Here is a 72,089-nt window from a genome sequence, read left to right as displayed (position 1 = left end):
CACCACACCACGACATGTTATTGAAGAAAACATTATAATTATGTTTTAAGAGGTTTGTTAAAAGGTCAAGAAGATTTCAAATTAATTTGGACTTTAAAATTCCCGACAACGGCCATGGGGAGATTGTAAACTAAAAATTGAGGAATGCGGAAATTGAACCAAGTAACGACGTCTTAATTTTATTATGATGGAAACCATAGAACAAACCTTTATGCATCACCACATAATCGAATTTATGGCCCTCGTAGTCGAAATCAAGCGTGTATATTTTAAAATCGATAAAGGGCCCGAGGGGCAGGGTCGTCAAAGTAATGATTGTCAAGCACTCTAAAGATATACTGAAGCATTGTTCATAAAACAATGATTTGCCAATACTTTAGTAGACTGTCTATTAAAACATAAAATATCTCATAATCCCTTTCCTTTCGGCAATGTTCGGAACCCGACCCGTAAACAGACGTTTATATTCGGAAGTGTTTCTGTAATACTTATCTTACATTCACTAATAACCAAACTACGAATTACGATAATGGTGATATTGGCTGATGAAGAACCCGTCGGAAGTGTTATAATTTTTGAAAATAATTAATTATGTCCTCGTTTATCTTTCTGCTCTACTCCAACTCAACAGTATTATTCCATATCCACCGTTAATTTGATAATACTTGTCCTTCCGCATAGTCTTATTTCATATCAGTTTTTGTTATTACATGTATTATCCATTGTATATAGCTAAATTTTATACCTCTACGCAAATTCTTTGTCGCATATTTGGTATACCGGTGTGAAATAGGTAAATGCATAATAGAATCTTGACTTTGTTGATCTGCCTCCATTACGTAACAGTTCCAAAGAATTATGAGCACCTCTTAAGCTCCAAGATCAATAGTTATTGTTAGAATACAGTTGCGGTTTGAGGTCAACACCCTTTACTGATTAGCCAAACAATGAACTTGGCCATTAGCTTGATGTATTTATCTTTGTCTTCTTTGTATAACGTACTTTAGCCAACTCAAGGTTTACCGTTATTTCTTGAGTCATTATAGCACTTACTTAGTATTATTGTTTAGATAACCACATATTGGCTTACAACCTTTTATAGCTTCCCTCAGAAGTAGCCGCTACAAAAACAAGATTTTATTAATACATGCATACTATAGTACACTAAGCACTCAAAGGGCGCTTCAGACGTTTCTTCTCCTGAACTTAGCCTTTGAATTTAACCGAAAGTTCCTTGACTTAACCCATATCTCTATGGCCTACCAGATCAGCATTCACGCTACCAGGCAACCAGACCCACTAGTTATTATTTCAATAATCTCCTGAGGAACCGTTATGCAATAATCGACCCCAGTGGCGTAGACAGGTTCGTACACCTGGGGGGGATGACTCAGGGGCGGATCTCGCTTTTTGCTAAAGGGGGGGGGGTGACCCAAAAAATGACGATGCGGAGCATCGTCCACGAGCCGCGAAGCGGCGAGCCGATTTTTTTTTTGGGGTGTTTATTTGAACCCCGTAAGTGATGTTTTCCTGGCATCTATTAACACAATGGAGACCATAAAAAGCAGTGCATGATAACGTCTTTTAAATCAAGTAACAGTTAAATACACAGTTATATCCAGAGTTATCATGTGTTTGGTTAAGTTACCAGATGAGTTGAATATCTTCTCACAATATTTGCACTTGAAAGGGTTTCTCTCCAGCGTGCGTTCTTTTTTCTTTCTTTTTTTCTTTTTTTCTTCTTTTTTTCCCTTTTTTTGTTTTGTTTGTTTTTTGGGCCGCCCAAGGGGGGGTTTAAACCCCCTAAACCCCCCCCCCCCCGTAGATCCGCGCCTGTTTAATCTTGTGGTTATCTTGTGGTTTCCAAACCACAAGATAACCACAAAATACTTGTAAGATTTTCTTTTTTTTACCGTCTGAATTGGCTTTCACCGTGTGAATGCGGCTAATAACAATAAACACAATTACAATAATGATGAGGATTATTATTATCATCATCATAATTATTATTATTATTAATATTATAATTGTTATCATTATTATTATTACTATTATTATCATCATTATGACTTATTAAGTAAGCAAATATCATTCCCCAAAACCTGGGGGGATGATTGTACATGCCATCCCCCCCACCTTGTGAGGTGGGGGGGATGCATCCCCCTCATCCCCCCCGTTGTCTACGCCCCTGATCGACCCTATATACTCACGGTCATTCGCCACCATTTTGTTTGTTTGTAGGTCTGAATTGTCTCATTTTATATCGCATGCTGATCCTTTATGTCATACAGGGACTCTTGAAAATGATAAGCAACTCGAACAAACGGCTTGTTCTACAAAATACCTGGTGCGCTGCTTGATGCCTTCAAGCAGAACATTGACTTCGAGTTGTCTTTTATCATTCGAAGAATCAAGGAAAGGCTTAACAAGTCATAGCAAATCAAGCTAAACAACTTGCTTGTATAAATCATAAACGGTACTAATGAGAGGGCTTAATATGGGTTATATTTGGTTGTAATTGACAGCTAGACTGATAGTGGGATGATGCATTGTACCAGCTCGAGTGGGAGACCTGCCTAGACCCCCGGCTACTCCAATCTTGGCCAAAGCAATTGATTGTTTTCCAACATGGCCTTTACTTGTCAGTACAATGTAATTATTTATCAGGTCCATAGACTCGTGTTTTGACATGTTATTAGAAGAGGATGGAATTTTTCAAGAGGGAGCGTTTAACCAATATGTGAATGTTCGTTAGTTCTTATATCACATGAGGCTGTTTTCTGCTAAAACAACGGTTGCAAGAGGTCTAAGTGACGTGAAAATCTACGAAATGCAAATAAGCTTTATGTGACCGTTATGCTGCTTCATTAAGCATGCAAATCATCACTGAGCAAACACGTTCAAACTCATCACAATACTTGCATAATGCCAGATGTTAGCAAAATACAATGGAGTTCAATATTCTACGATTACGATAACATAATTTATAAGCAAAGTACTGAATTACCATTAGAAGAATATTAGCGTGATCGAAACGTTAATCGGAAACAAGTTTGACCATATAATTAGTCAACGGTTGGATGCTATCCTGTTTAGAAAGCTGATTGGGTTATACTTTGAGTGAAATGCTGGCATTATATTTTTGAAATTTAATTTTAAGTGCTACTTGGGTGCTTCGGTGTGACGGATCTTTCGAAATCTGCCTTCACAATATTTATTGATGCAATATGTATAAAGATTGCGTGCATGACATTTTACAATATCTGCAATGTAACGATGGTTGGAAAAAGCTCAGAAAATGTAGATAAAATTCAGTGCGTGAGTCATGTGCCTATAGATCGGTATCGTGTATAGGTATGGTGTAGTTGAAGTAAAAGCTCGAAAGGATTGAGGAGGAGGGAAGCTGAGTATGAGTCAAGACAGCCACTCTCAGCAGACGGTGAATGCATGCATGTGTTTCATTTCTTCTCAGACGAGGATTTTATTTGAAAGAAAGGGATGGATGTCGAAATCAGAGAGGAACAGGTTTTTAGTTGGTACAGATGGCTCTAGATAAGCAGAGTGGGCACAGAGCATGTGTTCCAAGATTCTTATTAGTTTTACTTAAAAATGCAATTATTTGGCATTTCAGTGGATGTGGAGAAAAAGCTTGATATTCATGACAAGTAATGAAAGAGAAAGTTGCAATGTCAGGAAAGCATACACACGTGGTAGGTCCATTCTTTCTAGGTCCAGTGATGATTATGGGAAGCATCTTGCTTGGTGAATCATATAAAGTCATAGGTTTGATCTATCAGAGCATGAATACATGTAAGAGCTGGGGGAATGAAATATAATTTTAAAAGGGGGAGAGAGAAAGAAAGAGAGAGAAAGATAAAGATAGAGAGAGAGAGAGAAAGAGAGAGAGAGAGAGATAGGTAGGGGAGACTGGAGAAAGAGAAAGAGAGGGAGATAAAGAGAGAGGATGAACGAGAGAGGGGGTCGAATATGATGGGGACAATTGGAAGTATAGAAAGGCAACATTAAACCCCAAAACGTGATTAATAGACATTTCAAAGACATTCAAGTTAGGGCCTACTTCACAAAGTTTGGAACTAGCAGCAAGTTTCTGACATGACTTGTATAGGTGGGTTAAGCAGGAAAATCTTTGAAAAATACTATACTATAGTGCCCTGCATGCTGCAGATAGCAGTGTACAGATGAAGGAGGCATGCATTCCGATAGCGTTTTTGACGTCGATTATCTTATGGAACGTAGAAACATACAGAGCTGTCATCGTTAATCCTGATTGGGGTCATCATCGACCTCACCATCACGATCATCTATGACACCATACCGAGGGTCAGAGAGAGAGAGACAGAGAGAGACAGAGAGACAGAGAAGGAGTGAGGAAGAGAGGGTAGAGATGTAATCTTCATTCGGGTCAAGATCGTGACGATTAAAAGGTCGTCATCTTTTGAAACATTACCTTTATATACAGGGGTATAACATTATATTTCAGAGATTAATATAAGGTCTTTAAAATTACCTCGACATCGCAATCAGCCCTATGCCCACAAAACACAACGCGTCTATCATCTATTCCATGTCTACAGGAAGCCCAATATTACAACAGCTAATTTAGACAGATTAGCCCTAAATGATTATTGAGCACGTCACTCAGGTAATTAGCATTACTTATTGAATAACATGTATTTAGAAACATCAATCATGTTTGAATCATTAAAGTAAATACTCATCGATATACAATCCACGAATCTTGTGTTCGTACAAATAATGATGATGTCTGTTATTGTGATCACTCAATCACATTGTTACAGCTATTATCGGTCAAGGTAGTTGTACTACAGTCCACTATATACTCATGGTCTTCTTGCAAGTGAGAGCAGCATGGTCATTCACTTGATTCTCAACTGAGAGTTTGAGAGTCTGAATCCTATAGCCCGGTGCCTATGTTCTTTACACAAGGCATTTTAACGAAAGTGCCCGTCTTCACCCATGTGTGCAATGCGTACCAGGTGATAGGTCTATCCATGGAGATATATCTCCATGGTCTATCATAGGTATCGTAGGATTTATCTCTCGTATTAAACACAATGAGTGGTGACAACGGCTGTCGAAGTCAGAGCTTTTTCTATACGACACACACAATCATGCTGAAACATAGTTACGAATTGTGATATGACACAAAATAAAAAGGGAACATTATCATGCAAATTAAAAATACGGTTATCCCATCCCCTCTCCTTTCCATGATAGTTTGGCTCCTAGCATAGTTTCGAGGTGATTCTGAAATTACATTCACACGTGTTCACGAATCTGAAATTCTATACTTCCTAATTCAATAAAGCAATCGGAAGTTATTAATTATTAATTACATGAAGTGTGCGACATGATGTGACAATTAGAGAAAAGATTTCAGCTAATTGCCATGTTTTAATTATATAGTAGAATTCTACGTTTATTTATTTTTGTTCATTATCATGATTATAGAGAAGTCCTCATTTAGCGATAAAATGTGTAACCTTTGATCGTTTAAAAAAAACGTAATTTTCTACTCTATATCTATGTTGCATAGGCCTACATACATGCATCCATCTTATAATGACTCAATGCTCATCATACCAAAGTGCCAACTCATATTCCCCCGTCGTCTAGGTAACTGGTTCTAAACAACAGAGCCTGCTCATGATGTTCACCGCCATATCCTTCAAGCAACGTTATGGAGCAAGGCAAATTCAGTGTTTAGGACTGATGTGATCACCACACCACACTGTAGCACAAAATTGTTTCTAACCAGCAACCTTGACAAGTTGACAACTTGGTCAGTATGACCTCACTTCCACTTCGGTACTCTATTGTATTTAGCTCTACATGTTCAGAGTACTCTGAAACTTTACATTACGTAATGATTGCCTGTCATAGCAACACGGATGTTTTCACACTATGAACATGACGGACAAAGAAAGAGGACTAAATATACAGTTCCTCATTCTACCCTCAATAATTGCTGTGGTAGACAAAGGAACATCTCTTCACTGCTATTATGTAAAAATGTGTAGAACAGGAGTCACATGCATATTCACCTGTTCTACACGATTTTACATAATAGCAGTGAAGGGATGTTCCTTTATCTACCACAGCAATTGTTGAGGGTAGAATGAGGAACTGTATTTTGTCCTCTTTATTTGTCCGTCATGTTCATAGTGTCATATACTATTACAAGTTAGACCTACTATTAAACATTCCGATCGGATAACATAAATTCTTGAAATGCTTGTTTAGATGCTTAATTGTCTTGGATCTATACAAGGATTGTGGAACGTGGTAAATAGCAACAATTAGCATGCGGAAAGCAAAAAGGTTTCTATTGTATGTTATTGGACGGTCTCGTCACTACTGGGTACTCCCAACACGATGACATTTGAATTTAACGAGTTTGAGAGGCCCTTTCCTTTACTATTTTACTCTCAATAATTGTGTTTGTTTCCTCATACCCCCACGTCAAAACAAAGGCGTATATACCGAAGAGAGATGAAGACATACTAGAAAAGGTCCAACAGAGGGCCCCCAGACTTCTTCCTGAGCTGAAACAAAAAGCATACCAAGACAGACTTAAAGAACTACAACTTCCTACTTTGACTTAGAGAAGACAAAGAGCAGACCAGATACAGATATTCAAAATCCCCAGGCTTCGACAGAGTGAATCCCTCAAAATTCCTCCAACACCACTGGCTCAACAATAAGAGGCCATAATTTCAAGATAGTCAAACAACATTTCAATTCAAGACTTAGGCAGTATAGTTTGTCAATAAGAAGTGTAATGCCCTGCCTAAGGAAGTGTCAATGCTGCCACCATTTACATAGAAAGGTATTGGAGAAACAAAATCCAATTAAGTTTGAAACATACTTGAGACGGGATGGAACAGTAAAGAGGGACAAATAAGATAAGCTTCCAGTCTCTATACCCAAGTGAGTATACCGAGAACTTACGGTAGCATATCAGGAACTTTGAGAGGATTTATTTTTATTATAAAAAAAACAGGAAACGGAAGAACGAATATCGAAAGAAACTAGGCCCCCATGTTACTACTGTGAACATAAAATGAACTATCAGACGGAAACGGGGTAAATAATATATCCTTGTTGTTGTTTTTGTGGTAGACACTCTTATAACGAAATGAATATAAGGATCTATTTTTTTTCTTTCAAGAAATGATGTATTTTCCAAATTATATCTCCGCATCAGGTCGGCGCGCATGGCTTGTCACTGTAAGAGGGGGCGATGCGTCAGTAATGTTATCCATGGTTACGTACACTAAAATATGGCCATTATCATCGATGTACTGTATGTTAATGCATTGTCATAAATGTACATTTTCATTACAAATGATTAAATGATGATGATGGAAAAAGAAAATTATGAACATTCCTATATAGGAAGATCACCCTTGTTTAGATGCTGAACAAGCTTTGACAAGTAGCAGAATAGAAGTAGAAGTACAAATACTTACTTGTTAGACCAAACGTGAGAGCTCGAACAGAGAAAAATATGCCCAGTGTTGTGATAGTCGAGTCGAATTCCTTAACGATGTCGTCGAGAAAGACTGTCAGGCTCGTCGATATCCCAATCCCAAAGAAAAGACATAGATGTGCATAGACGACGAGTAAGGCCACGGAACATCTCAGCCCACCGCATGATGAACGGGCTCCGTCCGGGCTCTCTCCCGCTGCTTCAACCGGCACCATCCCGCTGGCTGTCTTCACCCGACGAAACATGATTTAACAGCAATTAAAGAAAAATCGCTCCAAATTCATGTTCTCACTGCAATAATGTTGATATCCTTCTCAAAATCCCTTCACGAAAGTCCAGCTTTTAGTCCAATAGCAGCTATTCCTTACGCTTTCTACCCGTGCGAGAGTTCAAAACGTTTGATCTGTTTAAAAGGCTACCAGCGTATGATATCGAACTTTGTTGGATTAAAGCTTTTTATCGTCTGCCCAAAACAAGACTCACGTTATATGTGTAGTGAAGTGGCGCCTGAATGAGAGCGAATTGAACTGAGCGCGGCGGAGGCTGCCGAAAGGTGAATCGACGGGCATTCGGTATCGGGCATTCACACGTGCATGCACACATAGGAGGACGAAGAAAGATAATAGCATAGCTTCGCATAAATAGGGCCGCAGAACACGTACGCATTACATTAACAAGCCAAGTTGAATGCCATTGCACAGCACGGCATCCACGCAGGTGTAACTTCACGCATGCGTACTCGTGCTGTCCCTAAGTGATGTTTTCCTCTCAAAATGTTAATGTGAGAGGCAGGCCCTTGTCGATATTGTATTCAAATTTCTGTGCATTTACGCGGGTATTCCCAAAGTAGCCCGAAGGCAAGTACCCTTTCAATATGGAAATTGCCTATGATTTTAACGGAACCATCTCGTCATATAAAAAAGAGGCACTTTCAGTCGACCATGTAGTTCTACTAATATCTGCAAAGGAAAAGGTGCAAAATCAAATCATATGCCATTGGGGTCCAGACAATGATTAATATGGCTTAAGTTTAGATAAATGGATGCTCTGTATATTTACTGATTTGTTATTCTCTTCCAACTTCTCCTTCTTCGTTTACGCTTCCGACAGCACCATCTTCTCCATCTTATTCCCTTTACCTTTCATTTACCCCCCCCCCCCCCCTCTTTATCAAGTCGTTGTCTAGATAATTATAATAGGCCTACATCGATAATACTATTTTCAATGTTAACACTGGGCCATTCATATACAAACTTTGTATTCTTAGTATTTTTAGTACTGTTAAGCCCCGCTCTCTTCTTTTCTCTCCTTCTCTTTTTCTCTCTCTCAATGTTACGGTAATCGTCTAGCATATATCTTCACCATCCTCCTCCCATGTTTCATCCGAGGTCGTTTTGAGGGTAAGAAGACACAAAGCTCTGATTTGTGAAGCCAAGTTCACCACATCATGAAACACATTCTCAAGAATGTCTGGAATTTAAGTCCTCAGATGTTCGGGAACCTTAAATTTAGTTGAAAACCATAAACAAATCAATGACTTGCAAAAGGAAATCCCTGCGTTCTTATCTTGTCTCTTAAATCTGAAAACTTTTTTTAACACTCATCGTGATTCAAAGCCCTGTGACCAAAATCAATTCGCCAATCATTCGCTCTAACAAATCTAGACTTAGTAATCCCGATAAAATACGACGGTAGCGAACAGCAGCCAACTCTAACTCAGACCAATTATTCACCACATCCTACAGATATGGGGACTATTCAGGAAAAATGAGAAAATTGCTTTAGCATGCTGGGAGGGTAAAGTTCAATGACCCGTAGCAGAGGGGTTTGAAATCTATCACAGATTCACTTTCAGGGGCAGACACATCTCTTAATCATGGAGAAAACAAAATGTCTGGAAATATCATATCAGAGATGGGAAACGAATCAATTTTGGAAACATTTTTTTCTTCCTGCCTTCGATTGTTGAGGAGGGATCTTGGTAGAACCGCAAGTGATAAGAAGTGGTGTTATATATATCGTGTATGTCAACCGATGACGAGTAGATTATGATAATCACCTAATTTATTTGGATATTTGATTTCTTACTTATAATGGTTTCTTCTCTCCTATTCTTTTTTTTATTGGTGTGTGGGGGGGGGGTGTTTCCCCTCTACCAATGTTTCGTATTTACCACAAGCATGACAAGCCTCGTATTACTTTTCTCTTTCCTCTTTTGCTCTTCCTATTTCTACTCCCCAAACATTTCCTCTTGATTGTAGCACTGAATGTCAAATTGTATTACAGCATTTTTCTTTTTCATTTTAGCCGATCAACATTTCACATTCAACGTCCACAGCATTTTTAAGATTGTCGACAAAATGAGTGTACTAAAAACATTCTGCAATGCCAATTTTTCCATTTAATATCATCAGTCCTAAAAGCATTTTCTTGAGATAAATAGAAATATTCTTACTTGAAATAGAGATATTATCACGTTTACTATAAATCGGTTCATGGCAAACGATACAATGACAGCGATCATATTAATCAGTTAATAATCATAATTAAATTATTGGATACAAGGTGCTGTCCCTCGTCCATAAACAACTTTACAAGAATTGTAAAGGTGTGATTTCAAATTATTTTGAGGGGAAGAAGTCAAGGATAGTACTATTTCTTAAAAATAAAGGGAGTTTATTTTACAGGCGTTATATACATCTAAAACAACAATGAAGTAGAATTTCATTTTAAGAAAGAAAAAATATTCACCCTGTATTCGGCAAGATATAGATATGGCCGGACAAACAAATGCATTTATTATGACAACCTCCACTTGCACCCATGCATGGTCAATGTAGAGACAGCGTTCATAATGCGACATACTAGTCTTGATCAATATGTTTCGTGCGTTGCCTGTCGGCTTCGTTCGTTTTGTTTTCCCTCCTACCTATATATCGTGTGCTCCATTATGTCAATATATTCCTTGGGGATCTGGTTTCCCGTTCTAGATGAGCAATATTGAACTTGATCGAGATTTTCAGCTCACACTCTCTTTCTCTCTCCCTCTATCTCTCCATCTGTCTCTCTCTCTCTCTCTCTCTCTCTCTCTCTCTCTCGCTCTCTCTTCCGTTCCTACTTCTTCCTTCTCTCTCTCTCTCTCTCTCTCTCTCTCTCTCTCTCTCTCCCTATCACTTTCCTTCATAATCATGTACTCCCCTCATTTTCTCGCCCTCTTTCTCCCATACTCCGATAACATAATTATGTTAACTATGAATCTATAATGTCTGATAGTTTATCGTGGATGTCTTTATTAATTTTATTGTTTGAAAATATTAATCAGTATACCTTGTGACTCGTTTGTTGGAAAGGAACAATAGTCATATAGCCTAAATGATATAAAAGAAGAAAGCACTTTGCAAAATTTAGATCTATAGTCTCCTCCTCTCTTTTACTTCTGTTGCTTGGACTATTCCGCTTAATCCCCCCCCCCCTCTTCTCTCTCTCTCTCTCTCTCACTCTCTCTCTCCCTTTTTTCTCCATCTCTCTCTCTCTTTTTATCTCCTTTTCACATTCTATCTCCCTAATTCTTTCTAATTCTCTCTATCCTTCTCTTTCCCTCTCTTTAATTTTTCTCTCTATACCCGCCCATCTCCTCTACTCTCCCCTCCCTCTATCTTTTTTTTTGTCTTTCTCATTCACCGCATTCACCTATATTGGTCTACCATGTTGAATCACCTGTTCTCGATCGCGTCGATATCCTTTGAATGATACCAAATGATCTGACAGCTCCTTCTGAAAGGGGTGCGCATTAGACCCCCTCCACCACCCATTCTTCGGAGTGAAAGCGAAGCTTAATTGCATCTATTAAACCCCTAAGTACCAACCCGCCGTGTTATAATCCCACTCTCACCCCCTTTCCTCTTTCTAACTTGGACTTGAATTTGAGAGGCGCTGCGTGGGGTCTTGATAGACAGGTCTCGAACCCTCAAGATAAGTGGTTCGGGCCAGTCATCGGATCTAGATCGCTAATTAATGATTTCCTTATCCCCTCTTTTTAAGTGTTGAGAGTCTCTGCACCCTTAATTCCCCTAATTGCTTTAACCACGGTAATAGAAAGTGCGGTAATGCTTGGTTTGGATCTCAATCGACTAATTCAAGAATGAGTGTACCATTATTTAAATTGATACCACCATTCTCGGGGTGGGAGTAGGTCGTGTTGCAATTGGACGTGCGCATTTGTAGGAGTGTCTTAATTCTGGTATTATATTAAAATATGCAGCATTTGCTTGTATTTATTTATTTGTATTATTCTATTTTGGCGTGATACCAATCACTTTGTGCTATTGTATGTTAACCGTTTGATTTATCGCTTAATATAATTATCGTTTTTGATATTACTTTTGAAAATAGTATGAGAGAGTTAACAAGCACGTCCTAAGAATAATATGCAAACCTAAACAAAAGTCAAATATGCAAAAGAAATGAGATCTCGTACCATTATAAGCAATATGAATCAAGGGTACCCAGGTTTCATCATCAGAATTAATCCTATTCTCCATGAGGGCCCTGCAAATAATTACCCCCGCGTTGTAATGTACTCATTTAATATATCTGAGAGGGACAATGCAGACGGTACACCTTGCCCAAGGATGTAAGCCTTGAGCACGGATCGAACCTAGGACCTCGTGAATAACAGCCAAGGGCCTCCATCACAGTGCTCCAGCATATATTATCCTCCAGTCTTCCTCAACATGAATGTTGGGCCCTCATCATCTCAATCATCGTTCTTGTTTTAACATTGCTGACTACATGATGAAATACTGCATCATTGGATGCCTCGGGTTCCTCTACAGGCATCTAGTATATCGAATAACAGTCGAATTCCGGAAACATGGGTCTCCATCATACGCAACGATGTTAATATTAAAGGAAATGTACTTCTGTGCATCCCATTTTCTTAAATACATGTAGTCACGATTTACTTTTCAATGTTGTACTCATTAGGCGGTGTCACACAAAGGCCCAAAATCCGGAATTTAGTTATCCTCTTAATTGCTGTCTGTCATCATTATTATCCCATTAAAAATCCTCTAACGAAGCAAGAAAAAAATTTCAGAAAAAATCCCTTAAAAAATCCCTTGAAAAATCCTTTCAAGGGATTTTTTAAGGGATTTTTTCTGTGTGACACCGCCTAATATTAGAGTCTGCCCATGTATTAGTAACAAAACTAACTATGCCTGACAAAATGGATACATATACTTTAAGAAGGGGGAGTGGAAAAGATTTATTGGTCTAAAATTATATAGAAAGATGATCGAGTGTGTGGAATCTTAATACACACGATAATGTTTAGTGTTCCGTATAGGCTTGGGTGTCGTTTTAAATTTCAGCATGTTTATGGAAAGGCTTGCTGATTTGGTAAATAATTTGATGCTTCAAATTATGATAGTAAAGTAAATGAAATTAATATGGTAATGGATGATACAGGTTAAACATGCATTACCAGTCTAGTGTCTTGCATTGTAAGTAACAATGTAAGTTATCAAATCAATACGACGAACGAAAGTTGACGTTGCCATGGTAACAAGCCAAAAAATAATTTCGTACGCTCTATTTGCTCCGGGCTACAATAAATATGGTAATGATGTAAATATCACAATGGTTGAATGCCCGACTAATTGCCATGCGGGGAGGTGTTGCTAGTAATCATGCATGGGCGAATATGGGATTTCGTTACCTTTTTTTTATCAAGGAATAAAAAGGAAGGGGCTCAGATTTATAAAAAAATTAAATCACACCATTTATGGGGACTCTTTTTTTCCTGCGCTTTTGCATGCTAATTTAAGGGTCAATTCTAAAGGGGACAAGGGCGGGTTTTGCCCACCCCATCCCCCCTCCCGGCCCCTCCATGCCCAAGCTGACCACCCCATCCCTATCCCTGCGATGGGCAAATTCGGAGGAAAGAGTGGGAGAAGGAGGAGGAGAGGAGGAGGAGAAGAGGAGGAGGAGGAGGAGAGAAGATGAGGAGGAGGATAGATGATGAGGAGGAGGAGAGATGAGGAGGAGGAGAGAAGAGGCAGAGGAGGTAGAGGAAGACCAGGAGGAGAGAAGAGGAGGATGAAGAGATGGAGGATGACGACAGGGGGAGGAACGGAGAGAGGAGCGAAGAGAGGAGCGGAGAGGAGGAGGAGGAAGAAGATGATGGAGGTACATGGAAGTTGTGGAACAATAGGAAAAATGATAATAGGCATACTAGGAAGAGGCTTGACGGAGAGGCTTGACGGAGAGGCTTGACGGATAGGCTTGACGGAGAGGCTTGATGGAGAGCCTTGGCGGAGAGGCTTGACGGAGAGGCTTGACGGGGGATGGAGACAATAAGAAATGAGAACATGCAGGAGATACGAGGAATGAAAAACGATTATTATTATTATTGTTTGAAATGGGGGGGGGGGGTGAAATAAAGATTAATTGGGATGGAAAAAGAACACTAAACATCCTGAAAACATTGCAAAAAAATTATATTTACCACAGTGTATATCTAACTTGGAAAAGGTTCTATAATCATGTCAATAAGTTACAAGCACTGTAAAATGAATTTCAGAACGTAATGAAATAGAAAACTAAATATATAAAAGCCCGAAGAATACAAATTATGAACGTGTTAGTCATATCAGCTCCTATCGACTCAAATTAAATTGCATTTACATCCGTAAACAGACACATGTAAAAATCAGGATGAATGGTGCAGGATCGTGATTATCTTTTGCAAACCATGACAGAGATTGATGAAGATGCATTTAATAGCTGTAGGCAGCTTTTTATCACATCCGGTCAATTCAGATCATAACTTAATAACATGTCAACTCGGGCACGACGCATGTTTATTTACAATAATATTTTGGCTTTTTTTTCCTTCTTCTTCTTCTCTCTCTCTCTCTCTCTCTCTCTCTCTCTCTCTCTCTGTATGTGTATTCTATATTCGTACTAGTGAAAATAAATGAATTGAAATTTGTAGCAACAGCAATTTTTATGATACAACATAGGAATCAATTGTGATCAGCTCAGAGCCTAGAATCGAAAGGGTGCAGACTATCATCTCTTCATTGATATTTTGTTGCCATATTCCTTTGGCGCGCTTTTCTTCTTTCACTGCTATGAGTGTGACAAGAGGAAATGATGAGGAAATCAAGAGTTCCGTTATTTTGACGATGGCCTTCTGTGAGGGAAATTATATTCAAAACATTTATACAATTCATGAGATGAAGACGATAATACCGTGCTTTGTACATTTCAATCATATTCGTGATGATCTTTTATGATCACCTTGATATCATAAATAATATCATATCAACGAAAATATTTGAATGATTGTGAATAACGATTGCACTTTATTATAGGATAATATGCATATTCTGTTAATGTATTGGCTTTGTATGATTTTTTTTTGTTTACAAAACATATAAACAAATATTTCTTAATTGACATTCTTAAAATCTTGTCTTATATATTTCATCATTATTTTATAGAGGCGTCGTGGTTTAGTGGGTATGAGAGGGAAGCTATCAATGCCTTTGATAAGTCCATGATAATACATTTGAAAATACCCTATTGTCTGGAGATAACGCACTTGCCGTGTGCAAACTTGAAACAAATCTATGGTGGTTATTGCACATAACTTGAAAGCAGGACATTTATGATGTAAAATGTAGTACTCCCGACCTTGTCATTATTAGTCTACAAACAATCTGCGTCGCCACCTAGCTCCCATACAACACTTCCATAAAACACTTCCCATAAAACAGACGACCAATGATTTGATCACCATTTCAATAGAATCATCATAATCAGTGGTATATTACCAGTAAATATTATTGTAGCCGTGGTTTACACGACTATGAATGCGTGGTACACGAGACAGAAGGATATTCGGATCACTTGTTTTGTCGGATAGGGTGTCCGACCTGTCGACACGCGATCCGAATAATAATGGAAAACAAAAAGAGAATTTATTCCAAATTAGGGATGTTAGAGTGGATTATGATTTGTAATCAGCTCCTCCAAGTGGAAAAGTCTCGTTTATAATTACAGCTAACTAGGTCAAGAGTATGGAAATGGAAAGATTTTTTAACAGGCTATTATGTTCCCATGTAACAGCTCGATTTTTTCTTAAACGATACTGACAGTCCCATTGGTATTGATTTGTGTTTTTAAGTTAATGAAAGGTCAGCGTTTCCAATCATCTTTCAACCGCAGTGACGACGCGTGTACCAAAAGCATTATGCCAAAGAACAAAACCTTGTTTGATGGTTACTGATATTATAAAGACAAAATATAAAAGTGACCTTTTTGCAGAACACAAATATATTTTTTTAAGGAGTCTCAATATTGGATTTTTAATTGCGTCTAGTATGTCCAGGGACCCGTTGAAACCATCTGGAATATGGAAAGCTGTCTAGGTCAAAAGCTCAAGAACATTTTCATTACAGAAAGAAATAATTGTCTTAAAATGCAGATGATACCAACACGGCATACAGTAAGTGTTTGGAGACGTTACGATGTTCTGAATTAAACCATTTAATTGCTTTAAAACGCTTTAAGACCGAAATGGCCGCTGCAAGCAGGTTACGCGGGCACAGAGAAAGAAGAGCTTTCGAACGAAGCGGGCGTTACAACAGGTTAGGGACAGAGCCATGTATACACAGAGTTTGGCCAACCCGGTTCGAGATGGACACAGCATGGCGACTACTGCTTTGTTGTGCAAGCACAAAACAAAAGAATATACGCCATGTTGTGACCCAGTGAAACCAAGTTGGCCAAACTCTGTGTATAAATGGCTCTGGTTAGGGACAAGAGAGCAACTTTACTAGACACCCTGGCTTAACCTCGTGTACAGGGAGTAGCCTATAACACCTTGACAATGGTCTTTATTGCCTCAACCTAGCCGACATAATCAGTGTGGCACTTGAACCTGTGTACCGGGTCGTTTCCATGTCGTTAAATACTAATCTGTTTATGGAACTCTTATTTCTTGTAATGCAATACTGAGACCTGGAAATGACATCAGCTTTACCGTCTGTGAGACCGACCCTACTATCAGCCCACGATATAAACAAGGATTGATAGCTAACCGGACCTCAACCCACAAAGTTAGAGAGCTCGGCAAAGTACAGAAGCAACTTCGGGTCAAGTTATCCTGTCGATATACTATCCATTACAGTCAGAGTACAGCAGTAGGCCTACTATACAGTTCTTAGTCATGACCAGTATTAATACTTTTGTTCTGTAATTTCCTAAGCTATAAGACGATAAAATCGAAAGACCCTACATATATACAGAAATTTGTTTGGAACTAATCATCTTGCAGCTCAAGACTATTACTATTCACTAGATATACATAATTTATACCTTGTAATTTTAAGTTCTAGTTTTGAAATTCAATTTAATGTTGTGTTTATCGTGATCTTCATAATCATTAATTTTGTATCTTAAATAGTTTTTTATTTCTTTTTCAATTGAGAAAAGAAACATAAACTAAAGAAAATAAAATCAAAATGAAGAATAAATTTCAGTGACTGTTTCTAATTGTCCAATTTGTTTAAAGTCTGCCTACATCGCACCATGTCGTTCTCTGTCGGAGTAATTTCGTCTGGGAGAGGCTGTCCTGGATTCTTTAAAGACGATATGACCATGAAAAGTTTTTGGACGAAGTCATCAACGATTATCCAAATGGATTGGTAGCAATTAAAGGCCATACACGTAAACTTGGTTGACCCTAACAGTTCAGGGGCATGCGCCGGGATAACGGGTCAACAGTGGCGTGGAGAGCATCAATGGCGTACTGTGATGTCATGAGGAGGAGGGGGGGGGGGTCTTAATCTGTGGATAAATTAGAAGATAAAAAGGGCCATCTAATAATGGTTAAGGGGAGGATCTGGTATCATCTTCTTTTAACACTATCTTCCACCCTCTTCCTTATATCTATATTCCTCTTTTAAAACATTTTTCGCCTCTTGAGGTTGAGAGGGAGGGGGCAATTCCATTTTCAATTTATTCATTTTTGTTCACTTCGCGATCAGCTCCTTATTTCAATGTTTGAATAGCTTTTATGATCATGATACAAGTTACCGCATGTGACGACATACAGTAGAGTATCTATGGGCGCGTTCATGCTTGATTTTGACGGCCAGAATCAGGCATCTGTTACGCGTTTAGTTTAAAACACGGTTGCGTCTTAGCTCACTTTTGTAGAATCACCGAAAAACGGCGATCACGATCGCCGATCGTAAACTCACAAAAAGATGCGTTTACAATTTGTAAACGCGTTTAAATGGGGTCAACGCACTGACCTCTAGTGGGTCTACGTAGCATGCACAGTGAAGGTTTGCGAATCCAGCTGGAAGACCAATTAAGGCCACACACTGAGAATTGCCTGGGGGAGCCAGAGAAGTAAGCATGAACAGAACATCGTGGAACTGCGATCACGATGAGCGTTTACGATGAGCGTTTCAGATCGCTCATTCTGCCTTCAAAACTTAAGCATGAACGCAGCCTATGACATATTCGGAATACTTATATAAGTATTCCTTTTATGTTACCTCCAATAGTTGACGCATAAATATTTTGTTTGTAATCAAACCGACCATTACTTCATACGAACTTTATTATGGGCTATGCCAATTAACGCCCAAGCAAGAATCGAAGTCCAAATTTCAAAGAGGGGCGATATGATATAATAATAATAGGCAGTTCTATAGAGCCGTCTATCTAGATAATTCTATTCCAAAGCGATGAATTGTATTACTTCTATTTCATTTTACATGTCACCAGTATAAAAGACATCTTGACCTCAGATATCGAAATATGTATCATATTTTCGATTCGCAGAATAACCAATAACGCCTCACTCTTTTGCGCCAAGGGCATTCAAAATGGACACCGCCTCTTCTTATTCCGAAGCTAGGCCTACTTTATCTTCCGACTCGAGAAATCATATCCTTCCCTTTTGCAGACACAAAAACATTAGCCCAGTGTTGAGTCAGCGGGGATAATTTCTTTCTTCCAATAAATGTAATACTAAAAGGAAAGGGGTTGGGGAACCCTGATGATGAGTATTAGTCAAGATGCAGGCACCAGAGGTTCACATACCGTAACATTCAAACCAAATCAGATCTTTTTTTTTTTCGGGGGGGGGGGGGGCGAAAGGGGAGAAAATGGAATGAAAAACAAGCCTTTTACAAAAGAAAATCCGCTCCTCTTAATTAACGAAAAACGGAAAATCATGTAACCCCCCCCCCCCCACCCCTCCCACACACACGCACACACACACACAAACATAGAGGGCCTGAAGAGTTCCGGTGGTATTCCTGAGATTATAATGTTCTTTGGAAAGTTTCATGTTGATATCGGGAAGTCATCCCTGCTATGTAAAGACGAGCCTGAATGATCAAGTCATCCATCGGTACTGTCTGATTAAGAAAGATCATGTTGTCTGGTTCATTAATAATAAATATCTGAGGCCTAGATTCGTGACAATAAAGTCACCATGAAAACTTGATGATACGTATTAACTCCTGCGATAATCCTGGAATTCTTGTACATCTATGCACTGTTCCCATAACAACGGGTTCTCACCTCCTTCCTCTATCTCTCTCTCTCTCTCTCTCTCTCTCTCTCTCTCTCTCTCTCTTTCTCTCTCTCTCCCTCCTTCTCTTCTCTCTCTCTCTCTCTCTTCCTCTCTCTCTCTATCTCCTTCTCTCTCTCTCTCCTCTCTCCCTCCTTCTATCTGCCTCTCTCTTCTCTTCTCTCTCTCTCTTCCTCTCTCTCTCTCTCTCTCTCTCTCTCTACCCTTCCTGTATCCTCTTTATCTCAATTTACCGACCTTTCCTCTTCCCCCACGCTTAAATCTTTCTCCTGCACCTCTCTTCAATATCCTCTGCATTAACTTCTTTATCTTTTATTCATCGATCCCGTTATTGATCACGCACTTTCCACCCTAAAAGGTGCTACCTAACCCATTAAAAAAAAACACGAAAAACGAAAGCGTTTGAAACGTGAATTAATCTGTCTTGAATTGATTGGCAATGAATATTGGATACAATTTCAGGCAATAATCGTTGAGTGAGCTAAAAGGAAAAAAATTGCCCCCTTTGCCTTTGTATTTCTTTGTTTCCTTGATGTGTTTCGTAAACGCATCTGTGGAAAAGGTCAAAATTACTTCCCAGTGTCATTTTTTAGAGAAATATTTCACTCGGTATCTTGTTTTTGCTAACTTTCTTGATGACCAAAACACTTTTGATTCATATATCATGGTAGCCCCTCCCCCAGAAAAAAATATGGTTTTATGTGTATACTATATGAGTAAATAAATAATTAATTAAAACAAATGAAAAATAAACAAATAAATAAATGATTATATAAATAAATAAATGAATGAATATCATAAAAATTATGTTAAAAACCCAACTTGCCCAAGCTGTATATCATTGTTTTCTCTTTTTTACAATTCAGTAGTTCTTGAAATCTTGAACGAAACTTTGATATCACCTCCTCCCGATCACTGAATCACATGCACTTTATATCTATGTTAATCATTTACTTCATGAACAGTATACATGTCTGCTTAATGACCTAACAAAGACACAACACTACGTGTTTAAAACTATATATATACATCTATCAAATGGACTGAAAAAAGAACAAGCTAACTGAGTAAAATAATAGAAAATCAGGCCATTAAATACGTGTATGCTTCGCAGAGTTTTGCGATTTTCAAGGTTTGCGGATCTTCTTTCATTTGGCGGTCCAAAAACCCTCATATCGCGTGACTAACAATATAGTATAACCATTAAACAGCATTTCCTGGAAATGCAGATCTGATATCAGAACTCAAGACAATCTTTAACACCTTATACTCCGGTATATAACCATCTCTTATTCCCCTTTAGCACTTATTAATTAAACATCGGCACATGATTGCAAATAAGTGTTTATGATGGGTCCTAAATACCAGTCCCAGACCGTGACTCTATTCATCATAAGCTTTATTATGTGTGTCGGCAAAACAAAGGGGAGATAATAATTAGCTGAACGTTCTCAGGACAAGTTAACGTTACTCTATGGTACTTGGTAAATGAACGATTTTTATCTCCTGAGCTCCTTTGGGTCACATAGGTTTATTGCTTCTTTATATCGCTTTAGTAAGAATACACCTTGTCAAACATACCTAGATTACCCATTTTAAATTATAGCCTTACAAACAAAATGGTATTTGATAAATTAACTTGGTTTTATGAACAAAAATTTCTTCCAGAGAGTCCAATACATATAAAAAAAAACACTGCCGCACTAACGTTAGCAGAATTATAAATTCAATAATCATCCTTCGGTTAATACGTTCCGGACTTCGAGGTGCAATCTCATTTTTAAATCAAGATTTCATGCACAGTCATAATAAAACAAAACATAATAAGGTAATCAATACTTCTTTTGACTGTGTACACGTGAGGAATCTATTGATTGTCCTTTATGCGTGAATGACCATGTCTAGTTTCTCAGAAGTGACTCATCTCTTTGCCATCTGGACACCAAGAAGGTGTGTATTTCTTTGAAGGCCTGTTTATTTTTCGCACTGATTCATGAAGTACCAAACATAAATATTGACTTGGTTACGTTTACTTTTTCTTTCCGTTTTGTCTCCTTTGTTTTTTGTGTGCATCCGTCTGAATCATCAGCCTATACCACAGTTTGGGGGTGTATTTATTTTCTTCACGATCTTTTTGTCTTTGGACTTGCCATCATCTAAGGAATTGTCTTCGTGTGCTATTTCATTGTCATTTATTAATTCAGTGGGGGGGGGGGGGGGGGGGGAGCTCACGTGGCGAATGGGCGTAAGGTGGGCAGCCTCACGTACTTGATTAGAGGCGAGGCCCTATGTGCAATGTGTATTGATTTTTGGCCGGGCCTTCAAATGGGGGGGGGGGGCATTGTGGAGGGGGCGCGTAGGCGTACATTGGCTTCGCTCAATCATGGAATACTTTTCATAGTTGACATTAAACTTATTCTTCACATTTCCCCTCTTTTTTTCTATTCAAGTTCTTTATACTTTACCTAAAAGCTACCCAAAATAGAGTCAAATATTATTTAAAGTCCATTTTTAAAATTGTGGTTAAGTACCCCCAAAGATGTGGGGGCAATGGATGAAGTGCTTTCTACTTATACAAGGTGCTCTATATAAAATACCTTTTGCATAGGCGATTTTCGTCATGAAACCACATTTGTGGATATGCCTTTGTGAAGCGCCACGATACAAATTACTCATCTTTTGCGAATAAGTATCTCAATAGTCAGAATTCAACTTGCATACATTAGAGTTGTTGCTAGATAGGAAAAACTTTATAATAATAATAATAATCCGTTTTTTTATATATAGCGCTCGATATACCGATCCAACGATGTGCCTAAGCGCTTTACAGATATATTATTACCCCGGTCATCAGACTCAGGCTTACCCGCACACAATGTGTACACATTTTCCACTCCCTGGGGAGCATTCCAGGCAGTCGCCATTTTACAAGCGCACACTTGCTCGTCCAACCACATGAACGTTCGCATCCTACCGGGTACCCATTTAACACCTGGGTGGAGAGTAGCATATGCAGGTAAATATCTTGCCAAAGGATATTAGTGCCGTGTCGGGATTCGAACCCTCGACCTTCGCATCTACAGTCAAGCGCCTTAAACCACTCGACCACGACACTTATAGCTTGCCCTACCTAATCACACATAATATATGCAAACTGTATTCTGACCATTGACATACAATTATTCGTAACAGGTGAATTAAATCGTTTGAGGCGCATAAGTATAAATTTGGTTACATTACGAAAATGGCCTATTTGACTTTTCATCTACTGCAAAACCTAATGATATCCCTTCTCCTTCATCCTCTTTCCCCCTTCTCCCTCTTCTCTTCTGTCTCAGAGATAGAACATAAATATATAGAATCTATATATCTTCTTGTATTACTGGAGGAACTGCCCAAGACAGAGACACCAGTACATAACACATCATCTCTTATCTTAGTTTGAAGTGGAGGCCGACATTGTCAAACAAAGATGCATCAACGATAGTTTGGACAGGATGTACGAGTCCTTGAGGTATCGCTCCTCCGTCCTATAATTATCTTCTGAAATAAATAGACGTTGAGGGCCGTGGGGGGGGGGGGGTGTTTCACAAAGATCCTAAGTTGAACTTATCTAAGTTGGACTTAACAATTATGGAAAGCCGTTAGCATCTTTGACAATATTTTGTCAGGCATAACAAATGTTGATTCAAATCATTCATATTTATCAAGAAGATTTCATGTTCTTGATGTGGAGTTTATGAAAAGTCTAAAATACTTTTTCGTTTGATTTTTTTTTTAAAGGCTACAAATGGTACTCCATAATTTTTAAGTCCAACTTAGAGTTAAGTTCGACTTTAGATCTTTGTGAAACACCCCCTGGTCTGCAGTTGTGTTTGTCCAAGGTTCTTAGCTCCTTGGTTAATTCAAAGACGGGCTTCTTTGAAACAAGGAAGGATACAAATATTCCTTGAGCACTGTGGTATATAGGTATTTGACTTTCATATTAAAGGTCCTGGATTCGAGTCCTCGCTCAATACTTACATTCTAGGTGTTTAACTCACCTTTTCCCCTATTGATCCAGGTGTATAATGGGTACCTGGAAATGTATTACATGGGTCTCAGGAAGTTCAATGATGAGGCTGCGTAACTGATGAAACTACCCGTGGTAATGATTCGATTCTTTACATGGTGGTTATGGTGGTTATTTTACCTGACTGCTAAGAAAGCATAACTTCTTGTAAGTAAGCAACCAGACGGCCGACGGCTTTAGGTCCTGTCCGAGGGACCTGGTAATAATGAGGATTAATGCCTTACCAAAGGGAACTATAGCGCATCGACTTGGTTTCGAACCCGAGTCACCGGATTACGAGACCACTGCTCTACCAACTGAGCTATCGCGCCTAGCTAAATTTGTTTTCTTCTTACTTATTCAATAATTCGAATTTACCAACATGCTGTAGAGAATAAGGTATGATGATGATGTTGATCCCACCCCACCCCTCCTCCCCGTGATGCCCTTGTTACTCGGGTCTTGTATCGCTTGAGTCTGGAGATTATCTATTGATGAAGAAAGACCCGCAGACGTAAATAATCAACTTTGATTGATACATGTCTGTACAAACATGGCGAACCTACTCTATCAACTACTCAGACACATTAATTGTGTGATTCTTCAAAGTCTGCATGTGTCTTGATTAAAGTCTCTTCAGAGAAATTGTAAATGTTACGCATCAGAGGCAAGGGGGTGTCCACTTCAATTATAAAGTAGTAGACCATGTCATTTTTCACCTGAAATGGACTCTCAATTTCCTCGTAATTCCTTTTAAATAATTAAATTCGCTACAGAATAGGAAAATAAAGTCATTGCTGATTGTACAAGCATGACACCAAGGACAAAGAATTACCACGAACATTCATCACATTTTATTGTTTTAGGGATATCTGAAAGTAGGAGTTGTGGATTAAATTTCACACTAATTAAATAGTATTGACCCTTGACCTCTTAAAATAGTCGTAATTGTTTAATGTAAATCAACGAAGTTTTAAAAAAAAAAATGTTTTAAGTCTGTTAAATACTGCACATGGTGAAATTCACATATAACCATTGAGGAAAGGCATATGAAATATTTTTCAAAAGATAAATGATACGGCATAATAAATGTAGCATAAATCGATTTGAATAAACAAGAAATGACAAATGACAGAGTAAGGTTACAATATGTATGACAAAAGCTTTATTATAATCATCATTGCTTTATATAAACATTTTCAGATGTATAAACGGTCCCAACGTATACTGGCGATGAAAGATGAAAGCAGTTCTAATAACATAACATTATTTCGACTAGTACATGAATGAATCTTATAGTAACGATAGTAACTTCTATGAATATAATTTCTCTTTCATTATGCACACGAGATCTGATTTCGGTATAATGCTACATAGATATGGATCATTGATTTCAGACAGCAGTTAATCAGTTTCCCCGTGAACAAGTGTAACATTATACATTCATGAGGTAGACCTGACATAGCACCAATAAAGTGTGTCAATGTGAATATATTATATATATCAAAAAGTAAATATAAGTATATCGAAAAAGGCGCAACACACAATTCTTCGACATGATATTATTATAGTGGCACGGATCTAATGGCACGGATCTACTGTATCTCATTTATGGTCTTTAAACATAAACATAACAAATTACCATATAATTTTGTCTCTATTATTAAATGTAAAACAGAAATGCATAATTATCCAGAAAATTACTATGTCGAAAAATATAAAAAATACAGCATCATCTTTTGCTTTCAAATCAAAAGGACCGTCAACATGGAACTCTTTTCCTCATTATATTTAAAAAAATCGTTTCTTAATTCTTTTAAATCTTTTTTATTCACATACTCTACAAAATAATTAATCCATCCCAACTTTTATAACTTTTAAACTTTTATAACTTTTAAGCTCTTTTTTTTTTGCCATAATGTCACTTGCTTTTCTAATTCTTTATCAGTAAAAATTTCGGTATTTTAATAAGCTGGGGATTGCCTCCACAGAACCTTTATTTGGTTCTTTTGCAATTTCTATTTCATGTTCATTATCTATTTCTTTGATTTCTTACTCTTGTCTTTACTTCTCTTTTTAATTGTGTGTTTAAAGTTCAATGTATACTGTGTATCCTACATGTAAATATGTTTTCAATGTACAATGTTTTTCAATGTATTTTTTTTTAATGGACTTGAATAAAATCAAATTAAATTGATAGAATTGAATTGAATTGAATTGAATTGAATTGAATTCAATTCAATTCAATTCAATTGAAGGTGAGAGGGGGTTCAATACTTGGTCTCGTCTTGTAAACAGTTGCGGTAAATACGAGACAGGAGACTGCAAACTTGCGAATGATTCGGACCATTCGCAAATCTTTATTACACTGGGTCCTGTATTTATTTTCTTCTAAAATTAGTCAGTGACATAATGTGAATAATTGTCTTGAATGTATCGAAAATCACCACTTTATATCTGATCTCATTTTGAATGATAATCAAATACTGCTAATTACTTCTAAATAAACGTCCAAACAAACATTCTACTATTGCATAAAGGTTATTGTGGATGAGTTTCTGTTCAAGGCTTTGACCGGGAACTGATTAGCCAAAAATTAAATTCATCGCTACTCTTTTCTCCGCAATATAGATGTCGTCGAAATAGTGGACTACTATTTTGCTATGACTTATTTTTACCCGCGTTTCTGTCTGGTCTGCATTTTGCAAAATTAATGCGTATGGTCTAAGGCGATCTTCAAAACACATGTCGGTTGTTATTTCCCAGAACATTATTCTGTTAGAAAATGTGGACATTGCTCTTGTAGTTTAACAAGCTACATTATCATTTCCATGTGTACTTTCAGGCGGCAGTCTCCCTGCAGTTAGGCCAGTCCGAATAGATAATACTATTTAGATAACATGATACCATGGGCTATTAATGTTTGTTATGTCCAGTGGACGCTGCAATAAAGCACATTTAATCGTTCCTCGTGTTTTACGACGCTTTTGAAATCGGGGTATGTCCTATTGCGCTGGACGGGCGGGCGGGCGACGCGTTGAACAGGCCATCGCTGTTCTTCAAGACAAATTAGATGTCTCTTTTACAGTTTAAGCATTTGTAAACAAGTACCAATTCTGACCTAATACATGGGTCTGTATTAATAAATGTTAGACTAGGTGTTTGTGGAGCTCTATATATCCTCTCATATCACAATGTCCTCAGAATATTCCATTTGATCAGAGCCAAAAGGGCGTTAGCACCAATTCTGACTTAAAATGTTGGCTCTCAACCGATGTTTCAAACGTTTACATGCTCTACAGATTATATCTCAAGGGATCGCGAAACATTACGGCAATGCCCTATTTCTTCAGGTTGGTTGTTATAATACCTGCGATTCGTTGAAACAGGTCTTGATTCTAGAGATGTTATCGATCATCTTGATGTAACAGACATATTAAAATACCACCACGGAGCCGAGATGGCGGCCATAATTACATGATCAAAGATGTTCGCTACAGGCCGAAGGTTACTCAAGGATGAAATACGTTGCCATCTTTTGTTCTCTTTGTTGATTGTCCCTTCGAGCTTCACGGCCAAAGATAGACCAATAATAGGGACTTTTAGATTCTGCACGAGGAGAACGCGGACTGCCCTTTTAAGGCAATGTGACGTCACTGCCAGTGCCTTAAAAGGACGTCACATTCCCTTAAAAGGGCAGTCCACGTTCTCGTCGTGCAGAATCTAAAAGTCACCTAGAAAACAAATTTCTGTTCAGTTGTTATCATTCGTCTCGCATGTATGAATGTGTATCAAGAGTGCCCTATCCTGCCTGTACTTCATAATGATTAGACTACGGTATAGAGACCGGCGACATTTTGACCCGTCCCTAGTAGTATGCTTACCATGGTAACGATGCTCCCAATAAAGGACAGATTATATAACTCTTCAATTTTGTTAAGGGTCTTTAGATCATAAATGAGATAGGGATAATATGTTTAGATTAATTGCAATATAATAGGTTACTAAACGATGGCGACATCCATTAGCTACGCGAAGCAGAATCGTGATATATATTTTGAAGTTTACAATATATACAACCGTCTATTAGCGAAACAACATAGTGCTTTACCTTTTAGAGTAACAGTATGGAAAGCTGATACAGCTAAAACTCATTACAGTTGCAAACTTCCAAAAACCAATAATTTCCCTTTTCTATTTCCAGTTAGTTCACTTTCGCAAAATGTAAGTTAACGATCATCCTTTGATAGAATATGTCACCTGTAACCATACTTTGTGCCAGCTATTCATGCTTGAAATGAAGATGTTGTATATATTGGAATAACTAATAAAACTTAAAATTCAATTGCATCACAGCGTAGCTATACGGAAGACAAAAGCCCCAACCAAATGGTGAAAGAAAGAAAATAAATGGAGAGGGGAAGGTAAACCTGATAAAATGATATGACACCCCCTCCCCCATAATCGATGGCATTTTTTCTTTGAATAATTGCAATTTATTACAAATCGATGCCCCCCCCCCCTCCCCTCACATGCCAGTGCCCTTCAATGGCTGAACCCGCGCTGCGCCATTGTAATCAGCAATGGTTAGATGTTGTAACATTAGGACCTTATTGACGGTGATGGCGGTATTACACATTGCGTTCTTGTCAAAATTGGCTGGATCTAAACGGATTTCCAGCTGTCGAAACGAAACTGCAAATATTTCAGATTGCCCTGCAGATAAAATGTCTAAATATAGGGGCAGAAAGCTCGATCATAATTGATATAAAGTCCAACTTTCAGGAGGTGACCAGATTTCTTTCGGAGACATTATATATCCGATCAATCCCAAATGGTTACTGTATATAGAGTACCGAAGCTGTGACGTCATAACAATCTATTTTTAGAATTTCTCAATTGTTTGTTCATTTTCCGAAAGAGCATCAAAAATAATGTCCAAATGTCGAAAACCAATTGAATATGTTAAGTATTGGCTGAGATATGACCATCTGAATAAATATATGTCCAATGGGAACTTAGGAGCCAGAGCATATAACAGTGAGCTCCTATGGGGAGTATATTTATTCAGATGGTCATATTTCAGACAATACTTAACATATTCAATTGGCTTTCAACATTTGGAAATTATTTTTGATGCTCTTTCGGAAAATGAAGAAAAATTTGAGAAATTCTAAAATTAGATTTTTGATGACGTCACACTTCACCACTCTATAGGCCTTTATGGTAGAATCATGGAGATAATATACATTCGTACATGTATCTCCAAGGTAGAATACAGAAAAGGTTTCTGAAAAAGAAAATTGATTCTTTCATATCTACATATTCTGTGCCCTACAATAATCATGGTAGGAGGAGGGGGGGGGGGGGTAGAAACCATACTGTACCTCTACCATTTATACATACGTCAATAGATGAACGAGATGCTTTTCAATACTAATAATCGTATGTTGGGAATGGCATTTTGATTTTACTGAACTTCGTTATTCGATAACATTATTTATTATTTATTTATTTATTCAAGTTATATTTAAAATAGAGAATAGGTACATTCAGTTTAACAAAACTGCTTTCCAAATACATGACAAGTATGTATATACAAAAATACAAGGAATATAGACAAAAAAATATAACAGTCATCAAAATTAAACATTGACATATTTGACATAATATAGAGTACAAACATATATAACATAAGAAAATAATTATACCGGTAGAGGGAAATAAGAACGGAGATTCGACTATAATAAATGCTTTGCCAATTGGTATCCGCGCTTACAAATTTGAATTGATTCTGTTGATTGAATTGAGGGAGGAAGTTTATTAAATAGGGTGCTTGCTTTATATGAGAATGATCTTTTTTTTTTTTTCGGTTATAGGGTATGGGATGTCAAGTAGAGAATTTTAAGAATAGCGGGTACAGTAGTTGAAGGTGCGATAATTTATAAGTGATTTTAAATAAGTTTGGGCCATGACATTTGTAATTTTAAAAGCTAATAAACAGTAGTGATATTTTAATCTTTGTTCGACCGATTGCCAATTTAAAGTCGTAAGAAGCGTACATTGTGGTGTGTCGTAATCCTTATTTGAAATCAATCTCGCAAATCTATTTTGTAACTTTTGCAGTTTCGATAAATTTGTCTTTGAACAGTTTCCCCAAGCAGTACAACAATAGTCGATATGTGGTAAAATTAAGGCAAAATAGAGGTTTACAAGAGTTTTATGGGGTATTAGGCGTTTTATACGACGAATACATCCAATAAAACGATATATCTTAGTACTTATATATTTTATATGTTCAGACCACGTAAGTTGTGAATCAAGTATAACTCCTAGGTTCCTTGGTTCGACACACTGTAATTTTTACCATTTAACTTAATTGAGAGACGATTTTCTCCAACTTTCTTTTCTTTTCTGAGGGTGTATAATTAAACATCTTATTTATATCAAACCATTTACATATTAAATCAAAGTCATTCTGTAAATTTTCTTGAACTTGAACTTTTTTTTAAATTTTTTTTTTTTACTATAGGTGGGGCTAAAGGGGTTTAGCCCTAGTGTTCTATAAAGGGACATTAGTTAGCCCAACTAGGCGTTGTGGCGTGCGCCTGTAATCAAGCTAAAAGTGGAAGTTACAAACTGATTCAGCCGAGGACGCAGGTTCGAATCTGAGTCACGTCTTCGGATGATGACGTTTAAAGGTCGGTCCCCAGACGTAAATAATCATATCTGATTGATACACGTCTGTACAAATCTAATACACACACACACACACACACACCACCTATAGTCCGAGGTTTAGCTTATTCCACTTTTAATGGTTCTAACATTGTTCCTTTGAGGATAAATAGGAATTGGGGGCTTTCTTAATAGGTTGTGTCATCTGGTAGGCCTAATACGCTGCAAAATAGTTCGGTTCATTAAGGCTGAATCCAGGGGCTGAATCAGCCAGGGAGTCTAGATTGAAGTGTTGGACAACGCTTCCCGCTTCTTGAGTATAAGGATGATAACGGTGAGGGCAACAGACAGTGATGTGAAGACTGCAGCCAGAATGAACAGGAGCACAAAACTACCAGTTAAGTCTTTCAGGCAACCTACAGAGAAACAAAAGTTATCTAGAGGTAATTTGTCATGCTGACAAATTAAGGTGATATGCTTCTGATATTTTGAATTGGAAAATGTTACCATGTTGTCGACATCCAATTCAAAATTGGAGGCTACGTTGCGATAGCCCATAGTCTCAGCTACAAAATACTAAATTTGGGGAGAAAATGGCGCAATAACAATCCAGATACGGCTCAAAGATAATTGCAGATTCATGTTTTGAAAAAAGTGACCTCCCATAGACATAACACACAAAATTTAATATGACAAATTATGCATTGTCGCCTATAATCGAATATTTCACTATGATGACGTCATCCAAATGAAAAATAAATGCCAAATTTCTGGTAGAGAATTATCTCAGCTACAGCATATCAAAATCTGGGAGAAAATTGATCACCGATAAGCGAGATAATCTCAATTAAACAAAGACAAAAATGACGTCATCAACAACATTCATTTTTTTAAAGTTTGGATGCCACTATGATGACTTTGTTTCACTTTGTACGAGTCAGAGTGGTATGAAATCATATTTCCAACTCATGCTCTTTCCAACCATGATATAAAAATTGGGGGTCGATTGACTATCTGAAGAGCTATTTTGATTTTTAAAACGGCATGTTTTTGAACAAATTTGCATTACATTACCCATAGCAGCACGCGCGGATTTTGAACTTTGACGCGCGCTCACGGCCTTATGAAAGGTCAAGAGTGACTGAAATTAATGGAAATTGTCAATTACGGTAAGAGAAAACCAAATCATGTAAAATTTTTGAATTTGTATTGACCAATGACCTGAAGTTAATGTGTATTGAAATTGGGCAATTTATGATGAATGGTTATGAAGATATGAATGATAACGTAAACACACAAAATGGCGCCTGGATGACGTCATGGTTGACTGATCACACTAAAAAGAGGAGGTGCACGATTCCTGATGACGCCAAAGATACTGTAAATATCTGAAGATGATACTTATACAACTTTTTGAGATAATTGATGGCAAAATTCGGTTGGAGAAATAAATAAATAAATAAATAATAAATAAATAAATAAGATTCGTACAAACACAATAGGTGATGTAGCATATCACCTAATGAAGGAAAAATTATAGGACGAACCAACAATACGCGCAGCCTGTAAGAATCACGAGAATTGTGTTTTGTTTCATTTAGAAGATTCTCAACTTTTCTTGTATTTCAATAGCTTCTTAGGGGCGGATCTAGGGGGTCGGCGGTTTAACCGCCCCCCCCCCCCCCCTGGGCGTCCGAGGGAAAAAAAAAAGGGGGAAGGGGGGAGGGGGAGAAGGGAAAAAAGGGGGAAAAGAAGAAGACAAAAAGTAAAACAGTAAAACGGCGCGATTTTTTGGCAAAAAGCTTGATCCGCCCGTAACCAGTAGTGTAGTAAGAGTAGAGACGGAGGTACCTGTCCCTCCAGGCGAATGGCAAGAAAAAGAGAAAAGGAAAGAGAGAGAGAGGGGGTGGAGGGAAAGCAAATAAGATGGGGATAGCACTATGAAAATATGACATAACCAAATCAAACACCCTCCCCTATTACCGATGGCCTCAACGGTTCTCACAATCCCCCCCCCCCAAGTCTTAAGACCGAATATCACTACACCGTGACACCAGAGCCCTTGAATGGCTAAACCAATGCTACGCTATTGCTTCTCATCATAGTTTTACCAAATCCATCTTTAGAAAACTATGAAGACCTACGCGAGGGTTAAAATACATTGTGTAAACAACATCGTTGATCACGACAACGTAATAACAACATCTACAAGAATAAGACAAATGAACTCGAAAGTATTGTCAATCGGAGAAAGGATTTACCTAATGCTGAGTTGCCGAAGAGGCCACCGAAAGCCTCGACGAATACTAGCCATCCTAACGAGGTCGACGTCGCACTGCCATCGATCAACCTCTGCATGACGATGTTGAGTGAGATGATAGCCCCAGCGGACACTCCGAATGCTAATGATGCCAAGATGGCGACCACGTAAACCCTCATCAGAAGTCCGAGGACCAAAGAGGCTGATGCCATCAGTATCTGCGCGCCTATGTAGAGATGCGCGGCTTTCACGTAACCCTTCTTCACAAGAATGCCATTGAAGAAACGACCAACAGCCTGAGAACCCCCGAAGACGGAGAGAAGTGTGGCTGCTTGCATGGGAGAGAGTCCTTCGTGAGTCCCAGCCGACGCGATGAAAATGTTAACAGTTATGTAGGTAGCTGCCAGGAAAAATATAGCGACAAGGAGGGCCACATGACAAATTTTGGTTGTCCTCGTGAGGGGTTTGGCGCTAAACTTGAAAAGATTGGATATTCTAAAAGTAGATTTAACAACCTTTGAACTCTCGAGGCTACGATATTTGTCATCCTTTCGCACATCATTCACACTAGATGGACTACAATAAAAAACATGGTCTATTCCGAGGAATGTGGATTGGGGACAACCTTTGTCATCCGTGATAGAAACTCCAGAATGGATGTCGCCATCTGTATCAAAATCCGCAAGACTTTGAATCTCATTCTTATTCTCGTCGATATCTTCATCCAAATAACCATGTTGCTCTTGATCATCACATGGGACTGTAATGCCCATAGGTGCTCTCGGATAACAACTTTGGTTCTTCAGCGATCCACTACAGTCTTTGCAAACTCCTGCAGAACTTCCTTGGTCATGTGATTCTGAAAACTCCAGAACGGTAGCAGTAGTTTGATGATCAGACGGAGATGGTCGAAGCAGAAGATCATTAGTCCCGTTGTCAACATCACCTTTATTGTCGTCGTGGTCATTGACGTTGCCTATTTCGCCCTCATCACCGACCACGGGCCCTCGCTTTCTGACGACTTCGGGTTTCATGAGTGCGCCAATGACGACAGTGTTGAGCGTTATGCCCGAGCCAATGACCAAAGCCCCTCTCCATCCGTAGGCAAAAATAAGAGCTCGGAGTACTGGAGATAAGACAAACACTGAAATCGAGATGCCAGTTAGTGCAGCTCCATTAGCTAGGGCGTAGTGACGGTCAGAGTAGTGCTGTCGAATGGTAGCTGCAGATGCTACGTAGATGGCACTCGCTCCGATCCCTAAACATCGTGTAAACATAAAATCAAAGAGTTGATGAACACATAATCTTCTTTATGATTCCAAAGAGAGTAACACACGTTGCTCGTGCTACTGGCACAATACTGTGTTAGGCCGTTAGCAACTGGTGTGATTTTTGACGCATCGTGTAAAAATGAAAACAATAGTGAATACAAAAATAAACGATGCAAGCTTTGAGTGGAAATAGTGCAAGCGCTTATTTTTTTAATCACTTAATTTTCGTTGGTACATATACATTCAAAATCAGGCCCGTTGTACACGAAACGTCATTTTGTATACGTAGCTATTGCGTCAGCGACTGGTGTGGTCATTTTTGCGTCATGTGAAATTGACAGCTAAAGATACTTATCTCCAATGAGTGAAAAATTGATTATATTTCGCGGTATTTGAGCCACCATGCGAGAAAAAGCAAAAGTGAACAATGCAAACATTGCCTGGAAAGTATTGGCGCATGCGTTAATCTCCTCATGATAGCCTTTATTTGCGTAAGTAACATTGACGCATCGACTTGACGCTTCATGTGGAACGAGTGTCATATCGAAAAAATAGGGGTCTACATGATACAACTAAAAAGTACAGAAGCTTACCAGTCTAATAAGTTTTCGTTCTCTCTCTCTCTCTCTCTCTCTCTTATCCCTCTTGTTCTCTCTTTCTCTCTCTCTCTCTCTATTTCTCTATCTCTCCCCCTCTCACCCTTCTCAGCCTCTCTCTCTCTCTCTCTCTCGCTCTCTGTCTTTCTCTTTCTCCTCTCATGGTCCTTCTCGGTTGATGGAGAAAAAAAAGGTGTAATTTAGCAAAATTAGTTTTTACCTCCAAGCAAACAGTATCCAACCCAAACGAAGGCAATATGTCGTGCGAACGCCGTGAGGAATATCCCTGAAGATATGAGAACACCACCTGCCATTATCACTGTACGACATCCTACAACGTCGAGGGCGTATGACATCAGAGGACCTGCATCGAGATCGAGAGAGGAAAAACAACAATGAAATATATATTTTAGTGTTCCTTGTAGGCTTTATTCTGGTTTAACTTTTGGTTTTGGGATATTTTCCATATACGAATTATCAAAAATAATCCTTGCTAACCAACTGAGAAAAAGTAATGACGTAAGAAAGAAAACTGTAATTTCTCATAAGTACTTCTTTTCTTCTTTGGTGAGTGCCCTATTTTTAGGTACGAGAAGTGCCCTTTTCACCTCTGATAATTGCCCTTATTCAAATATGAGAGGTGCCCGTTTTACTTTGATAAGTACTCCTTTTCCATTGTATACAAGTGCCCCTTCCCCTTCTAATTCTCACCTCTGATAAGTACCTTCTTTTATTTTGATACATGCCCCCTTTTTATTTCCAATAAGTACCCTTTTTCCTTCTGATAAGTGCCTTTTTCATCTCTGGTGAGTGCCCCTTTTCTGTTGCAAGGAGTGCCCCTTTTCACCTCTGATAATTTCTTTTTTACTTAGACACGTGCTCCTTTTTCCTAATAAGCGTCCTTTTCCCCGTCTGATAAAGGCCCTCTTTTCCTTTCTCTATTACACCTGCCCCTTATTCAAAGCGACTAAGAGCAACTTTTTATTTAATCCCCCCCTAGAATAATTGATATAATCATGTAACTTATTAAGGACCTTTTCAGTCTTTTGCGGCGAGATTGCAGCTCATCACGATTAATTTTTCCTCTTTATGTCATGTAACGTACAGCATAAAAATCGGGACAGATTTTTATGCCACATGTTCGTCTAGTCCCATATATACATCTTTCTGTGTACATGCTTGTAACCATGTGTGTCGATCCCGAGGGGGGGGGGGGGATGGGGGGATATATCCCCCCAATATTTGAGGTGGGGGGATGGCCTGTACAATCATTCCCCCCCCCCCCCCAATAATTCACCATCAACAACAACAGAAAAAGAAGAGAAAAATTAATGATGAGAGCCCGATTAGAGTAGTTAATGGTTATTACTCGCAAGATGACCATCAATATTCACATTTTGCTTTCTCATTTTCATAATACATACATATATACCAAGTAAATGAGACAACCGTATATGAGACAAGAATAAATTGAATTGAGGGGGGAAAACTATATTCATACAAGGATTAAGAGTCGAGAATGGTACATCGAATCGTCTTCTTTCTTTGATAATCTAATAAAACGTCAGAGCTTCCGCGCTACGCGCGGACAAGGGGAACTGAATTCAGACAAGGATTTAGAGTCGAGAATGGTACAACGAATCGTCTTCTTTCTTTAATAATCTAATGAAACGTCAAAAATTCCGCGGGGGGGGGGGGGGGGAACTAAACTCAGACAAGGATTAAGAGTCGAGAATGGTACATCGAATCGTCTTCTATCTTTAATAATCTAATAAACGTCAAAGCTTCCGTGATTCGCGCGGGAGCGGGGAAACTTAATTTAGACAAGGATTTAGAGTCGAGAACGGTACAACAAAGCGTCTACTTTCTTTAATAATCTAATGAAACGTCAGAGCTTCCGCGCTACGCGCTAAGAAGGGGAACTTGATTCTAACATTAAGGATTAAGAGTCGAGAATGGTACGTCGAATCGTCTTCTTTCTTTATTAATCTAAGGACACGTCAGAGCTTCCGCGCCTCGCGGGGGAGGGGGGAAACTCCCCCTCCCTGCATCCAACTCCCTAGGGAGCGTGCTTCGCTTGCTCACTACCGCCCCCCTAAAATGAAATCCTGGCTACGCGCTTGGGGAGGGGGTGCAAACTGCCACACGCTTCTATCTCTTGGTTGCTTTGATCCATTGCCGAAAATATTTTGGCACCTATCACCCCCCCCCCCCCCCCCAACCACGGGTTCAAATCGACACCCTTGCTTGTAACTTAACCAAGACTGGGCCAAATTTCTTATCATTTTGATGATTCCAGAACCTTGCAGTACACTACTGACATTTATAAATGCTAAATGATCAACCTTTTTCTGATCGATTTCACACCGTTTCTTTCACAATGCAATCGCATGACCAGATCTCAACTTTAGCTTTTAGGAGTATCTTGGACCATTTAAAGGGAGACACAAATAGTGAAACTATCCCTGACGATGTAATCACATTGTAGTCTAAAACTTGCATATTTTCGCTTTGAGGTTTCCCCTTGTAAGTACCCCCCTTTTCCAGAAAATGCCCTTTCATTGGCATCGGGTTTAGAGGTCGTCTCTAACAGCATGAACAATATAACAATGCACGACAGAATGCAATATAGCGTAACTTGCAATAACAACCGATACAAACCAGTAAATGGCTTTAGAATAATGAAAAGTTTTTGCCTGTACCTTCATCCTGTTTAAACTCAACGAACAAACACCGTTATAACAATGTCTGTTGAACCATGTCAACCTGAGCCCGGCTCTGAGCAGATCGAGCACATTGAAGTCGTACAATGGGATATTGCATGCAGTTGGAACCGCTCTACTTTTATACTGCTGTAATTCATAGACAAACCGATTTCCCTTTGATAAGTATGTATTATTAGCATTAGTCCCTGCATGGAACGAATATTTGCTTCCTCAATGTCGTTGGACTGAATTGTAAATCAACAATGAAAACAATTCTCCAGGAAACATAAAGACCCAATTTGAGCATGTCGTAACATTTAGATTATCACCACGATATGTTTTCTGGTGGAATTGATAAGATAGTTAGATATCATGCAATAATAAAGACACGATAAAACTTTGTCAATGCTTCCAAATACCCAGGCACTGACAATACTAAAATAATTAATCTATACCTAGATTCACTCTGACTACCCTTACCGAAAAGGCAGGCCTGCTTATAGCCTGCATCAAGCCTGCATAGATGCTAAAAAGCAGGCTAATTCCTTAGCAAGCACTGACCTGCAAAAACGCCGAAATATGCAAATTAGGCAGGCTTAATTTAGCCTGTACATTTTAAAAGCAGGCTTATTTTAGCCTGCTAAATCATTTTAACCTGCTCAATTAGCCTGCAAAATTGCCCTGCTTTTTTAGTATGCAAAATTAACCTGCTTTGTTAGCCTGCAAAAATGCTGAAATATGTAAGTTATGCAGGTTAATTTTAGCATGCTAATCTAAAATGCAGGCTAACAAAAATGAAGATATTTGATTGCCATCATTATCAGTACAAGACTTCCATTGGTATATCGACTCGGATAGAGGAACGGGGGATAAATTGATATATCATAATCAATATTCGCAAGTGTCAACCAATAGGAATATTCTAATCTCAATTGCATTAGACTAACTCCATCACAAAGATCATTTGAAGTTAATACAATATTGACTTTTGTAAAAGTACAGGCTCATACACGTATATATAGAAAATATACATGCTATTTAAATTGGTTAGTAATCGTATAATCAATATATCTATTGCTAAAACATGAATGTAAGTGTGATCAGACAAATAATCTATTGGTCAATAATTCCAAAGAAAAATTCAATCACAAAATTGATATGTGCATTAATTGTCATAAGTTGCTTAACAATTAATCATGATAAATGTATTTTTCTGTGAGATGTGTAAAGTAATAATGAATATTCATGAGATACGTATTGCAGGTTAATTTTAGCATGCTAATCGAAAAGGCAGGCTAACATAAATGAAGGTTTCTATTGATTTCTATTGGTCCCATTGGGTTCAATTAGTCTTATTGGTTTATATTGGTCCTATTGTTCCTATTGGTAGATCTATTGGTCTTATTGGTTTCAATTGGACCAATTGGCCCCATTTGACTCTAATCGGGATTTCAATTGGTTTCAATTGGACCAATTGGCCCCATTAGATATTTCAAATGGTTTCAATTGGACCAATTGGCCCCAATAAGACTTAAATGGGACTTCAATTGGACCAATCAGCCCCATAGACTGTAAGGTTTTCAATTGGTTTCAAATATATCTTTTCTTCTTATAAGTTGCAATTAATCCAATTATGATATCTAATAAACACAAGACTATATCAATGTTATAACTACGACCTAAAAGCATTGCTCTCTCTTTAGGCTCCATCATATTTCTTCCTTTATTTAACTTAGTCTTATGTACTTATTCTGTTCGTTTGTATAAATGCATCCCCCCCAAAAAAATGATTACAAAAAATGTAACATGCCAAATGCAATGAAATAAACATGTGAAATATGAAAATAAACTGAAATTGAAACTGAATTGGACCAATTGAAGTCCAAAATAGGGCCAATTGGTCCAATTGAAACCAATTGAGTTCCCATTAAAGTCTAATGGAGCCTAGGCCAATTGGTCCAATAGGGCCAAACTTGACCAATTGAAACCAACTGAAGTCCTATTAAAGACCAATTGAAAAAATGAAAATTAAATTGGTGTTCAATTGGTTTCAATTGGATTTTTGTCTTGGGATGCCCCCCCAAGCGCTCGAAACCTCGCTTGCTCGGCTTTCTATGAACCTATTTTTGTTTAAACTCTCAAATCACCCCTGATATATAACATTAAACGTGCATGTGAAAAATATAACCTGCAGGCTACATGTAAAAAGCAATAACAGGTTAAATTTGTGTTCTAAACCTGCTCAGAGGACATTTCTTCAGATTGCAGGTTTAACAAATTATGATAGAAATTTACATGCTAAAGATTAAACTGCATCTCATCTGGCATGCTAAAGATTTAACCTGCTAAAACTGTATTTTGCAAAACGCATGCTAATTTTAAACTGCAGGCTGAGATTTAGCCTGCTTAAACTGTAAGACTGTGTTTTGCAAAATGCATGCTAATAACAGGCTAAAATTTAACCTGCTAAAACATGTAAGACTGATTTTGCAAAATGCAGGCTAAAATTTAACCTGCTAAAACATGTAAGACTGATTTTGCAAAATACAGGCTAAAATTTAACATGCAAAAGAATAATTAGCATGTATTTAAGAATGCAGGCCAGACGCAGGTTCAAAGCAGGTTAAATAAGCCTGCATTTTCGGTAAGGGTAGTCTGTGGATACAGACTCTGGTTTATTGACGTTTAGTCTACAGTCAGTAGTAGTAGTAGTAGTAGTAGTAGTAGTAGTACAGTCAAGATTCAACGCATGGCAATCATGTTAAAGATAAAGTTGAGTTCTGGTAATGCGATTGCATTGTGAAAGAAAAGGTGTGGAATGGATCAGAAAAGTTGATCATATAGCATGTAAGTAATGGTGTGTAATGCAAGATTCTGGAGTCATCAAAATCATTATAAATTTGGTAGAGTCTTGGTAAATTAACAATCACTTACACAGAAAGATGTATATGGGACAACACACATGGTGTCGGGGCTAGTACTACCCTGATTTCCTTATCTTTCTTTGCTCATTACTCAGCCAGTATACATTTTCTTCCAAAATTGTTTGGCACATGACATTTATTTGTAATCTTGAACATTCAGTGTAAGTTTCGTTAGATTCTGTGAGAATTCATTTTCTTTTTTTTACCAGAACTCAAGTTTATCTTTAACATTCTTGCAACAATACTTAGGAATAAGATACGGGTTGATGCAACGCGCATTTTTTGCTTTCAAAAAATGAAAGAATGTAAAAAAAAAAATCATGATCTCAAATATGTATTACCTGATGAAGACCTTGTATTTGAATCAATGTTCATTATGAGTTGAAGTAATATGAATGATGGATATTACCCACATAATTATGTATGGCGCAATGAAACATAAAAATTGTGATTTACTCAGCATTATGGGGTTATATAAACTAATTATATTTCAGTTATTTACACACCATAAATCTGTCCATTGAAACACTTTTTCAAGATTAAACATATAATACATATTGTTACGCCACACACAGAAAAGAAATGATCAGAGAATGTGATGGATAAGTTATTTTGTTATCACAAATGAAGAGATGAGTTCAATCGCAACTTATTTGCGATTGATATCAATCACAACTATGTACATAAGCTGGCTGCCTGCCGTAGAAAACTTACGATTGATAACAAGACTTGCGATTGATTTGGATCAATCGCAACTCTTTGTAAGAAGGGGCCCTGATGTTGACTTTCTCGGTTTTATCTTCCTCCTCTGCCTATCTGCCTTTTTGGTCCTCTTCAACTCTCTCGCTCTCTCATCCTCATCGTACAAAACGTATTCCAAGTACCTTATCCAACTAAAGCTGTTATGAATTTAGTTTACCATAACAATTACTGTCTACAATTATGATTATTTATATTTTGTAAATTGATCTCTGCAAACTTTTACCGGTGAAAACACATTTCCGAATGGACAATAAATATTTGAAAAATATTCCAATTTCAACTAATACCCTAACCTGAAGGCTGTATATATCTTGCCTTCAATGCAAAAAGCCGACGCAGTTTTAAAATAATATGGGGGGAGGGGTATTTAAGCAACTCATTGCGAGCCATGAGCGAATTTTCACGAATATGAGGATATTTGGGCACCTAGTTGATCGAGTATTAGGTTTTACGGTGTCCTCACTGTCCAAATATCGGGCTTTAGATTATCCTCGCCGACCCCCCCCCCCCCCCCCGCCCCCAATCTATTATTTGATTAATAATTTCCTTGGGTAAAAAGTAGGGTATATAAAATAAAATGAAATGATGCTGTAATTTATCTAAATTAAATGTTAACAGGCCTACCTGAAATACCAAAAGGAACAAGATAAGATGCAAGTATAATCCCGACTGCAGCCGTGGTCGTTTGAAGGTCTTCTGCGATATCGTCGATGATCACCGGCAAGGACATCGGTATACCACGGGCGAATGCAAGGCAGACGTGGAACGCGAACGCCAACCGCCACAGCGAAAAGAAACGTTTTAAATTCGACATCGTCCACTAAAGCTTGAAGACGTCCGTTTTTAATATAGTCAAGATGTACGTCGAAACAATATATGCAGCCCAGTATATTTATTGTACACTTTCTTAGAATTAAATATTATATGGAGTTTATACAGACGATTAGCTGACTACGCTTTCAAGTCGTAGCTATAATGAAGTTGGCATTGATCCACTAACAATGACTGAAACACCGATGATTATATCAGGGAGTTAGGATCAGTGGAACTCCCTGGTTCTATCAATGAAACAGTTTACACAGAGCCACGTACGTTAGCATGAAAGGCCATCAGTCTTGTGAGGAAAACAGAAAATCTCAATTAGTCCAGGCAGTTTCTCTGTTGAAAGGGACCCTGGAACGTATTGCAACGGTAGGAGGAAATAAATATGAAATCTCTTTAAATCATTCGACCGTGTATTCGTTCACAAAGTATCTTTTATGTACCAATCAAGCGTGTCTTTTGAAATATGCAAGTCTCTCCATGTTCGCATAGTTTACTGTTCAGCAGTGAGAGAGAGAGAGAGAGAGATAGGGAGATGTTAATTTTAAATGTGTATATTAAGGCCCGGTCACACAGCCTTTCGCGTCTGTATCGCGGGTAAAATTTCGCGATTTTTTTTTTGCCCGCGGTTGCCCGTGGTGGAAAAATGTGCAAAATTGGCTTACCCGCGGTTTACCCGTGGTATGCCCGCGGAACAGACGCCGGCGACTGTTCCGCGTCCTTATCGCGGGTGAAGCGCGGCGGTACCGCGGCCTACCACGCTTACACGCGGTACACACGCTAATGCACGTGATAACAACGCGGTACAGACGCGGAACAAACGTGCTATGACCGTGCTCCACCCGCGATTACCCGCTAAAATTTCGCGTCCAATTCCGCGTGTAACCACGTCTTAACCGCGGTCGTAGCACGTCCTAGCACGTTCGTTCCGCGTCTGTACCGCGTCTTTACCGCGTGTGTACCACGTGTACCGCCCGCGATTACCCGCGGTCTAAATTTTTGGGCAGCCCAAAACTTTTTCGCGCGGCCAACCGCGTGTGAATTTCTTACCGCGTGTAACGACGGGTAAAGTACGGCTGTATCGCGTCTTTATCGCGACCTCAAAGCGTCCAACAGCGTCTGCTTCACGGGCAGAAATTTTTGGCCGTGATTCGGCCGCGATACGCCCGCCGGAGGGCTGTGTGACCGGGCCTTTAGGTAAAGGTTTGGCTTGTGTAAAAACGTTTATGTTCTCATTTATGTATAATATTATGTGCATGTGCAAGTGTGTGCGAGTGCTTGCGTTTGGAGCGCATATCAAATTATGACTTTTATGTTGATAATAATAATAATACACTGTTGCTCATAAAGTTGGAATATTTTTGTTTTACCTCAATTTATGGAATTGTTTTGACAATGATTTATTCCTAAAGATCTAGATAACAGTATTCATTCTCAGATTTTATTGAATAATAATTTGCCAGTGTTTTTTTTTTGCGTGACTGCTAAAGCATGTGTATGCTATTATGCTTATGAACTAGAGGACCTACGCCCTTAAGTCATAAATGACAGTAATGAGGATTAATGCCCCACAAAAGGGCACTAATATAGCACATTGACACGGTTTTGATCCTGGGGCCTCACAGTTACGAGGCCATTGCTTTGCCACTGAACCATGTGACTGTACGCAGCGGAGGCTAGGGTAGGGGGCAGTCCCCACAAATTAAAAAAACAACGGAAAATGCAATAAATTATCAATAACTTCATTGCATTTTACCCCGGTCCCCAACATAAAAAAATCCTTTGTACGGCCATGCATTATGTAACTTGAGTCCAGCACTATGGTATTATATTCTATTTATTCAGACATTCAGTGATAACCAAACAGTCACGTCCGGGGATGCAGCCGAAGGCTTGACACCCCGTACAACGCTGTATCCCCCGTACAAAATGATGTCAGTAAACAAATATAACACGATACATGACCATTAAAACAATATAGGAAACAAAGTAATATATATCGGTAAAATAGTTGAGGAGGTAAACAAGAATAAAAACACACAATCAAATTTCGTAGCATGTAAACTTTGAAATGTTGACAATAAATTATTAAATATAAATTATTAAAGAGTTGAGTATTACATTGCATAACCATAAAGGTATTATTATCAGGTAGTAGATGATGGATAATTGACTATATACACTGTTCATAAAATATGAGAGAAAGAATAATAGTATTATTTAAAGAAAAGGAATTATGTAATAACTTATATGAATATAAATATCGACTGCTATGAGAGGCTTGGCTGTTTTATGTGCTCATGGAAACATGCGCGCATCTTGCCATGACCCAGAGGCGCGCCTGGGTGCAAGATGTGCAAGTTCCCGAGAGCATATAAAACAGCCAGGCCTCGAATATAAAAGCAGTCGATATCTCTTTTATATGCTGAATCGAAACAAAAATCTACCAAGAATTCTTACCTGATCCTTTTATTGAGTAAAGATTGGTTAAACATCACGGAAAATCTAAAAAAAAACTGTCTGTTCAGTTATCTTTGCTAGAAAAATAACTGAAAGTTTCAATCATTTTGGAATCGCAGACAAAAAGCACTGTATGGTGTCCACGCTCGCACAAAGAAAATGGGGATCTGAGCACATTGCGGCCTGCTACCCGGGGCAACGGATATCACTCATGAACTATTGACTATGTGTTCGTCTCTTTGCGGGAATATCCAAAATCACGACTGCAAGTTCGACCAATCAGATGGCTAGATTTCTAAAGAGGGTATATAAATCCTTATAAAATTATGAAGATAGATCTTTAGTGAGGTTTTGTAAGCTGAGAGAGTTGGGTTATTTATTACATCGCATGGGAGCATATTCCATTCGTTGGCAGTTCTCACATAAAATGAGTTGTTGTAGTCAACCTTTTGCAAGAGGCAGAAACATCTTCTTATTTAATGGTAACTTCTGCATATTCTATTTGCTGGCGTAATTCTTTTACAGAGATTTACTAAATAATTGTTGATAACTTTATAAAACATCATGAGTCTGTGCTACATTAGTCCTACTTCTAGAGTTGGTACACTTATTCTTATGCTTTTCACACTGGTAAAATTTTGCTTAGCCCCGGACCATAGGTGGGGCTAAGGGGGGGGGGGGGGTGTTAGCCCGGGGTTAAGCCTTAAGTTCCACTTTTAATTGTTCTAACATTGTTAATAGGTTGTGTCATCTGATAGGCCTAATACGCTGCAAAATAGTAAGGTTCATTTTCTTTAAAGGCGGAATCAGCCAGGAAGTCTAGATTGCTTCGTTGGATTTTATGTTCCTTTTCAAGAACATCATCTCCCGCTTCTTGAGTATAAGGATGATAACGGTGAGGGCAACAGAGAGTGATGTGAAGACTGCAGCCAGAACGAACATGAGCACAAAGCTACCAGTCAAGTCCTTCAGGCAACCTACAGAGAAACAAAGGTTTATAAAGGAATTATAGGACGAATCAACAATACTTAGATTACGTACAACCTGTAAGAATCACGAGAATTTAATTGTGTTTTGTTTTATTTAGAAGATTCACAACTTTTTTTTGTATTTCAATAGCTTCTATTCAGTGGTATATCAAGAGTAGACGGAGGTACATGTTCCTTAACCCTTACTGTACTGGGCTATTTTGAGCACCCTCTGACTGGGGGGGGGGGGGGGGGGGCTGGGAGGCCCCCCCCCCCCCTATGATCTCGGTCGTCGAATGTCCGATGAACGCGAAAATTTGCATATTTGTAGATATTTACGTAAGGAACAAGATGGTATAATTAGTTTTTTCCTAATATGCAAATTTTTGTCGTTATAGCCTCATTAATTATGCAAAATACTAATTTTATGAATTTTACAGAAAACTCTACATATTTGTCCGTAGACTTGTAAAGAATCTTGAAAATGTATTGAATAAATGCTTCCTTCATCTCAAATTCATGAGGTTTCATTATTTTTATGATATTTGAAAATTCATAGGTTAATTTGCATAAATTATGAATACGCAAATTACGCATTCATGAATATCAAATCTGGAACTATATTTAGGGAACTAGAATCATTACAAAAATTGTCAGACTCCACTTTTTGAATGTTGAAACTCATTATTCATCTGAAACTTCTTTTCTAACACAAAATAGTTATTTGATGTAATTAATAATGATAATTTATGCAAATTTGATGCGATTTTCAACTATTTATTTTCTTATGTATTTAATTGTTTTTTATTTCTTATTATATCTATTGTTTTATTTCTAATGTATTCTTTTGTTCTGAAATACATCAAGTTACTCTGAGAAACATATAAAAGCAATTTGATATCAATTCGTATCTTCACATTTCTGCTTGTACATGAATATATGCAATTATAGCTTTTTTTTATGACATGCGCATACTAATTGTTATGTAACACCTTACAGGTATATCCGATTTTGACGAAAATGGTATCAAAATGTGTGCAAGACTTGAGGAAAAAAAGTCATGAAACGACAATTCAAAATTCCAAGCTGTTGCGGCGCGATCTCCGAAAATGTCGAGGGGGGCCTCCCAGGCCCCCCCCCCCAGTACAGTAAGGGTTAAAGCGAATGGCAAGAGAAAGAGAGAAGGAAAGAGAGAGAGAGAGAGAGAGAGAGAGAGAGAGAGCGAGAGAGAGAGAGGGGGAGGGGGTTGAGGGAAAGCAAATGAAAAGATGACAATAACCAACTCGAACACCCTCCCCTATTACCGATGGCCTCAACGGTTCTCACGATTCCCCCCCCCCCCCCCAAGTCATAAGACCGAATGTCACTACACCGTGACACCAGAGCCCCTGAATTGCTAAACCAATGCTACGCTATTGCTTCTCATCATAGTGTTACCAAATCCATCTTTAGAAAACTATAAAGATCTACGCGAGGGTTAAAAAACAAATTGTGTAAACAACATCGTTAATCACTACAACGTAATAAAGAAATCTACAAGAATAAGACAAATGAACTCAAAAGTATTGTCAATCGGAGAAAGGATTTACCTAATACTAAGTTGCCGAAGAGGCCACCGAAAGTCTCGAAGAATAGTAGCCATCCTAACGAGATCGACGTCGCACTGTCATCGACCACCCTCTGCATGACGATGTCGAGTGAGATGATAGCCCCAGCGGACACTCCGAATGCTAATGATGCCAAGATGGCGACCACGTAAACCCTCATCAGAAGTCCGAGGACCAAAAAGGCTGATGCCATCAGTATCTGCGCGCCTATGTAGAGATGCGCGGCTTTCACATAACCCTTCTTCACAATAATGCCATTGAAGAAACTACCAACAGCCTGAGAACCCCCGAAGACGGAGAGAAGTGTGGCTGCTTGCATGGAAGAGAGTCCTACATGAGTCCCAGCCGAGGCGATGAAAATGTTAACAGTCACGTAAGCTGCTGCCAGGAAAAATGCAGCGATAAGGAGTGCCACATGACAAATTTTGGTTGTCCTCGTGAGGGGTTTAGCGCTAAACTTGAAAAGACTGGATATTCTAAAAGTAGATTTAACAACATTTGCACTCTCGAGACTATGATATTTGTCACCCTTTCGCATATCATTCACACTAGATGGACTACAGTTAGAAACATGGTCTATTCCAGAGAATGTTGATTGAGGACCTTCTTTGTCATCCGTGATAGAGACTCCCGAATGGATGTCGCCATCCATATCAAAATCCGCAAGAATTTGAATCTCATTCTTATTATCGTCGATATCTTCATCCAAATCACCATGTTGCTCTTGATCATCACATGGGACTGTAATGCCCATAGGTGCTCTCGGATAACAACTTTGGTTCTTCAGCGATCCACTACAGTCTTTGCAAACTCCTGCAGAACTTCCTTGGTCATGTGATTCTGAAGACTCCAGAACGGTAGCAGTAGTTTGATGGTCAGACGGGGATGGTCGAAGCAGAAGCTCATTAGTCCCGTTGTCAACATCACCTTTATCGTCGTCGTGGTCATTGACGTTGCCTATTTCGCCCTCATCACCGACCACGGGCCCTCGCTTTCTGACGACCTCGGGTTTCATGAGTGCGCCAATGACGATACTGTTGAGCGTTATGCCCGAGCCAATGACCAAAGCCCCTCTCCATCCGTAGGCAAAAGCAAGGGCTCGGAGTACTGGAGATAAGACAAACACCGAGATATGGATGCCAGTTGTTGCAGCTCCATTAGCTAGGGCGTAGTGGCGGTCAGAGTAGTGCTGTCGAATGGTAGCTGCAGATGCTGTGTAGATGGCACTCGCTCCGATCCCTAAACACCGTGTAAACATAAAATCAAAGACTTGATGAACACATAATCTTCTTTATGATTCCAAAGAGAGCAACACACGTTGCTCGTGCTACTGGCACAAGACTGTGTCAGGTCGTCAGCAACTGGTGTGATTTTTGACGCATCGTGTAAAAATGAAAACAATAGTGAATGCAAAATAAACGATGCAAGCTTTGAGTGGAATTGGTACATGCGCTTATTTTCTTAATCACTTAATTTGCGTTGGTACATATACATTAGAAATCAGGCCCGTTGTACACGAAACGTCAATAGGGACTTTTAGATTGAGTGGACGAGAACACGACGAACGCCTACTGATCATGCGTGTCAACCTACTCAACTGCCCATGTTGCAACTACAATTAGAAATCTTTTAGATTGCACTCGACGATGCAGGAAGTAACACTATGAACATGACGGACAAAGAAAGAAGACAAAATATACAGTTCCTCATTCTACCCTCAACAATAGACTATTTTCGTAATGTTACCAAATTAATGCACAAGTCTTTGTGAATTGCCTCAATACACATTACTTCATTCACCTGCTAAGAATAATAGTAATTCAATAGTCAGAATGCAAACTGCATTTATCAAGTGTTGTTAGGTAGGTCAGGCCATAATGTTTGTCCAACCTGGCAACAACTAATGTATGCAGTTTGGATTATGTTTATTGAAATACTATTGTTCTTACCAGGTGAATGAAATAATTTGTATTGAGGCACTTCACAAAGACTTATGCATTAAATGTGGTTACATTACGAAAATGGCCTATTGCTGTGGTAGAACATCCCTTCACTGCTATTATGTAAAAATGTGTAGAACAGGTGAATATGCATGTGACACCTGTTCTACACATTTTTACATAATAGCAGGGAAGGGATGTTCCTTTGTCTACCTGAGGAACTGTATATTTTATGCGCACGCGGCATATATACTAGTACCGTACTAGATTTAGGAAAATCAAGGTTGACGCATTCTCGATCGCCGACTGAGACGACGTGACGCATGCGCAGTGCCTTAAAATGACGTCACACGTTGCAGTCAAATCTGTCGACGTGCAAATCTAAAAGTCCCTATTTTGTAGACGTAGCTACTGCATCAGTAATTGGTGTGGTCAATTTTGCGCCATGTGAAAATGACAGATACTATCTTCAATGAGTGAAAATGTGATTATATTTCGCGGTGTTTGACCCACCATGCGAGAAAAAGCAAAAATGAACAATGCAAACATTGCCTGGAAAGTATTGGCGCATGTGCTTATCTCCTCATGATAGCCTTTATTTGCGTAAGTAACATTGACGCATCGAATTGACGCTTCGTGTGCAACGAGTATCATAATGAAAAAATAAACCCGAGCCTAATAAAATAGGGTCTAAATGATACAACTAAAAAAGTACAGAAGCTCACTTGTCTACTAAGTTTTCGTTCTCTCTCTCTCTCTCTCTCCCTCTATTTCTCTATCTCTCTCTCTCTCTTTCTCTTTCTCCTCTCATGGTCCTTTTCGGTTGACGGAAAAAAGTTTAATTCAGCAAAATTAGTTTTTACCTCCAAGCAAACTGTATCCAACCCAAACGAAGGCAATATGTCGTGCGAACGCCGTGAGGAATATCCCTGAAGATATGAGAACACCGCTTGTCATCATCACTGTACGACATCCTACAAAGTTGAGGGCGTATGATACCAGAGGACCTGCATCGAGATCGAGAGAGGATAACAATGACATATATATTTTAGTGTTTCTTGTAGGCTTCCTTCTGGTTTCGTTTTTGGTTCGGGGATATTTTCCATATAAGAATTATCAGAAACAATCCTTGCTATTATAGATATCATGCAATAATTGAAGAATTGTAGAATTGTAGAATTTTAGAATTTTATTGACGTACAAACAAACATAAAAATATAAATAGCAATGCATGACTTATGAATGCAATTCACATACGTTATACATAGATAATGACACAAAGATACAAATGATAATAGGTATATAGTGTATGAAAGTACAAACATGAACAATGAACCAACTAGTAAACACAAAGTATATATACATGTACATAGTGACAATAATAAAAGGATAAATATAATGCAGTCTATTTACAAGCTAAATAGGAAACAAAGTAGGCTGTTTCACTATCCTACATTTCAATTCAATTCAATTCAAAAAGAGTTTATTCGTCAAATGCTTAGCAGCCAAAGGCTGAATTGCACATTTGTTACATTTAAAGATATACAAAATAAATTATTGAAAATAGATACATACAAACAAAATTGCAAAGTGCACGTTACAAACCAATAGTAAATGTTAAAAGTTTAAAAAGTGATGAGTGGCAGTGGGCATTCTCGTGGTGATGGGCACACATGTCCAGGAGGTGGGCCCCTTCCCCTTCAAAAAAAATAATTCATCAAACGACCCCCTCCCCCTATAACTATAACTAGATCCGATTGCTGAAAGCTATACAAAAAGGGGATTATGCAAACTTCGCAAAACACCAACAAACAAAAAACACACACTCAAGGACCAATGACGAAGACACAAACCGCAAACGCAGCACTCAAGCACATACAAATTAGATAACAAGCGCACAAAACAATATAAAGCGAGGAGCAGAGCTGGGAGAGCCCGGTTAAAGCCAAGGTGACCGAGACCGGTCACGCTTCCCCAGTTCCGCTTACCGACACGGGAATTACTGAATAATGCACACAACAAACCACACTCACTCAGAAATATAAAAGGCGTGACAAGTCAACGCATGAACAGGCAAAACAAAAGGCAGACAAAAACCCCGGCCCCCCCCCCCCCCCCCCCCCCCCCCCCACTCAGGGGTCTTAATGACCGCATGCGTGTTGCCAAAATGTCCGGTAAAGGGGTATTTTTCGTGCGACAAAGTCCGGCCCGAGAATTGTAAAAAAAGGGGTGTATTTGACTTTTCACCCGGAGATTTCTTTAAAAAAGGGGTGTTTTTTCGTTTTTTCTCTCATCTCTATGGGCTCCTGAGAAATTATTCCGAATTTAGGGGGGTATATTGAGCATTTTTCCTGATTTAGGGGGGTCTCCAAGGCAGGAAAAGCCCGCGAAAGGGGGGTTCGGAAATGTTGGCAGTCCTCAGATAAGGGGTGCTTTCAAAAAGAGGGAACAAGCATATGCGTACCCTAAATAACATTGAGTGGGGGGGGGGCAGGACAAAAACACACCCCTCACAGCTTCCAGCAACCGGAACAAGAGCTATGGATAAATTAAGATTAGATCACACCAACAAGGAAAGGGCGCCCATCACCCAGAGAATGCCCATGCATATACAACCAGCAAATACACAATTGTACATAGGAGAAGAAAATAATCATAAACAAATAAACTATATATTGTTTAAAATGCGAACAAGGTTTAGGAAGAGCACTATTTTGAAATCTTAGCGTTTTACATTTCAAAGTGTCATATTTGTTTGAGTTTCTCAAATTGTATCTATTTTCTCTTTTAAACGGTAACCAATCATTAAAAACAGGGTGTCTTTATAAAGATATTACAAAATGTTCACAGAGTTGTTTTCTTCTTGCTTCAAGTGTGGTCAAGTTACACAATGAAAGAGCATTGACATATGTTATATAGTCACCTCCCAATATTAGTCTAAGGATTCTCTTGTGAATTCGTTCTAAATTTAATATTTGCTCTTGAGTAATATTTCCATTAAAAACAGGGACGCAATAATCAAGTACTGGTCGTATGTATCCCATGTATATAGTTAAAAGGTCATTGCGAGGAAAATTAAATGATTTCAATCTACGGAGCATATACAATTTCCTATTACACCTTAACATTGTATCTTTGATATGTAAGTCCCATTTGAGATTACTTTGTACAATGACCCCAAGAATTTTAGCAAATTTCAACATTCAACATTCCCAATAAGTAAATTTTCAAACACTGGTGGTCGTTTCATAAAAGTAATAACCATGGCATGACATTTGGCTGCATTTAATTTCATATTATTTACACTAGTCCATTGTTGAAAGTTATTAAGAGATTCTTGCATTCTTGAAATTTGAGTACATTATCTACTTTCAACAAGTGTAAGATCATCAACATACTTATAATATGATATAATTTCATCTTTACAAGCATCATTTATCATTATAAAAAATAGTACAGGGCCTAGTTTAGTTCCTTGGGGAACACCAGTATGAATCAATTGTGAGTCAGAAATTGTACCTCTATATTTCACACATTGGGTCCTATTTTGTAAAAAATTAACAACTAATGAAATTACACAGGGCCTGACGCCCAAGTCAATTAATTTTCTAATTAAAATGTTGTGGTCTATTCGATCGAAAGCCTTAGACAGATCAGTTAAAACTAATGTAGATATAGACTTGGGTGAATCAGCATTTTCATACAATTGGTGTAGCAATTTAATCAGATAATTACAAGTTGATACCATTGGTCGATTTCCATATTGGTGTATATCAATTTTTCCATCAATATCTTCCAGTAGCCACTAATTTAACAATAAAGGATTAACAAATTTTAGCAAAGTGACTTGTTAAAGCTATCGGTCTAAGATCAGTAATTGTGGGTGTATATTTCTTAGGTATAGGAACAACTTGTGCATGTTTCCAAGAGTTAGGAATAATACAAATTTCAAAAGACACATTAAGAATATCGGCTAATGGTACACATAATTCATAAGAAAATTCACGAAGAATTCTTACTTAGTCTGGTAAATCTCCCGTTATACTAGATTTTTGTAAATTTATTTTACTAAGCAACTTATAAACTTGTTGACATTCAATGGAAGGACATCTTACAGGTGATGGCAAGTATGCAGGTAAGAATGAGCTATCATCAAGATGAGGCAAATCTTCAGCAATAGATATAAAATGTTCATTAATTTCGTTAACAGTTTCAGTATAGCAGTTTGGATTACTAGAGTCAATTCCAGGAATGTCTACACTCCACAGCAGTCTGTTTTTTCTGCCTTGAGTGAGAATTTTTATTTTGTTATGCCAACCAGCAGGATCATCTCTCTTTAAATTGCTTATCCTGGTATTATGGTAATTACTTTTAGCTAATGGTACTGCTTTAGCAACTTTGTTCTTAAAATGACGCTACAGTGGTTTACTGTCTTGGCACCATGCTCTTAGTCGGTTTTGGATTGTTGACTTAATATCTGATGTCATCCAAGGTTTATCGTCCTCATGGAAACGAATCTCACGTACTGGGAGGCTGTCATCAAGATGTTCCTGAACTGTACTTAGTAAAATTGTCAACTTATTATTGACGCCGGTTGCTTGGAGAACTTCTTCCCAGGAATGTTGGGTTATCCAAGATCCAAAAACTCTTCGACCACTATCCGTCAAAGGTCGGAACAATTTTTTTGCGTATTTTATTTGAACGGTTAGCTTGAGGAAAACATGGTTGCCACAAAACACAGTTGTGGTCACTATTAGATACTGGACATAAAATCTCAGGTGAGTGATATAATAATGAATAATTTGTAATAATCATATCTAAAATATTTTCTCCTCTTGTTGGTTGCTGTACAACTTGCTTAAATCGTTGATCTTGTAGAACGGGCTCAATATCGAGGTCATTAAAATCACCAATAATGGATATTCCGGCTCCAGGTTATCGAATTAGTAGTTCATCAATGGTAGAAGTAATGTGATCGATATAATCTGGTGAAAGCGGGTCCCTGGGTGGGAAGTAGATCACACAGATTATAATAGAGGATACTTGGCGTGGTAATTTTGGTGGTCTCATCTGGATCCACAGGACCTCTAGGCCGTCAGGAACTTGTACTGGAAGTTGTTTGCAGTTGAGTCGTTGTTTACCGTAAAGCGCGCCCGCCCCCCCCCCCCCCCACTCCGGGGTCGGAATGACCGCATGCGTGTTACCAAAATGTCCGGTAAAGGGGTACTTTTCGTGCGACAAAGTCCGGCCCGAGAATTGTAAAAAAAAAAAAAAAAGGGGGGGTGTATTTGACTTTTCACCCGGAGTTTTCTTTAAAAAGGGGGTGTTTTTCTTTTTTTTCTCTCATCTCTTTGGTCTCCTGAGAAATTATTCTGAATTTAGGGGGGTCTCCAACCAGGAAAAGCCCGCGAAAAGCCCGCGAAAGGGGGGTTCGGAAATATTGGCAGTCCTCAGATTGGGGGTGTTTCAAAAAGAGGAAACGAGCATACGCGTACCCTAAATAACAACGAGGGGGGGGGGGAGCGCGACGCCGCCACCAACACGATCCTTTCGGGATTTGAAAAATAAATTGTAATTTGACAATAAAAAAAGCTGCAGAGGGGTATTTTCGTTGAACCAAGTCTCTGTAATTGCACTTAAGTCAGCATTATTTATATCAGCAACAACTGACATATCATCAAACTTGTTTTGTAATGATCTAGCATTCAATAAAAGGACAGAGGGTAGATCATACTTCTGTTTCCTATTCTGATGTGTAGAAGTTTTCTCAATATGTATTGTAATAAGGCATTTGTTTCTATCTTGTTGGATATGCCTATTACTAGTTCGTTTAGTAATTCGTTGTCGAACAAGGACAGGTATTTGTTTCCGATTCCGTGAATGATTGCCTCCTCTCTTACCTCGGTGGGGAGCAGGTTTGCTATTGATACCCAGGTGTTTGATGATGTCCCACGTAGCAGGAGGTAGTTTGGTGCGTGTACATGTTGTCCTTATATCATGTAAAGATGAGATGGGATATCTACGGATTTGAGATATTTGTCCATTTTCATTGATGTTGCCGTTGAGTCGAGGTCCAGGGTTGCTCTCAACGTCTCCACATCGTAGAAGTTCACTACGAAAAGTTGATATCGAGTTGTTATAATATTGAATCCGTCTTCCGACGAATTTATGGTGGACAAGTTTGGTTCCAATGCCATGAACATAACCATCATTGAAGTCGTGAATAGGCGAGTTTATTTCAAAAAGTGGTAGGGTTACGTTTCTCAAAAACAGAGTGTTCCGAAACTAGTTGTACCGGTAATTATATGGGTGGTACACATTACACAGCAGCAAGCACAAAATCATTAAGTCTTTTAACTTCATCTTTCATGGTTCCAAGTAAACAAACTGATATAAAACTTGGCGTGACCTTGATCTTAGTGAATCAGTCATCAATACTGATTGCGCGCCAACCCAGTACATGTAAAGTCAATACAAGTGCCGTATTCATGAGGCTATGTTACTCCGGTCTCACCGGTACGAGCACTACTAGGTTCAGCTCTAGTTGTACTTCTTGAAATGCTTGAACTATCTTCTTTCTCTGCTTTTGTATTAAATTCCAACATAATAAGGCGAATAAATCTTGCTAAATTCTTCAACTGAGAAGTGCTTCTAGTATTAAAAAGTTCTGTCATGTGCATAGCACTTGGGAGTTTAGACTTACAAAACTTTTTTGATAAATATAAACATCTTTCCCTTTGAAAATATGGACAAACAAAAATATAGTGAAATTCATCTCCTATATCAGTGGACAGGCAGAGTGTGCACTGCATATAATATGGTGTGTTCGCATCAAGCCGACCTTTGTTTACAGGTAATTTATGTGATCTACACCGAAACTTACAGAGAGTAAAAGCATCAGTTTTATTTAGGGTGAGTAAATAGCTTTCAAATATATGGTTGCCTTTAAATATTCTATAATTTGTACATGCGATTTGACCATACTGCATCTCTCCATTCCTGACCAAAAATATCATTTAGCCTCAGTTTAAACAAAGAATTAATATTTAAGCCAAATCCACTATTTAGGCCTAGCCAAATATTGGATAGACCAGCTTGATTAAATGTGTCTTCAATAACTTTTAACCAAGAGGAAGTAAATTCCAAATGTTCATCTTTATGAATGGCAGAAATTAATTTTAAAAGGACATATGAATATTTGCTATCTTTACCTCTCAAAATTCTTGACCAAAAATTAACTAATCTACCCTTCACATGATTCAAAATCAAACCTCATCCAGTTTCTCCATAAACCATACAGTCTGGAGTTATATATGAACCTACAGATAATAACGTTCTGAGGAATTTCCTATGGAAAACTTCAATCTGCTTTATATCTTCATGTCCCCAGACTTCACTACCATACAATAATATAGGCAAAATCAAATGGTCAAATAAATGACATTGAATATCAACTGACAACTGCATTTTCTTCGCTTTAGTCAACATACTGTATAACGCTTTTCTAGCCTGCACTATCTGCTTTGCCATTGCCTTTTTGAAAGTACCATTATAATTAAACTGTACTCCGAGATAAGGAAAATCGTATACCACATCTATTTTTGCATGACCATACGTAAAATTTGGTATCTTCCTTTTTTCCCTCTGGAAAAAAAAAAATCATTTATTTTAGTTTTACTCGCATTGACTGTTAGGTGCCATGTATCACAATATCCCTTGTACTGCATTCAGCGCTACTTGTAATTCGACAGGGCTTTCTGCCAAAATGATCGTGTCATCAGCGTACAATTAACAAGACAACTTTGAAAAAAGCTCTAATTCGTCACCCTGTAAGGTATTATGTATTTCTTCATTTACAATTTTCAAGCCAGGATAAATTTTGGTAATATGCTCTTGAAAGTCATTTAAATAAACAGCAATTAAACAGCAATGGCGAAAGGTTTTCATCTTGTCTAACTCCTACGTTACATGAGAAAAATTCAGACATTCCGCCGTTGGCAGAAATACAGGACTTCGCACATCCCAATAAACAGAACACTAAAAAGTAACCTCTTTTGGGAGTGTATTTTAAGTGATTTTAAAGTATAGTGCCTTTTGAACTAGATTTAAACGTTATCGACACGTGCCTTCATTTAAACAAAAAAGGTACTCCTGTTCACGTTTTCATCTAACCTAAAAACCACCAGTTTATCACGCGACTGGAGTAACGTGATTCCACTTACCTCTGTAAATCACGTGTTTATGACCAAATAACCACTTGACCAAGCAACGAGTTTTTTGTCAGTTAACCGATGGTGGCGATAAATACGTAATTATTTGGTCTTGTAAGCACCTTTATTGATTGGTTTCACAGGTTATCCAAGGCTGATGGTAATAATCACGTTACTTACACCGGCTAATCGTCTTATTGTTCTGTCCGTGAATTTCTGGTTATATTCAACTAGTAATTCTGAGGTGTCTGACACCTTTTTAAAAGGTTTCAAAGTTACCATAAATTTCTTGGTTATGATCACGTGGCTCAAGCTGATTACTAATCTAAGCTGTGAAAACGTGATATGTAGGTGTGAAAATTAGTAATTATTAAGTGTTTTAAAACACCTTTTTAAATGGTAGTCAAAGTTACCATAACTTTCTTGGTGATGATCACGTAGTTAAAACTGATTACTAATCTAAGCTGTGAATCCGTGATATTTAGGTGTGAAAAATTAGTAATTATTAGGTGTCTTAAAACACCTATTTAAATGGTAGTCAAAGTTGCCAGCAGTTCCGCGGTGATGATCTCGTGACTCAAACGGAATATTAATCTAAGCAGGGCATACGTGACTTTTAGGTGTGAAAAATTAGTCATTATTAGGTGTCTTAAAACACCTATTTAAATGGAAGTCAAAGTTGCCATAAGTTCCGCGGTGATGATCTCGTGACTCAAACGGATTATTAATCTAAGCTGGGCATACGTGACTTTTAGGTGTGAAAAATTAGTCATGTTTAGGTGTCTTAAAACACCTATTTAAATCGTAGTCAAAGTTGCCAGCAGTTTCGCGGTGATGATCGCGTGACTCAAACGGATTATTAATAAGCTGGGTATTCCGTGTTTTCCATGTGTGAAAATGAGTTATTCTTCGGTGTCTTGATGGTTTCACAGTTACCATTTAAGTTCCGTGGTGATAATCCCGTGACTGTTGGCATATTTCTATGTTCACCAGTTGATAACTGACTGTTGGCATATTTTCATTGCACCAGTTGATAACTGGAGTGTGCATATTTCCAGTTGCACCAGTTGATGACTGAGCGTTGGCATATTTCGAGTTGACCCAGCTGACACCAATTCATTTGCATATTGAATATGGGGTGCGTGCAGATCTATGTTTTTTTAAACAATTTATCTGAATTTACAGCATATTTCTTAATTACTGATGATTTAGTTAAATACTACAAATATAAATTACCAGTTATTAGGACATTTCGCTACTTCGTATAAATTACATTTAGTTAAACATGAATAAGGGAAACATTAACTGTGAACTAAAATAATTTCAATGAAGTACAAGTATACGAAATTTTTTCGAATAATTCAATTATGTAAGTGCCCTTACATTGGAAATACAGACGTACCAGTATTGAAGTATTGTTGCTGTTCAACTGGTTGGAAGTTTTACCAGATGGTTCTAATGGCTCAGCTAGACCAGTTGAATTATAACTGGCCTGGATCAACTGGATCATTTAGCCCATTTCAATTTCCAGGGTTACCAGTTGGCATTAAATGGTTCATCAACTGGACCAGTTGCAACTAGCTTTCTCTTCTGGGATGTTTGCACCCATCCCCCCCCCCCCCCCCCCCCCACACCCAACCCCCTCTAATCCCAAACTGCTTCCGGCGCGCCTGGACGTAATTATGGAAGATCCAAGACACGATGTTCAGAAACGGGATGACAACGTCATTATTTTGGTTCATTTATTGTGTCACATTTGCGTAATTATTGGGTTGAACGTGGGTTACAGTGACATACTTCCTCTTCGACGTAAATTTCACGTGAATGAAGAACATAATTCATCTCAAGTCAGCCTCGTAATATTCACGTGAATTTCACGCAGATATTTTGACTAAAACTATCACTAACGCTTCACGTGTTTCTGTGACGCGATAATTTCGTGTATGAAGATGTAATTTCATAACCAAACAAACACGGGAGTATTAGGTTTACAAACCATGGTCTCCAAGGTAGGGATAATCACGTTATTATAATGGTGATATTGCAGTGACAATTGCGTGATTTAGTGTACGTGTGTTTTAAGTTACCTAATGCAATAAACGTATTAACACATTTACGTAAATGTCCGGTGTTTGAAGAACGTAACTCTCCTCAAGTCGATACCTTGATATTGACGTGATTTTCACGTAATTTTGTTTATTGGGATTTGTACAAGCTTTTAACAACATTTAGGACTTTGCCATTCACACCTATTTTTAACAATTTAAACCACAAAAACATCAATTAAAGCCACACTGTCCTACTTGTAGCTACTTGCTCCCTCTATATAGAAAACAATGCCTAATCGGTGACCATCGATCCCCAGCCATACATGATCCTCTTTTACTTATGTTAATTGGGAGCTGAGTTGATGAGATAACCACCTGTCCAGTGACCTTGCAGGGTAGTCTAATCCCTCCTATAAACTAGTACAGATAAGCTTTAAATCAAATGCTTTTTTATAATCTATATAAGCGTTTCCTTTTCTGTAGGTAAAAATCGATAATGGTCTTCAAAACAAACACATGATCAATAGTTGAATATGCTGAACGAAACCCAGCTTGTAAAGATAACAATAAAGACACGATAAACTTTGTCAATGCTTCCAAAAACCCAAATGCTTTTTTATAATCTATATAAGCGTTTCCTTTTCTGTAGGTAAAAATTGACAATGGTCTTCGAAACAAACACATGATCAATGGTTGAAGATGTTGAACGAAACCCAGCTTGTAAAGATAGTAATAAAGACACCAACGAAAAAAATACACGGTGGCGACGGGCGATTCGCCCCCTAAACCTCTGAAATCGCCACGGTAAAAATCAAGACGAGGGCGAAAAAAAATCAATATATCTTGAAAAATCGCCCCCGCCATAAATTGATATTCCCTAGGAATTAATAAATCAATTTATTGATGTGTCTGAGTGAAATCTCCGTTCCAACTACCAACTCCAAAACTAGAAACTTCCATCAACATTTTAAAAGTTTTGTGAGTTGCAGCGGATCGGCGGTCGTGCCTATTGTAGCTAGATCTACAGCGGTATCCGCCTGCGCCTAAGCTCCCGGCCGGACGCGTTATTTTTTTATGCGGCACAGATTGGGGCTTTTTTTTAAAAGGGGTCTTGATTTACAGACTAATAGTGGTCGTGTGCGTACTAGTTGTAGAGGTCTGTTTTTAATAGTGTTACATGTAATCCACTACCGTATGGAAAATCATTACATCAACAATTTTTAAAATGCAATTGAAAATCTGAAGAGGAGGCAGCATGTCAACAAGGAGAACATCACAATAATTAGTCAATAAAACTTAATTAACTTAAACGAAGAGGAATGTTATCTAAACACATAGTTCGCGATGGATATTCAAACTTCTTCGCAGCGCTAATGCGCTAGCGAACATGCCTAGTCTCACGTACGTGCAGACATTATTCAGAAGGGAAAGAACGTACTTCCCATAGGCTCAACACGTACCATGCCCCAATCTGTGCCGCATAAAAAAATAACGCCGGACAGGCCACCGGCCCCGATGTAGTTTCGTGCACAGCATGAATGCATACGCAGTTCGCACACGTTCACAATACACAGAAACGTACTAGCTCAGCTCCAGCGCGCGCCCGCACGCTCCTAGTATGAAGTAAATAAGTATTTGTGAGTGACGAGAGCTGAACTGCTAGCGACCAAATTGGTACGTAATATGTTTATTTAGTCTTTTTTCTGGCCCTAATTGTTATCATGGACAATGCAATCCCATTAAAAAAAATGTTATTCCGTCTAAAATTGTGTTATTTATAAGTTAAAACCATTAAATGCGAGTATATTTTTACTGTTGTCCCACATACTGATATATTTGTTATAACGAAACGTGCAAAATCAATGCCGGATATTTTCCTGTAAAATCGGTATAAAGCAAGTTTCGTAGACAGAAATCGAATTTTGTTATAAAAAAACCGTAAATAAATATTTAAAGGATGTTCCTACTCCTCAGAATTTTTCTTACAACTGTTTAATTAAATTAAATTATTTATATACGATCGATGCCAGGCCCATTGTCATGAGTGATGACATCAATTTCTGTCTACGAAATGAAACTAGCTTTGGCTTGGCCTTTAGAATTAGAGTCTATAAAAAAAAAATAAGGCCATGATTTTGCATGTTTTGGCATAACAAATACATCGGTATGTGCGACAACAGTAAAAATATTTACTCACATTTAATGGTTATAAAATAAATGTTATAAATAACACAATTTTAAAGGGAGTTAGTCTACATTTTTTTTAATGGGATTGCATTGTCCATGATAACAATTAAATTTAGGACAGAAAAAAAGACTAAATAACATATTACCTACCAATTTGGTTGCTAGTAGTATGATGGCTAAGGAAAAACACAACTTATTGTTACAGCTTACAATATGGCTTTAAGAAAGTAGCCCCTTGTTTTTTTTTAGGCAATGGGGAAAAGTAGCCCCCATAAAAAAATTAATTCCTAGCCTGCGTGTCAGTGATAATATTTTCTTAGGATATGAAAAACGAACAGTTAAACAAAACACTCCTTTTGACAAGTTTTAGTTACATGTATATGTAAATCATAAAGCCAGACGTTTAACACAAGGTGAATAAATCATGGGTATCTGAATGTCTGCAATACTCTACATGACATATGTACGCTACAATTGTATCTATATTTGCCTTTGCTTGGAATTTAATTAGGTAAAACCGTGTTGTAAAAAAATACAACCTTTAAAAAAAAAAAGCCCCCCCTGAGCTCCAAAATAGCCACCGCAAAATAATTAAGGGGGGCTATTTTTTTAAGGGAAAATCTGAAAAGAGCCCTCGTAAAAAAAAAAGTAATTTTTTGGTTGAAAGACACGATGAATTTTGTCAATGCTTCCAAAAACCCAGGCACTGACAATACTAAAATAATGAATCTATACCTAGATTCACTCCGACAAGTCTGTGGATACAGACTCTGGTTTATTGAGGTTTGGTCTACAGCCAACTATAGTACAGTCAAGATTCACCGCCCCCAATCTATTATTTGATTAATAATTTACTTGGGTATTTAACTGTAATAAAATAAAATGAAATAATGCTGTAATTTATCTAAATAAAATACCTGAAATACCATAAGAAACTAAAAATGTTGCAAACATCATCCCGACTACAGCCGTGGTCGTTTGAAGGTCTTCTGCGATATCGTCGATGATCACCGGCAAGGACTTCGGTATACCACGGGACAATGCAAAGCAGACGTGGAACGCGAACGCCATCCGCCACAGCGAAAAGAATCGTTTTAAATCCCACATCGTCCACTAAAGCTTAAAGACGTCCGTTTCGAAAATAATCAAGATGTACGTCGAAACAGTATATGCAGCCCGGTATATTTGTTGTACACTTTTGTTACCGCTCCCTCAATGGGAGGGCGTTAAAACTGTAAATTGAAATGAAAAGAGAGAGAACAATGGTCTGTCAATGTGTATGGGCACCAGCAACAATTTATTAAGAGTTTGTTTCAAGGCAATACGTCAAGTAAAAGTCACAATTACTATTTACATAATTATGGATGGACTTCATCCTCTCATAGTCGACTTATGATTATTCTAACTCATTTTAACTTGTCCTTTTAACACACTCTGTAACTGAAGAAATACATGTATATGTAACTAACTACTAAAATAACGTATACTAACAGGCTTAAATCATCTATCTTCAGCAGAAGTCTTCAATAATTCTAAACTCTACTCATAATCCATATATAACTGTTTGTTCCTCATTAAACTATAATCTAAACTGTAATAAAGAAACATGGCCAAAATACTAAGAAGAGATCCTACAGTCTCGAGTTTAAACTGTTGAGATGATCCCTCAATCCTATGGGAACTTCTATGCAGATTCAACATTTCAGCCATAACTAACATCCCACAGAATCCCTGTATACACCTCATTGCCATTTCTGAGCTGGTCCCTTGGTCCTTTCCAATTTAACCCTTTCACTCTCACAGTCACTAACCACTGTCTCCTGTTACTGATAACACTTTCTTCACCTCCCTGCTTTCTTCAAGCGTGCTATATCTTAACCCTTCATTTACTACTGCCTCCTAGTTAATCCTAAAGCAAACAGAAGTTCCAGTGGTCATGGCAACACGCCTTGAGAGTTCATGACTCTTACATAATAGATTACAACCATGCAGCCAAACTGCAACACGAGTGTGTTTATACATTAAAACACTGGCTATGACCAGGGACTTGGGATATCCCAAGTCCCTGCTATGACCAAGGAGTTACTACACTGAAAGTGGACTGAGGCCGGTGTGACCGCGCCGTTTGTCCTACCAGTTTCGTTTGTCCGTCGGACATAATATCGTCCGTGACTCGCACGGATCGTCCGAGGGACGATCCGTGCGGTTTGCTATCCGCGCAGTCTGTCCCCCCATTGTTTTACGTGTATATTTGATAAAAGGAAGAAACTCGGCAAATCAATGTATTTAGACTCATTGTAAATCATGTGGTTGGCATTTTTCTAGAAATTACATAATAATAACTCTCTACAACTTTTTAAAGCAAATGGGCCAGTCCTTTTGAAAGTAGAAGTGAACATTTTCTTTAAAACCTTTATTCTATGAAGGCATACTCGTGATATCGGCCCCACAATTACTGTTGTAATCGATTGTACGTGGATTCGTACTTACGGTCAGATGAGCATATTTTAATACCATTCATGACACTGGCAGGTCACTAATTGGCGTATGGTCCAAGGGGCGGAGCCCCCGGAAGCGCAGGGGTTATAGGCATTACAATTAAGGTCAGATTAGCATTCAGGGGCCAGCCTTAGGGCCCAAGATGGGGTCCAGGGGGCAGAGCCCCCGGAACTAGCTCAGAGGTATGGGCATTTAATTGCGGTTACATGAGCATAGTTTCTTTTCTATTTCTTTCTATTTAATTAGCTTTAATATAGTTTTTCAAAAGTGTGGGGGTGGGATGGGGGGGGGGGGGCTTGAGTCCCCAAGCCCGCCGTTCCGCGGGACCTGACATGTCGGCCTCTAAAATAGTAAATAAGCACATTTCTTGCCTGACTGTAAATTGTGATATATGTCATTCTCCAACAAACGCATAAAAAGTATAATTTACTAAAAAGCGAGGAAAAATCCAGGAAAATTAGGCCATTTCAGCAAAATCTGTATATCACTGGTATCAAATTAGAAAAAAAGGTCACTTTTAAAGTTTATTTTGGTGGGGGGGGGGGGGGGGTAGGAACTGGCTAAATACTAACACCTATGGTGTCGAGGGGCTCTTTCTTCATTTTTTTGTTCGGAAATAAATAAGGTTAGTTTGTGTGGGTGTCACTCAGGCGTGGATATACGGGGGGCGATGGACCGCCCGCCCCCCCCCCCCTTTGAAAAAATAAGAAAGGAAAGGAAAGAAAAAAGAAAGGAAAGGAAAAAGTAAACAAAGAAGGGCTAAAAACACGAGTTAGAAGTAGACCCATCAGGGCCCTCACTTATCCGTATCAGGAGGAAAAATACACGGGGGCTCGGGGTGAATTAGCCCCCGAAATGTTTAAAGTATTTTTTCTCTGATCCGTATATAGGACAAGGCCCTGGCCCAAATTTGGTGCTTTTAGAAGAATCTGCACCAAACAACCCCTATTTAGCCCTAACAGCCTCTACTATATTGACTATGTATAGGTGTGGACTAGAGTACGGACATTCGGTGCGGCAGGCGGACTATTGGTGCGAGACCTCTCCCGCACGGATTGTCCGTCAGACAAGTTTGAGGCGCGCACGGAATGTCCGACACGGACATTCTGCGCGGATAAAATCCGCACCGATCGTCCGCTCTCGATCTATCTCTAATAGTCGGACGATCGGTGCGGGTTACATTCTAGCGGTCACACCGGCTTATAAGCGGAAGTGACGTAACCTGTCATCATTATTAACATAATACATCGCGCGCACTTGCCACCTTCTCTTGTTTTTTATCATTCTATCACTTTGTCTTTCTGTCTTTCCTTATGTTATTCTTTGTTTCTTCCTTCTATTACCTTCTCTTATGTTATTCTTTGTTTTTATCATTCTATCACTCTCTTTTTCTGTCTTTCCTCATGTTATTCTTTGTTTTTATCATTCTATCACTTTGTCTTTCTGTCTTTCCTTATGTTATCCTTTGTTTCTTCCTTCTATTACCTTCTCTTATGTTATTCTTTGTTTTTTATCATTCTATCACTTTCTCTTTCTGTCTTTCTGGAGTCCGCCCCAACATCAGCTCGTGAAAAGGCGACGTGAGGCCGACCTATGTGTAGACGCAAAATTGCGGGCCCGAGATCATGTGTAACAGGGTATAGCCGACGCATGTGTAACAGGGGTCATACAACAAACTCATCAATATGAGAAGATACCACATTCCAATCTTCTCCAGAATATTACAATCATATAAATAGCATATAAGCTTACAACAGTAACAATGATAATAATGATAAAATTTATTTTTCTTACCTGTAAATTGAAATGAAAAGAGAGAGAACAATGGTCAGTCAATGTGTATGGGAAACAGCAACAATGATGACGACAACCTAAAGCCTTGGTCACAAATGCCATTACGAAGTGCTATATGAACGCTGTACGAACGATTTTCAGACAATGGAAATTCGGGAAGACAGTGGAAAAACAGGGAGATTCGTATGAAATAATCGTTCACACGAACCTTTGTGACCGTACATAGCTTAAGCTGAGCTTAGCTGACACGTACCACTGAGCACGGGGGATTTTGGGTTGATACATTATAACTGGGGATGTGATGTATTCACACTTGAGGGGTTAAAGTAATGCACTGAAAATGTGTTTTAGATACAGTAGATACCAATATTTGTAAGGATAGGAGCATAGGATAGGAAGGGGAGGGGGAGGGGGAGGGGAGGGGGGGTGAGGGGAGGGGGAGGGGATGGGGAAGGGGAGGAGATTGGGGAGGGGAGGGGATTGGGGAGGGGAGGAGGAGGGGAGGGGGGAGGGAAGGGGAGGGGGAGGGGGAGGGGGGTACTAATTTTTCTTTTTCTTTTTTGAATAAAATATTGCTTCAGACCATGATTTACGTCATTCAACAAAATATATTGTGGCCTGCCAGTGACACAAATGCGGCATCAAAATATTTGTGCTTCTCTGACCGTCATTAAATGCGTAAAACCCCTGAGCTTCCGGGGCTCTGCCCCCTGAACCCCCACACTAATTTACGCTTCGCTCGCTACCTGATCGTAAATACTTTAGCGGCGACTTTGATAAATGTTCCGCAGGGCCTGTGTATATAATATATACGCATAAACGCTGATCTTAATGATGTCTTGAACGTGTTATCCCCTTGCAAACGAGAAAGAAAACAAGGTCATTAAAAGGGATTAAGCGACAAATAATGATTTGGAGGGGCCTCACACTTTCAATTAATGAGACTGGGCGTTTTGAATCGCTTGAGGTCGATTAATAGATCGTCCCCGTAATCCGTACTTTATCAGATCACAAAATCATCTTGCGTCACGTTAAAGGTAATACAAAGTTTTGGGAAATTTTGAACATTGGGTGGAGAGTGATTCTTTACAATTTTGATATATTTGGATGCCCCCGTGGATGTATTATAAGCACTAGAAATGTAGCCCCTAAAACACTTCTGCTTTCGAGAAAAATGGAATATACAAATTTACCGGTGCTCCCGGTAAATTTTGAAAAATTTCAAATAGCGCCTATGACCGTACAATGGTAGCTGCGACCATGAAAATCTCAGAAAATGTAGTTGTGATATATAATTTCCAAACGGGAATAGCTAATCGGTCGATTATAGCCAAGAAACATTGTTTTATAGCTTAATTAATATCTTGACCTTGAGAGGCAGCTATACAACATATATAGTTTTATTATTTACAATTTCATAACTTTAGACTCGATTTCAACCGCGACAACGATCACTGAATATTTTAGGATCGCATATGCTTCCTATATGTTCATTTGAACCCAATTCATGACCCTGTACCAAATCTTTGTATTACCATTAAGGAAAAAAAATCCCAATGAGTGCACGCAGGCAGTGGACTAATGCCATGCTGTTTCTCAATGGAAAGGGACCCTGGAACGTATTGTAACGATAGGAGTATAGGATAGGAGGGGGGGGAGGGGAGGGCGAGGGGATGGGGGAGGGGAGGAGATTGGGGAGGGGAGGGGATTGGGGAGGGGAGGAGGAGGGAGGGGGAGGGGGGGGGGGTAGTCAGCACTAATTTTCTTTTTCTTTTTGGAATTAAATATTGCTTCAGACCATGATTTACGTCATTTAATAAAATATATTGTGGCCTGCCAGTGACACAAATGCGGCATCAAAATATTTGTGCTTCTCTGACCGTCATTAAATGCGTAAAACCCCTGAGCTTCCGGGGGCTCTGCCCCCTGAACCCCCACACTAATTTACGCTTCGCTCGCTACCTGATCGTAAATACTTTAGCGGCGACTTTGATATTAAAACGTTCCGCAGGGCCAGTGTATATAATATATACGCATAAAACGCTGATCTTTATGATGTCTTGAACGTGTTATCCCCTTGCAAACGAGAAAGAAAACAAGGTCATTAAAAGGGATTAAGCGACAAATAATGATTTGGAGGGGCCTCACACTTTCTTAGAAATAAATATTATATGGAGTTTATACATACGATTAGCTGCCTACGCTTTCAAGTCGTAGCTAAAGAAATTGGCATTAATCCACTAACAATGAATGAAACACCGATGATTATAGTTTTATCAGGGAGTAAGGATCAGTGGAACTCCCTGGTTCTACCAAGTTTCAATGGAATGAAACAGTTATCACAGAGCAAGGCCAGCAGTCTTTTAAGGAAAAAAAAATTCCCGATGAGTGCACGCAGGCAGTGGACTAATGACATGCTGTTTCTCAATGGAAAGGGACCCTGGAACGTATTGTAACGATAGGAGTAAAGGGTAGGAGGGGGGGGGGAGGGGAGGGGGAGGGGGAGGAGAGGGGAGGGGATGGGGGAGGGGAGGGGATTGGGGAGGGGATTGGGGAGGGGAGGAGGAGGGGAGGGGGGAGGGGAGGGGGGTAGTAAGCACTAATTTTTCTTTTTCTTTTTGGAATTAAATATTGCTTCAGACCATGATTTACGTCATTCAACAAAATCTATTGTGGCCTGCCAGTGACACAAATGCGGCATCAAAATATTTGTGCTTTTCTGACCGTCATTAAATGCGTAAAACCCCTGAACCCCCACACTAATTTACGCTTCGCTCGCTACCCTCTACCTGATGGGGGGGGGGGATGATCGGCGATAGCCATCACATACTAGCACGAGCACACGCCCACGTTAATGTACGCAAGCGCGCGCGATCGCGCACGCACAAACACACAACACAACACACACACACACACACACACACACACCACCACCACACACACACACACGCTCGCTCATTAGGGGTGTGTGGGTGATAGCCCTACCGCGCGGAAGCTTAGACGTTTCCTTAAATTATTAGTAAAAGAAGACGATTTATTGTACCGTTCTCTACTGTTAACCCTTGTCCGAATGAATCCCCCCCCCCCCCCTCCCGCGGGAAGCACGAAAGTTTGGCGTTTCATTAAATTATTATAAAAAGGAGACGATTTGCTGTACCGTTCTCGACTGAAAATCCTTGTCTTAATTCAGTTCCTCCCCCCTCCCGCGCGGAAGCCTTGACGTTTCCTAAAATTATTAGAGAAAGCAGACGATTGGATGTACTGTTCTCGACTCTTAATTCTCGTCTGAATTTAGTTTCCCCTTCCCGCGCGAAGCGTGAAAAGCTTAGACGTTTGATTTAATTATTATAGAAAGAAGACGATTCGTTGCACCGTTTTCGACTCTTAATATGCCATATTTATCTGAATTCAGTTCCCCCCTCTCGCGCGAAGCGCGGAAGCCTTGACGTTTCCTCAAATTATTAGAGAAAGCAGACGATTGGGTGTACTGTTCTCGACTCTTAATTTCCGTCTGAATGAAGTTTCCGTTTCCCGCGCGAAAGCGCGAAAAGCTTAGACGTTTGATTTAATTATTATAGGCAGAAGACAATTCGTTGCACCGTTTCGACTCTTAATACGCCCTATTTATCCGACTTCAGTTTCCCCCTCTCGCGCGAAGCGCGGAAGCTTAGACGTTTCCTTAAATTATTAGTAAAAGAAGACGATTTATTGTACCGTTCTCTACTGTTAACCCTTGTCCGAATGAACCCCCCCCCCCTCCCGCGCGAAGCGCGAAAGTTTGGCGTTTCATTAAATTATTATAAAAAGGAGACGATTTGCTGTACCGTTCTCGACTGTAAATCCTTGTCTTAATTCAGTTCCTCCCCCCCTCCCGCGCGGAAGCCTTGACGTTTCCTTAAATTATTAGAGAAAGCAGACGATTGGATGTACTGTTCTCGACTCTTAATTCTCGTCTGAATTTAGTTTCCCCTTCCCGCGTGAAGCGTGAAAAGCTTAGACATTTGATTTAATTATTATAGAAAGAAGACGATTCGTTGCACCGTTTTCGACTCTTAATATGCCATATTTATCTGAATTCAGTTCCCCCCTCTCGCGCGAAGCACGGAAGCCTTGACGTTTCCTTAAATTATTAGAGAAAGCAGACGATTGGGTGTACTGTTCTCGACTCTTAATTTACGTCTGAATTAAGTTTCCCTTTCCCGCGCGAAGCGCGAAATGCTTAGACGTTTGATTTAATTATTATAGGAAGAAGACGATTCGTTGCACCGTTTTCGACTCTTAATACGCCCTATTTATCCGAATTCAGTTTCCCCCTCTCGCGCGAAGCGCGGAAGCCTTGACGTTTCCTTAAACTATTAGAGAAAGCAGACGATTGAGTGTACTGTTTTCGACTCTTAATTCTCGTCTGAATTCAGTTTCGAAGCGTGAAAAGCTTAGACGTTTGATTTAATTATTATAGGAAGAAGACGATTCGTTGCACCGTTTTCGACTCTTAATAAGCCCCTATTTATCTGCATTCAGTTTCATTCTCTCGCGCGAAGCGCGGAAGCCTTGACGTTTCCTTAAACTATTAGAGAAAGCAGACGATTGAGTGTACCGTTCTCGACTCTTAATTCTCGTCTGAATTCAGTTTCCCCTTCCCGCGCGAAGCGCGAAAAGCTTAGACGTTTGATTTAATTATTATAGAAAGAAGACGATTCGTTGCACCGTTTTCGACTCTTAATAAGCCCTATTTATCTGAATTCAGTTTCCCCCTCTCGCGCGAAGCGCGGAAGCCTTGACATTTCCTTATCGTGACATACTGTATACGTTTAGGCTATACAGAAACAAATTAACTCATTTCTCATGCATTTTGCTGCAATTGAAACAATCACATAGTTCTTCTTCTTCTTTCTTTTTTTCCTCTCTTTTTTGGTAATATCAGGGGGGGATGATTGTACAGGACATCCCCCCTACTTCAAACCAGGGGGGGATGCAGCCCCCCCCCCCCCCCCCGGGATTTACGCCCCTGTACATGTACTGTAAATCTAAAGAATTCTTTAATTTCCTCAGCCAAATCCTTTCTCAAATATAAAAAATAATAAGAATGTGTACAGGTTTACCTTAAAATAACTGAAGAGACAAACGGCCACTGTAAGTCTTGAACACGCCACGTCTGGAACTTCAGTCTTCATCTACACCCCCTCCCCCCCCCCCCCCACACACACACACACACTCCGGGGGACCGCATGCGCGTTCCTAAAATCTCCAGGAAAGGGGTACTTTTTCGCGCGACAAAATCCGGCCCGAGAATTGTAAAAAAGGGGGTGTATTTGACTTTTTACCTGGAGATTTCTTTAAAAAGGGGGTGGGTTTTTTTCTCTCTCTCTTTGGACTCCTGAGAAATGTAAAAAGGGGGTTATAAAATATCTTGAATATCATAGAAAAATTGATCAAATCCCGGGATCAAATTCCTGAAATTCCTGCTAGCTTTGAAAGCTCATTCAGGATTATTTCATTTTGAAAAGTAAAAACATTGGCCCCCAGTCCCCCTCGACCGACTAGAGCTCACCTGAAATTGGGGGGGGGGGGGGGTGGTACATTTAGCAGTGTTCCGGATTTTTTTTTTTTTTTTTTTTTTTTTTTTTTTTGGGGGGGGGAGGTTTCCAAGGCAGGAAAAGCCAGCGAAAAGCCGGCGAAAGGGGGATTCAGAAATGTTGGTAGTCCTGAGATAGGGGGGGGTGCTTTCAAAGGGAGGGAACGAGCATACGCGTACCCTAAATAACACTGAGTGTGGGGGGGGGGGGGAGCCGGGCATCTACTGTACATGATTGCACTTTTTAAGCGCTCGCTTAAAATTTCATTTCTCATGCATTATGCTGAAATTGAAACAATCACTTTTTTTTTTTCTTCTTCTTCCTTTTTTTTCCTCTTTTTTTTGTGTAATCTCAGGGGGGATATTTGTACAGGCCATCCCCCTCCTTCAAGCGAGGGGGGGGGGATGCATCCCCCAATCCCCCCGGGATTTACGCCCCTGTGTGTATATAATGTACGCATAAAACACTGATCTTTATGATGTCTTGAACGTGACATAGCTTCTTATCCCCTTGCAAACGAGAAAGAAAACATGGTCATTTAAAGGGATTAAGCGACAGATAATGATTATGATTCAAATTGTGCAAATATTAATTTTGTTTGAATAGGCACTGCTATTCACCAGAATCTTCTTTGTAAAAACAATGTTTACAAATCTCAGCCATGCTTACTGAGTTGAGACGTTCCATTCAATTTAAAATACTCATTAGAGAATACACTTCTCCGAATCTGAAAGTGATCTTACAGCACAGTGGCAGGATTGCATGGCTGAGATTGGTAAAAGCCGTTTTTACATAGAAGATTCTGAAAAGCATTGCTTATTCGAAAAATCTTTGCATCAATTTGAATCACATTTATCGTCGCATGGTCCTTTTAATTAAATAACCTTGTTTTCTTTTTTGTTTGCATGGGGAGAAGAAGCTATGTCACGTTAAGAAATCATGAAGATCAGTTGTATTATGCGTATGAAAACAAAACAAAATGTTGATTATCAGAAAAGTCTTAATCAGAATGTCATTTTGGAATACCTCTATAAAAATACCCGATCTTACTGAGCCGATACCACATTGTCTTTAGCCCGTATCAGTATTAGTATGACTTATGAGCCAATATAAAGTTATTCTTTATTCAGTTCAGTATAATGCTTTTGCTCAAAAATCGTTTCGCTAAGAAATGGTTCAAATGTACATTACACAAACCCTGAACCATTGCATAATAATGGTGGTTCTCTCTCTCTCTCTCTCTCTATTTATTTTAATCATGCATCAACTACATAGAAAGCAGCAACAAAAAACTGGGGGTCATTTGAGATAGATGAAAGTGAAAGTCATGTAAAATAGCGCTTCACCTCCCCCCCCCCCCCCCCCCCAAAAAAAAAAAAAAAAATTAAAAAAATAGTGGTCCTTTTCTCCAGCATCCCCCCCCCCCCCCCACTTATTCACCGGCCGGCTGAGTCGGCGCAAAAAAAATCCCCAAAAACTGGACCCCCGAACAAAATATATATGTGCTCTTACCCCCCCCCCCCCCCCCCCCCCCCGCTCAGTCGTCGTTCGCCGGCTGGCTGATTCGCCGCTAA

General features: G+C 38.9%; 3 protein-coding genes across 5 annotated transcripts in view; all 3 read right to left on the bottom strand.

Annotated features, from left to right (window-relative positions):
• LOC587497 (monocarboxylate transporter 13) overlaps nucleotides 1-7,779 on the bottom strand; it is a 43,837-nt gene extending 36,058 nt beyond the window's left edge. Inside the window, exon 1 of the mRNA XM_787224.5 lies at nucleotides 7,515-7,779. Within this exon, the coding sequence (XP_792317.2) occupies nucleotides 7,515-7,779 (265 nt within the window). The remainder of the gene's footprint in view (nucleotides 1-7,514) is intronic.
• Nucleotides 7,780-29,693: 21,914 nt separating this feature from the next.
• On the bottom strand, nucleotides 29,694-41,761 carry LOC752949 (monocarboxylate transporter 13). Its single transcript, XM_001180668.4, has 4 exons — nucleotides 41,029-41,761; nucleotides 34,234-34,377; nucleotides 32,148-33,404; nucleotides 29,694-30,302 (listed from the first exon to the last, which is right to left on the bottom strand). The coding sequence occupies exons 1-4, from the start codon at nucleotides 41,216-41,218 to the stop codon at nucleotides 30,166-30,168; spliced, it is 1,728 nt and encodes a 575-aa protein (XP_001180668.2). The 5' UTR covers nucleotides 41,219-41,761; the 3' UTR covers nucleotides 29,694-30,165.
• A 1,267-nt stretch (nucleotides 41,762-43,028) lies between these two features.
• On the bottom strand, nucleotides 43,029-65,087 carry LOC115920164 (monocarboxylate transporter 13-like). 3 transcript variants are annotated; one of them, XM_030975178.1, is made up of 5 exons: nucleotides 64,940-65,087; nucleotides 61,564-61,878; nucleotides 49,065-49,208; nucleotides 46,244-47,500; nucleotides 43,029-44,663 (listed from the first exon to the last, which is right to left on the bottom strand). In XM_030975178.1, exons 2-5 carry the CDS (start codon nucleotides 61,751-61,753, stop codon nucleotides 44,506-44,508), a joined length of 1,749 nt encoding a protein of 582 aa, XP_030831038.1. In that variant the 5' UTR covers nucleotides 61,754-61,878; nucleotides 64,940-65,087; the 3' UTR covers nucleotides 43,029-44,505. The 3 variants fall into 3 exon arrangements, with proteins under 3 accessions (XP_030831038.1, XP_030831039.1, XP_030831037.1); XM_030975179.1 differs by lacking the exon at nucleotides 61,564-61,878; XM_030975177.1 differs by lacking the exon at nucleotides 64,940-65,087 and having other exon boundaries at nucleotides 61,564-61,945.
• Nucleotides 65,088-72,089: the final 7,002 nt, after the last annotated feature.

Source organism: Strongylocentrotus purpuratus, unplaced genomic scaffold (genome assembly GCF_000002235.5).
Source record: "Strongylocentrotus purpuratus isolate Spur 01 unplaced genomic scaffold, Spur_5.0 spur5_scaffold_8, whole genome shotgun sequence".
Lineage (NCBI taxonomy): Eukaryota > Metazoa > Echinodermata > Echinoidea > Camarodonta > Strongylocentrotidae > Strongylocentrotus > Strongylocentrotus purpuratus.
Note: the sequence above shows the minus strand (reverse complement) of the source record. Positions and strands in the feature narration are given on the sequence as shown.

Coding starts and splice junctions, on each gene's coding strand:
- LOC115920164 (XM_030975178.1), bottom strand. CDS start 61,753: ATGTGGGATTTAAAACGATTCTTTTCGCTGTGGCGGATGGCGTTCGCG. Junction 49,209..61,563: donor AGTTTCTTATGGTATTTCAG/GTATTTTATTTA, acceptor ATCTCGATGCAG/GTCCTCTGGTATCATACGCC. Junction 44,664..46,243: donor CTTCGGCAACTTAGTATTAG/GTAAATCCTTTC, acceptor GTTTCTCTGTAG/GTTGCCTGAAGGACTTGACT.
- LOC752949 (XM_001180668.4), bottom strand. CDS start 41,218: ATGTCGAATTTAAAACGTTTCTTTTCGCTGTGGCGGTTGGCGTTCGCG. Junction 34,378..41,028: donor TGTTCCTTTTGGTATTTCAG/GTAGGCCTGTTA, acceptor ATCTCGATGCAG/GTCCTCTGATGTCATACGCC. Junction 33,405..34,233: donor TGGATACTGTTTGCTTGGAG/GTAAAAACTAAT, acceptor CACGATGTTTAG/GGATCGGAGCGAGTGCCATC.